The 69,158-nt window shown below is 40.1% G+C and overlaps 6 protein-coding genes, 1 long non-coding RNA gene and 1 other non-coding gene across 15 annotated transcripts in view; 3 read left to right on the top strand and 5 right to left on the bottom strand.

Annotated features, from left to right (window-relative positions):
• Positions 1-2,365: 2,365 nt before the first annotated feature.
• Positions 2,366-7,966, bottom strand: tra2b (transformer 2 beta homolog). 4 transcript variants are annotated; one of them, XM_037976232.1, is made up of 8 exons: positions 7,830-7,966; positions 5,151-5,869; positions 4,217-4,376; positions 3,886-4,074; positions 3,689-3,804; positions 3,409-3,531; positions 3,247-3,317; positions 2,366-3,162 (listed from the first exon to the last, which is right to left on the bottom strand). In XM_037976232.1, exons 3-8 carry the CDS (start codon positions 4,247-4,249, stop codon positions 3,152-3,154), a joined length of 543 nt encoding a protein of 180 aa, XP_037832160.1. In that variant the 5' UTR covers positions 4,250-4,376; positions 5,151-5,869; positions 7,830-7,966; the 3' UTR covers positions 2,366-3,151. The 4 variants fall into 4 exon arrangements, with proteins under 4 accessions (XP_037832160.1, XP_017279867.1, XP_037832161.1 ...); XM_017424378.3 differs by having other exon boundaries at positions 5,151-5,296; positions 7,830-7,965; XM_037976233.1 differs by having other exon boundaries at positions 5,151-5,296; positions 5,648-7,931.
• On the top strand, positions 4,292-6,160 carry LOC119617129. Its single transcript, XR_005233313.1, has 2 exons — positions 4,292-4,412; positions 5,110-6,160. It is a non-coding gene; the product is annotated as an uncharacterized LOC119617129 (long non-coding RNA).
• A 1,150-nt stretch (positions 7,967-9,116) lies between the features above and the next one.
• On the bottom strand, positions 9,117-11,186 carry LOC108240728 (high choriolytic enzyme 1). The gene is given in 11 exon segments (XM_037975946.1): positions 9,117-9,404; positions 9,505-9,629; positions 9,717-9,798; positions 9,889-10,067; positions 10,153-10,270; positions 10,352-10,504; positions 10,586-10,645; positions 10,736-10,787; positions 10,866-11,015; positions 11,017-11,081; positions 11,084-11,186. Coding segments are annotated over 11 exon segments (1,086 nt in total). The 5' UTR covers positions 11,172-11,186; the 3' UTR covers positions 9,117-9,390.
• Positions 11,187-11,708: 522 nt separating this feature from the next.
• Positions 11,709-13,694, bottom strand: LOC108240729 (high choriolytic enzyme 1). The gene is made up of 9 exons (XM_017424418.3): positions 13,561-13,694; positions 13,448-13,490; positions 13,256-13,318; positions 13,020-13,175; positions 12,813-12,930; positions 12,521-12,699; positions 12,292-12,373; positions 12,091-12,215; positions 11,709-11,991 (listed from the first exon to the last, which is right to left on the bottom strand). The coding sequence occupies exons 1-9, from the start codon at positions 13,639-13,641 to the stop codon at positions 11,975-11,977; spliced, it is 864 nt and encodes a 287-aa protein (XP_017279907.2). The 5' UTR covers positions 13,642-13,694; the 3' UTR covers positions 11,709-11,974.
• Positions 13,695-15,362: 1,668 nt separating this feature from the next.
• trnak-uuu lies at positions 15,363-15,435 on the bottom strand. Its single transcript has one exon. It is a non-coding gene; the product is annotated as a tRNA-Lys (tRNA).
• A 2,334-nt stretch (positions 15,436-17,769) lies between these two features.
• On the top strand, positions 17,770-22,145 carry ankzf1 (ankyrin repeat and zinc finger peptidyl tRNA hydrolase 1). 2 transcript variants are annotated; one of them, XM_017424560.3, is made up of 16 exons: positions 17,770-17,881; positions 18,196-18,342; positions 18,431-18,549; positions 18,654-18,756; positions 18,839-19,041; positions 19,137-19,243; positions 19,369-19,522; positions 19,702-19,924; positions 20,007-20,102; positions 20,176-20,358; positions 20,512-20,634; positions 20,745-21,021; positions 21,106-21,217; positions 21,292-21,459; positions 21,532-21,602; positions 21,739-22,145. In XM_017424560.3, the coding sequence occupies exons 1-16, from the start codon at positions 17,809-17,811 to the stop codon at positions 21,863-21,865; spliced, it is 2,286 nt and encodes a 761-aa protein (XP_017280049.1). In that variant the 5' UTR covers positions 17,770-17,808; the 3' UTR covers positions 21,866-22,145. The 2 variants fall into 2 exon arrangements, with proteins under 2 accessions (XP_017280049.1, XP_017280050.1); XM_017424561.3 differs by having other exon boundaries at positions 20,197-20,358.
• Positions 22,146-22,165: 20 nt separating this feature from the next.
• glb1l (galactosidase, beta 1-like) lies at positions 22,166-27,158 on the bottom strand. Its single transcript, XM_017424562.3, has 16 exons — positions 27,087-27,158; positions 26,707-26,876; positions 26,455-26,605; positions 25,355-25,415; positions 25,187-25,281; positions 24,933-25,113; positions 24,768-24,826; positions 24,569-24,690; positions 24,057-24,097; positions 23,831-23,949; positions 23,682-23,756; positions 23,520-23,609; positions 23,286-23,399; positions 23,011-23,142; positions 22,637-22,861; positions 22,166-22,555 (listed from the first exon to the last, which is right to left on the bottom strand). The coding sequence occupies exons 1-16, from the start codon at positions 27,156-27,158 to the stop codon at positions 22,352-22,354; spliced, it is 1,911 nt and encodes a 636-aa protein (XP_017280051.1). The 3' UTR covers positions 22,166-22,351.
• Positions 27,159-34,196: 7,038 nt separating this feature from the next.
• The window catches only part of myo10l3 (myosin X, like 3), a 54,952-nt gene continuing 19,990 nt past the window's right edge, over positions 34,197-69,158 (top strand). For 2 of the 4 annotated variants that reach the window (XM_037976097.1, XM_017424505.3), the window contains exons 1-16: positions 34,197-34,446; positions 48,780-48,878; positions 56,103-56,261; positions 57,110-57,297; positions 57,391-57,525; positions 58,086-58,210; positions 58,317-58,330; positions 58,444-58,528; positions 58,741-58,847; positions 59,031-59,160; positions 60,497-60,615; positions 62,787-62,933; positions 64,067-64,167; positions 64,430-64,496; positions 65,104-65,196; positions 67,174-67,242. In XM_037976097.1, the coding sequence (XP_037832025.1) occupies positions 34,426-34,446; positions 48,780-48,878; positions 56,103-56,261; positions 57,110-57,297; positions 57,391-57,525; positions 58,086-58,210; positions 58,317-58,330; positions 58,444-58,528; positions 58,741-58,847; positions 59,031-59,160; positions 60,497-60,615; positions 62,787-62,933; positions 64,067-64,167; positions 64,430-64,496; positions 65,104-65,196; positions 67,174-67,242 (1,659 nt within the window). In that variant the 5' untranslated portion in view covers positions 34,197-34,425. The remainder of the gene's footprint in view (positions 34,447-48,779; positions 48,879-56,102; positions 56,262-57,109; positions 57,298-57,390; positions 57,526-58,085; positions 58,211-58,316; positions 58,331-58,443; positions 58,529-58,740; positions 58,848-59,030; positions 59,161-60,496; positions 60,616-62,786; positions 62,934-64,066; positions 64,168-64,429; positions 64,497-65,103; positions 65,197-67,173; positions 67,243-69,158) is intronic. The other 2 variants (XM_037976098.1, XM_037976099.1) reach the window with 2 other exon arrangements.

Raw genomic sequence — 69,158 nt, forward strand, 5'->3', positions numbered from 1 at the left:
TGTTATTTTTAAAAATACAACTTTCAAAGCCAGTTTCCCCGAATAAAGACAACAGGTTTAAGTTGAACAGAATTAGATATTTTGATGCAGAACTCTTGGTCTCAGGAAGTTATAAGCATCTTTCTAATTGAAGAGAGGACAAAATTCAGGGACTTGTTTTTCGCTTGGTTCTGTTGGGCCGCCCCGGTACTGTCACTGTACCTGTCTGCTCACTGAGCTCCCACCCTTTAATTTTGATTTACTTGACTGATGCAGAAATATAGATATTTGGGGGTTTATTCGCTGAGATTGAGGTTTTAACAAAATCACTAGTTTTTGAAACTTTGCTGCAATTGCTTCAAAATAAAAGCACACTTGAAATAGAAGGAAATGAGTTGTGTAATACAGAAAGTGAAACCATGCCACCATCCATTTGCACATTTTGTCCCCGCAGAAATAACCCCTCTTTTATTTACGATTCCCTGTAATTATTAATTATAACTCCAAGCGTCTACATCCTGACTTCATTACACTTTAATGTTAGGAGCTGTGCAACTTTTAGGCCCAAAATCTTTAAAAAAAAAAAAAAAATTTAAATGGGAGTAAAATATTTTGGGCATTCCTGGCCCCCTGTGTGCCCACTGTCACTCATCCACTCATGAATTCATGGAATCATCCTTTTATTTGCCGCCTTAGTTGTGGAAGTGAGCGCAGATGGGTGTGTTTGTGTTTAAAGGCGGATTGCAAACAAAAAGCTGTGCGTGGTGTGTGTAGTTCTGTACATCTATAGAGGAGGAGCCAAGTGTTTCTACATGTGACTTTTTTTTTTTTCTTCTTTGTGAGTTTTGGAGCTCTGCTGCCACCCCACTATGGAGCTGAGAGCTCATGCCAGCAGCAGGCGTGACCGCTCCTTCTCGTCTCGTTTACGTCAGAGCGCGAACAGAGGAATGTCCAAACTGTGGCTTATTTACAAAACAGCTCTTCAGTTACTTTTCCCCGACGGCGTGCACGCTTACGCACCCATTGTGGGTCTTTTCCTGCCACCAGGTGACAATCAGCCTGAGGAAAACCAAACAAACAAAAAAAATCATTCATTTTACAAGGTTTCCTTAAAGAACATGCTATTTAAGTTAATATATTTGCATTTCACTTGCCCTGAAAATAAAGAGAGGTTTCCATGCTGAAGGGAAAAGCTGCGACTGGAAGGGAAGCGGCGACACACATACATGTGGGCCTGCGGTAGGACATGGAAACAAACAGGCAGTTTCCAAGGTGTGGTCAGCTGTGTGTGACTCGTGGTTTCAGCCTCCTCGCTGCTTCGCCCGGATTTTCAGAATGCTCTCATCATCATCATCATCATCATCATCATATTAGAGCCTCACAGCAGCTTGTTTCATACAGACAAGTGCTTCGATATCAGACATTTGCAAAAAGAACTTTAGATCAAACTTCATTTCACTGGAATTCCAAGGACATAAATATGTATAAAAGTGTTTTTTAAAAAGTAATATTTCAAAGTAAAACCCATAAGCAGGTATAACTATTCAAACAGCTGCAGAATTTAAATTAGGATTAAAAATAAATGACAAAAATATTTCTTATTTTAAAGTTTGCGTTACATTAGTGACCCATTGTTTAATTATCAAATAATTACACTAATTTCAAATCAAATTTGCTAAATACTGCAAGTAATAATTTTAATTAAATGACCTTAATTTCTAATTTTTCTTTTATTTGTTAAGTGTTATGACAAATAAGAGGTATAGCAAACATTTAGAAAGATAATACATTTTTTTAAGAATTCATTCAAAAAAAGAAATAAAATTGTTCAGTAATATTTAGGTTAAAAGGTATGATCTGTTAATGCATGAAGAACTGGACAAATAGAGGCAAATGACTTCACCTATCTTGAAAATTAAAGTTATTTAATCGTTTTCAGAGAATCTGCTTCCCTTTAAGACTTTTCAGATTGTTTTTGACCAGCAGGGGTCACTGTTACTCCCAGGGTCTCCACTGGTCTTTGTTTTAACAAGGCTGCAGGTTTATTTTCACATTAAACCATTTTATAGTCTATAGTAACTTGACTTTTTGAATTTTCTTTGATTAAAATATGTCTTTCTTCTCCAACAGTTAGTAATACAACAATCCAGTCACTAAAAAAGGTTAAACACAGAAAACAAAGACTGAGTGAGCATTTCAGTCAATATTTGCTTATTTTCCTAAATGCATTCAATTAATAACATAAAAGCTCTTTTAAGCTAAAAAAATAATTTAATAAAATGTTAATTTCTGTTGCTTCAGCTGAGGAAACTACAACTTGACATGACCGCCAAAATAAAAGCTTGCTGTGAATCGTCTCAGCTGTGAGGAAAGACACAAGTCAAGGTGGGAAAAACAAAAAAACAAAAAAAGGCAACTGCCTTTTTTTAATTTGTTCAAGGTTGACTCATCACTCAGTGTACAACAAAACCCATAAATTACATTTACACAGAAGATCTTGATGCACATGTACGACTTAAAACGATAAGACTCCTTCACAAATGTCACCCGACTTTCACCGATGATGTATCTACAAGCTCACTGAACAGCGGAGAGCGTCCTAAAGGGATAGTTCGGTTTATTTAATGTTGGGTTGTAGAAGATATTATTAAAAGAAGGAAATTGTTGCTACTGGCACAATGTAAACAAAGCTAATGCCAATACAACAATGTGTACGTCCCTTCAGTGTCAAAAACAGCTAATTGTATCTGCAGAACACAGCAGTGTGACGTCCATCTCTTCCCAGGCGTAGAAAGCCCAGATTTAAGTCTGATACAAACTTTCCAAAAGCAAGATCCTAAAATAAAACCTAATCAGTTGAAAAAAAAACAAAACGACACCATTAAACCTGAGTTCTGCCAGAAAAATTACTGTTTTCAACGAGCACACAAGACAACTTCAGCGCTTAGTAAACAGCTAAAATGTTTTTCTTGTTGTTGATGTAAAAATATGCTTTACAGCAGACACTGCAGGTGTGTCGTCCTTACATTACTGAGCACACGTCCCCCTCATTCTAAAGAAACCAAACTGTCCCTCTAAGAAACAACATCTATAATAAAGTTAAACATATCTCTTTGAAAAATGTTCATGTTTGTCCATAGGAAGAGAGGATATTTTCCCCCACTGGAACGACTCAATATCGACCTGTGAAAGAAAGCAGTCATTAGATAACTAACGTGAAACGAGCAGCTGCTTCAGTAAAACGGCAGATGTTCGGTGAGGACTTACGGGGGGAATAGGACCGGGATCTTGACCGAGACCTGTAGGCGCCTCTGTAATATGGTGAAGGAGAGCGACGTCTGTGAAAAGACACAATAAACATGGACTTTTCTTAGCAACAAAAATAAAAGAGCAAGAAGTATAAGCAGCGTAATAAACCGGGAGTGTCACCTGTATGATCTGTAGTACTCTCTGTCGTCGTAGCGATCGTAGCCTCCTCTGTCGTAGCCGCGGTCGTAGCCACGATCATAGTCACGTGAATGGCGTCGTGGCCCACCAGGACCACCTCCTCCACTAAAAAAAAAAAAACAAAACAGATTTTACACTTTGTTACACACTATATTAGGGCCATTTCTTATTTTAATTTAGAAGATGATTCTTCACAGTTCAGAGCCTGGATTGTAACCACACTTGCTCCAAACGATCAGCCATTGTGTTTCTGTTAACTCACTATGTGGGTCGACCCATGTAGATCCCAGGGGTTGGGGTGTGGGCTCTTTTCGTGATGGAGAAATCCACCCGGATTCTACGCCCGTCCAGCTCCATGCCGTTTGCTCGCTCCTTTGCCTGAAAGCATACGAACACACAAACTTCATCTGGAGAACTTCCTTTAACGGCAGGTTGAAAAAAAGGGTACCTTCCTCTCACCTCTTTAGCATCGTCCGTGTTCTCGAAGTAAACAAAAGCAAAGCCCCTGGAGCGCCTCGACTGCTGGTCGTACACAATGTTGACGTCCGCCAGGGGTCCATATTTGGAGAAGACGTCCCTCAGATCCCTCTCTGTGGTGTACAGGCTCAGGCCGAACACTCCCAGGCAGCAGTTTGGGTTTGGATTAGCCTGCAGCAGCATATTAAGATCTGAATATAATCACTGTTCAATAAATTACCGGTAAAAAACTACTTTCTGCTTTTAGATTTAATGAATTTAAAATGATGTCCGGGTTCATAAAACTTTACAACTACAACGAATATCTCCGTACGCGATTGCCGATGTGCCTGCGGCGGTTGGACATGGGCGAGTGACTGTGGCTTCTGCGCCGACGCTCTCCACTGTAGGATCGACTGTGAGATCTGCGGTGCGATCTGGAGCGGGACCGAGACCGGCTGTAATGTCTGCGGGAGCCGTGGTGGGAATGGGAGCTGCGGAGACACAAAACAATGTTTTTTCACACTCACGTGAGTTTATGACCCATTCCTCACAGCCAGGGATCTACACATGACACATTTTGAAACCTTTCCTGATTCAGATTTTCAAACCTTTCAGTCAATTTTGAGTTATTTTGGATATCAAAGCATCTATAAATGTGCTGTAGCTTCCCGTGTTTACAAAGCAGTGGTGTTTTATTATCTGTACGTTTATGCAAAGAGGTTCGTCCTCAATAATTAAATAATTTTACATTATTTTCTTGGGAAGATACAGAAGTGTGATTGTATTTCCTTCAGTGTAACAGTTTTATTTTAATTCTTAAGAAATATCACATGTAAAATGTCTTTTCTTCTCCCCTTTTCCATCACACCAAAATAAAAATCTGACTACATTTTATTTTCCAATTTATTTAATTTATAATGCACAGGCTTGTATCTGCTTGTCAGCTAAATAATTGCATTTTCCTTGATGACCATGAAATAGTAAAAAACAACATATTTCACTACAGAATCCTCTGTTGCAGCTTCCAGGAGTTGATAACCCCAGCGCTACATGCACCACATATCTTTATTTTTAATCATAGAATGTGAGAAATACCCGGCTTGTTTGAGCAAGTTTTAAAAGTTTACATCTTTATTTTCTAGAAAATGCCAGGATAATAGAAGCAATGAGGTTTTTCAAAACTTCTTCAGATCTGGAAAACACTAAAATGAATTTCCTGCATAGGAACCCTTCTCTAGCACCCTCACACTCAGCCTGAAACTCACCCAGACCTGGACCTGGACCGGGACCAGGATTTGGAGCCGGAGTGCCGGGAGCCATCTTTTGAGCGGGCAGGCGACCGAGCGGGGGAGCGGCTTGCCGACTTCCCAGAACCCCGCGGACTTAAGCTCCTGGAGGAGGAGCGAGACTCCTGAACGGACCAACGAGACCAACGGGTGTTATTCTCACAGGTGAGGTGACACAGGCACACATTTGCTCAAATAATGGTTAAAAATATCCTGTGAAACTAAAAGAAATTAAGAAAATATATATCAGAATAGTAAATTATAATAAAAGGCTAATGTTATTTTGTATAACCAAGAAAAGTATGACAATGTGATTACATTAATTAATATGATTAAATAACTAACATGGTGTAAAAGTTGTAAAATAAAATTGCAGTGATATAAATTAAAATGTGTTGTATTCAAAAACAAGGACATGCACGCATTTGACAAATAGACCAGAAAGTTACTTAGCACAGTGACCTTATCCAGCTTACTTCCTTAACTTCATTTCTGTAACTTCATTACTTCACATTATTCTTCTTTCTTCAATTGTCTTACATCTTCTGACTTCCCCCTTCTCACACACTGCTCATAGTTCTTCCCTCCTCATGTTTTAGCATGCATTCAACAATTCAGCTGCACACATCTGAGCTTCACATTACTGAAAATAAAGTGGACAAGAGACTTCTTCTGCATTTTCTTCGTCCAACCTTAACCTTAATGAAAAAGAAAAGGATGGAGAATATATGACTGCAATTGAAACGGCACGCTCATTGAACTTTTCATGTGTTAAGATCTTGCAGCATGAATGGGAATTTTACATATAGTTAGTTCTTTTTAAAAAAAATAATTCACTTTCAGTGGTTCTTCATTCACTGTTATGTCCTTTTTTTCTTGTTTAAGATATAATGAAGTATTTAATAAATAAATGACATTACAAAGGAAGGAAGAAAAACTGTTGCTCAACCTAAAAGGTAAGAATATGAACATTAGTTTTTCAACCCTGGCTGTGTTTAACAAAAACCTGACATACTATTGTTTCTTACTGAACATGCACATATTTAAACATACTACAGATTTATATAGGTTACAGAATTAATGTTCATTTAACACAGCCTAACTGCTTTGCAATAATACATAATAATGGCCTTTCTTGCACCATTTCAAACCACTGAATGTGAAAAATAACATATTCCAAATTAAACCAACTGACTGAGTCATTTCCCCCACAAAATTAAATAAAATCAATCAAATCGAAACAACCTCAAGACTCAGCTGCCACTCATTTGCATTCAACTGTATTTTATTTGTATTTATCTCTGTTTTATTTGCATTTATCTTTGTTTTATTTGCATTTAACTGTTTTAATTGCATCCAACTCTGTTTGTTTGTATTTAACTGTTTTATCTGAATTTATTATTGTTTTATTTGTATTTTTCTCTGCTTTATTTGCATTAATCTTGGTTTTATTTGTATTTGCTTGTGTCTATTTTCAGAACACATATGGCAGCTAAACCAGGTCTGAACAATAGTTTATTTACTGGATGCTGTCTTTATGGACTCACTTTTTTATGCAAATCTTAATTCCAGCAAAAATTTACATTTTCACGTTTATTTTGCCAGCACGGATCACATAATATCTATTTCTATTAATGATTACGGCTTTTATCTCTTGAAACTGTTGTTGCAAAACTACACTTATAAATCATTACTGAATTCAAATGTCTCATCACACAACCTTAACTTTGGAAACCGCAGCTTTAAACTGCTTCCATGTGTGTTTAACTTATAAGATGATATTGTCCAAATTAAAAGTGGTTCTGACTCCTAATGGACTGTGTATGATGGATGACACTCAGTGAGAGGGAGAAATGTGGTTTGTAAACACAAGATTAGTGCAGATTGGTTCAGTGTGGTGTCACTTTTGCCATTTAAATCGTAGGCTAAAGTTGCAAAATAATGCAAATGAGTCAGGAGAGATCTTGAAGCTGTTTCTTGTCTTCAGAAACCTCATGGTATCATTCATTGACACAGGGCTGGACGCGCCAACAAAACGAGGAAAACCGACATTTATGAATCCAAATACGATTTACTTCATCCAAGAGCGACGCTGCCTCAAAATGCAGTTTGCGTAGACGCGCAATGCATTAAATGGATCAGAGTTTGATAATGAAAAAAGTCATATTACGGAGAATAAGAGCCAATAAAAAGACTAGAATGTTCCTTTAGGTGTTCTAGCATGTTCTAAATCAAGCTAAAGCAACATAAAATATACGAAACATGGGAACAGCTAACACTAAAACCCTTAACCCTTATTGACGGTGTTGTATTTTAATGAATTGTTGGTTTGTTGTTTATTTTGATTGACAGAGTCAGCGCCTGAGGCCTAGCTACATGTTAGCACTAGCCAGCTAACTACATTTAAAACGACACGCGCGCGACTACATTTAAACCTGCAGTCTCGTGCGATTAGCAAACAAACACAGCGGTTTTTGCTATATAACACAAATAATAAACTTAATTTCGACTAAATGCTACAGCTCACGAAGATGCGAGTCAGCCGACGAAACAAAAACGCCAGTTAACGCTAATTCACCGACACATATTAAGAGAAACACTTACGTCACGCAATGCATTTCAAACTGGTTAAAAAGCTGCAACAAAGTTCGTACATACCCGGTCTTTGTCGTTGTCGCTCATTTTAGTGATTGTGATTATTCTAGACGGAGGATTAATGTTGCGTTCCATTTGCCTCGGATAAAAGACAACTCACTTCTAGCGACTAGAAGCCCCGCCCCTTTCACATTACTCCCGTATCGAACTGCCGGTTTTGATATAAATTTCCCTGACTTGACCCAAACTTCACACACAGCTCAACGAGCAAATTTATTACACGGCAAAGACAACGCCTAAAAATACCATAAATGCTAAAAAATATAAATAAATACATTTCCATTTTCTTTGTTACGTATTGGTTAGCTTAGTGATTACATAAAATAGAAAATGTCCTTCACAATTTTAAGCTTTCCTTCATTTAAAGGACAAAAAAAGGAATTGTTGCACGTTTAATGAGACTATTTTCCTTATTTACATACACTATGTGTGAATGACAATTCAGAAATAATTTAAAAATCTATTACTAATGTAGCTTAATCGAGCTGAAATTATCCATTAAAATATTTTATGTGCTCATCAATTTGTTATTTATCTATTTTTTGGCAGCTTTTTCAAAAATGTTTATTTTAAATTCATATAAAACCACATCAATGATTTTTGTTTTGTAGGATATTGAATTTATAGCCTGGGTTAAAAACTGTATTGGCTAAAATGGCAAAAAATTAAAAATGATTGTTTTTGTTGACTGTGTATACTAATTTGTGGAACAATTAAAAGAGCTGTAAGATTATTATTTTTAGATAAACCATTTACTCCCAAGAAAAATATTTGGTCGTTACATTTCTTTCATTTTTTAGGAATAAATTTAATTGTCTATTGCACATTTAATTAAACCCAAAATAATAAATAAACAAACAAATAAATGCATTTTTCTGGTAAATTTTATGATGACATGTATTGATAAAGAAAAAAAAATCATACTCCTCTTAAGTTAATTTTAGTAAACAAACTAAATACTGTCAAAGTTGGCTGGCATAAAAAAGTCACTCAGAAAGAGTTTTTACTAAATCAGATGTTTTGGGATTAATTTTGGTAAATCCAATCAATATTTAAAAGAATAATACGACCTACTGTCAAACAAATTATTTGTGATAATTGTTAAAACTTGTGCAAGAACTGAATATTTAAAAAAAAAATTCTCTGTCATTTTTCATGAAATCTTGTATAAAATTAGTACCATATATCCCTCCTTAAAGCATGTTAAAAACCCCAGAGTTAATGGTACAGAAACTAAGCGCATCTAAAAAGAGTGTAATGTATAAAATAAATAAACATCTTTCTGTTGCATTTTCTTTATTTGAAATCACAAAAAGCTAAGAAAGAGGCAGAAGATTGTTTAACCTTATTTAGAGACTGGAAACAATTATCTAAGAAGCTTCAGCACTGGGAGTGCTTTTATTAAAGTTAATTAACTCATTAATCAGCAGCTTGGACTTAAAGATGAATGGCCACAATCTAAAAATAGATGGCACCGACTTACTGATCTAATAAAAATATTTATTAGCATAAACAATCATTTCAACATCTGGCAGGACTTTACTGCAAAGACTTCCGGGTTCAGTTACTCATTCGCGCCTATCGAGATAAACAGAAAGAAATACAAGTTTCAGAAATGATTTAATATGAGTAGATGAAGCTGACTTTTTTAGTTCTTGTTTGTTGTCATTTCACTCACCACAGTCATACAGGACATTTATTTTATGAAGATCAAGAGCACTGGGACCATCTCTCTGGCCAATAGGAATGTAAGGATCTGGTTTGGGAATGATTGTTGGTCCGCCGTCTTCAGAGAAGGCGTATCTGAATCAGAGAGGCATAAAGTAAGGAGTAAAGTAATGCTCGAGCATCAAAACAAAGAGCATATAGTTGCTTGAAGCAGCAGCTCACCGTCCGTAATGCATGACGGAGCTGTAGTCATAGGGGCTGTTGAGATTATTTGTCACCTGTTTCCTGAAGTTATGTATGTGGTCTGTCGAAACAGAAGCAGAAAAATGAACTGAAAGAAAATGTCTTCTTCTTGCGTTTGACCTGTTGCATGGAAGTGGACAGTCATCCAAACCTGGCAGGATGTTTTTCCATACGATTGTGACGTAGTGGTCCCGGTCGGAGCGGGACTGCTCGTGCACGAAGCCAAGGGCGTGCATGAACTCGTGAGCAGCGATCCCCGACCACATGCACCCAGGAGTCTGCAGCGACAGGATCTGACTTCCTCCGGTCTGCCCCAGAAACGACCAGCAGCTTGGGGAACAGAGCAAAGATGTGCTGCACGCCAACACAGTGCTTCAAAACGGAATGAAAGCATCAAAAAAGAAATCTTTCTCACCCGTATCGAGGCTGGATATCGAGGAAGCTGGCTTCGTGAGTGCGGGGAACAAATTTGACGCATGATCCAGAAGAAATGTCCTGCATCCCCGTCTCTATGGTGATTCTGTCCATGTCATCTACGGAAGCAAGAAGAAACACCTGAATAGAAACAGGTTCTATCTGCGAGCATCTTTGTAACACCTTGGAGAGACTGATACCATATAGCGGAGAGAGGATGTAGGGCACATAAACAAATCCATCGATCGATTTAGGCCACAGACAGGCATTGCCGGGGCAGTTTATGGCACTCCGTACGTAAGAGAAGGCGATGTCTCCCTCTTTGATGGACAGACCTCTGGGGGCTCTCAGCTCTAATGATCAAATAAATTTGAGCAAAAGTTCAGAACTCAGCAAAAGGAAGCCCAGATCAACTCCAGTGTGTGTAAACTCACTGCTATTGACTTCCAGGATCTGATCCATTGCTGTCATTTCATCAAAGTCTGGCATTTCATCTGAACACAAGAAACAGAAACACTTCCAGTTTTTTCCCCATTCAAACCGTAGAATATTACTGGCATCAAACTAAACTTCTGGAAGCTCACCAGAGTATTTTCTCTTTAATCTGGCTTTGCTCTCTTGGATCTCAGTTGAATTCTGTCAAAGAAAAATACACGTTAATATGCAGAATCTATAAAGCATATGTGAGTGTGTGTGTGTGTGTTTGATACTGACCTTAACAGGTAGCAGATCCACTTGAGTTATCAAGCCAAGCAAGACGCCCAGAAGCACGATCACAGAAATCATGGTTGCGTTTAAGGCCGGTTTACCAGTTCCAGTTTGTCGTCTCCCAGTGCCAGAGTTCAGTAAAGTCACCACCTCCAAGTGAATCTATATACCCACATCTCCTCCACAGCTCTGTACTGATTGGGCCTCGCTCCTGTGATGAAGCACGGCACAAGACCGCTCATCAAGCGGCGGGTGTAATTTACTCAAGTCTACTACTGATCCGCGACAGGTGGTCCCGATGCTGACCTTCATTATTCAGCACTTTCAGAAATGAGACACTTAGAGGGTGTTTTGCTGGACGGGCCACAGCTCAGCAGCTGCTATCAGAGGGATAACTGTCCATCCAGGCTGGCAGACCGGCAATTTGAGTCTGACTGAACGGGGCAAACCTGTGATTTTGTGATATACTATCAGCTGGTAACAACAACAATCACTTTGCCACGTGGGTAAATATACACAAACAGGACTTTATCCTTCGCCAAATATTATTTCTATTTTGATTGAGGGGACAGTTTTGAAGAGCAAGCACTCAGGGAAGAGTCATGTGTTTATTACCATCAAAGGTATATTAACACAAAAATATCTGCTTATAAAGTAAAAGTGCATGGTTTTCAGTATCACATCTACACACACAACAAACTGCTTTTTATCAATCCAGATAAGTTGTCTCATCAAGTCTAAACAGATTTGCAGATATTCTTTAATATTGCCTCATGCTATATCTTCTCAAATATTTTATAGATATTTTTATAGTGTAATAATAAGTATACAGGCAGGATTTATTGAGCCATGTTTTTTTTATTATAGCAAGTAAGTGAGGACGTTTTACACAAGACTGTTATGTTCAACTCATCTTTCACTGCACAACAACAAAGGTTTACGGCAAGTCTTTTCTCTTAAAACTATTCAAGATACAGTGGCAAGATTTGCTTAAAAAGACAAGTTTATTTTCACTAAAGAAGTGCTGACAGGAAGCGTGAAGGAATCTTTGCCGGAACGGTCGCAGGACTCGGCTCTCAGGGAGAGTCCTGCTTCGTCTGCGTTCGGGTCGGTTTCTAATCGTCTTTGACGGCTGCAGGGAGACACAACAACAGAAGTCAGACCTTTTCCCAGCAGGTTTAGTAGCTCTAAAACAAAAGGCTGGAGGTAAATGCAGGTGTGTGTTACGAACTGCATTGGTAAAGTCTGTTGATTTTCAGCTTGTCAATGTGGCTGAGGGATGACGCCTGGCCGAGCTTGATGTTCCTGTTGCTCTTAGGAATGATGGTTGGCTCTCCGTCCATCGAGTAGGCGTACCTAAACGCGTCCATAGATGTCACAACGAACACAAACTGAAACATACTGATTGGTGCGCGTCCAAACAATCACTTACTTCCCAAAGTGCATGATGGAGCCGTAGTCATATGGGAGGTCCAGACTCTCGGTTTTAAACTTCTCAAAGTTTCTGAGTCGATCTGTTTTAAAACAAAGAGCGGAAACACGTGGAACTCATATTTATTATTAAACATTTTACATGAAGATCAGCACGAAAATACAACTAGATGGGAAAAAACACGAGTCATAATTGTGAATTTCTTTCAAGAGAACCTTTTAGAAATTACCTCTCCACACATTTGGCCACATGATGGTGACATAATTGTCCCGGTCGAAGCGGGACTGCTCGTGCACGAAGCCCAGGGCGTGCATAAATTCATGGGTGATCACTCCGACCTGCATGCAGTCGGGGTTCTGCAGAGACAAGGTCTGTCTTCCACCGCGAGAACCAAGGTAGGACCAACACCTTGATTTATGATTTTATTCAAAAAGAGAAGCAAACCGCAGTTTTAAGGGTTTTCCAAATGGAGATTACTTATCAACACGAGGCTGGAATACAACTTTCTAATAACGACTCACCCAGACTTCGGCTGGATGTCCAGGTAGTCTCTCTGGTGAGTCTGAGGAACAAAACGAATGCAGGTACCATCTTCTATGTTGTCCATGCCCTTCTTTATCAGCTTTGTGTCAATGTCAGCTGGGAAAGAGCGCAGGGAACAGGCAAGTCACTAAGAATTCCATGTCAATTTGACGTATAATGTTTCATTTATCAAACACCGGACATACAGTACTCAGCTGAGAGCGTGTACGCGATGTAGACGTGTCCGTCCACAGATTTTGACCAGAGGCAGCTCCGAGCGAAGCAGATTCTGGAGCGTCTCCCAGTGGAAACGGCGATGTCCCCCTCTCTGAGGGTGGTGGTGCCGTCAATGATTCGAGTAGCTGATGCAGAAATGAGAAAATCGGATCATTCAGGGTTTAAAAGGGAAGTTAGTTTTCTCCGAATTCTCACACACACTCACCGTGGAACTCGTTAGTTTTGATTATTTTGTCCATTGCCGTCACATCGCCGTGTTCTTCACGCTCTTAAAGAGAAAATCCAGTCAGTGTGCGTGCAGCTCGTAGACTGTACATATTATATTTAGTCTCAGGGTGCAGCTGCTCCAGTTTAATGTTTACAAAAAAAAGAAAAAAAAGAAATCTAATTGTTTTACCTCTGTGGCCAGCAGGAACCCATTTCGGACTCAGCAAGAAATTCTGCAAAAACACAGAGAAGCAGTTCATAAAAGAATACCATTCTCACCTTAAATTCTCTCGTCGTGTTTACCTGAGGATGCACAGCTGAGAGACAAGTGGAAAGTACACACAGGAGGATCATCTGCTCCATCTTTGCCAGCCAGGTTGCCATTTGACCCGCACTAACACCCAGTTTTATAGGTGTTCCCAGTCACTGTCCGGAGATAATACCCGTGATTATCTCAGGTAAATTACAAGGATCTTGTTATTTGTTTGTGAGCGACTTTAATCCTCTGATTAGTAGGATTTTTTTTTTTTTTTTCCAAAAACAACATCTCCAACAGTAGCATAATGTGAGGTCCTATACTGTGGATAATAACAGCTCAAATTCAATGAGTAGCTTTAAATGAAATGGTTTAATGTTTGGCACAGGATCGGTACAATTTTGGGCTTTAGATGGCGTGTACGTTTACTCGGAGTACTGTTTTCTTTCTGCTGAAACTAAGCTCACCCATAGTTCACATGCTGTGTTATGCAGCTAATTTCAGATCGTAACATATTCTTATCCACATTCTCTAATTCCTCAAAAACCCGATCTTTTTTTAGTCATGCACGGCTGCACGCACACAGAATAATTCTTCATCTCTGACTGATACACAAGATACTTCTAGTGGGTTAACAAATACTATTATTATCGTTGCTATTTACCAAAACATATTTATGATAGTTGCAGCTTTTTATGAATGTCAACAGGACAACTCACTCAAAAACTGTCTCAGATTCATGTTTAGGGTTGAAAATCCAGAATATTTTGGTTATATGTTCACTTTCAACTGAGCTACTAAAAACAGCTCATAATGGCAATTTGAAATCTTTTAATTAAAATGTCTACTTTTCAGATGAATAAAAGCAGAATTAACAATTACATGATAAAAACGTAGGTTATGAAAACACAAGTAAATTGAAAAACTGAGCTACAGTACTGTAAAGGTAAACATAAGCAGATAAATAATTAAATTAACTTAAAAGCTGTTTTACAACATACAAACAAAAAAACACAATTTATCATGTTTATGTTCATCATTTATCATATCAGCAAAGGAGCCTTAAGGACAGGGGTTGCAAAAAACTAGAATAAAAAGAAGTGAATAGGTATAAATTTCATCAAAGTTTATATAAAATGAATAATAAACCGACCTGTTGAAGTTTTATCTAAAATAAATAATGATAATGAGTGAACTTGTGTTATTTTCTACATATCAGCTATCGAATGGTTCTGGTGTTTAATATTAAATATTCACCAAGCTGACATTTGTCTTCTACAGGAAGCTACATTTGTGAATTTGTTGCATAAAAATATTTTAAATCAAGTTCATTTAATTGGTTATTTTCTCCTAATTTAAGTGTCTGACCTATTGATAAGAAAACTAAAAGAATTTACTCCAAAATGTGGTATATTTATCTACATTGTCTATTTCTTGTTTAAACATGCTTCAACCACACATTGTACCTGTTCGCTCATTTTTAAATGTGCTTTTATACAAATTTTAAATAAACTAAATACATATATTTCAGTACAGACTAGACAGTGGAAAGTCTGACAAAAACATTTTTTTTTTGTATTTATTGGCACTTAATTAATCGAGCTATGTTAGATTGAAATACATTTAACAACTACTTTTAGACAACTCTGAACTTTGAGGCCACTTTCATGAAATATTGAGTACTATATTATTTTTTTATGGTCAGTTTAAAACAAAAAAGCTTTTAAAGTTATTGAACATTCTGCATCTATCATCTGTCTTTTTCGTTACCCCTGCTCTTGTTTCGCTAATGTTGGTGCATTTTAATTCCAGATATTTTAAAATGCAAAAGGTGAAAAAAAAAATTGAGCGCCCGAACAGGGACTTGAACCCTGGACCCTCAGATTAAAAGTCTGATGCTCTACCGACTGAGCTATCCGGGCTCTGACACGGCCGGCGGAAGTAGCCCTTATAAGACGGAACATGGTCCGCACGTGCACCGTGTATTTATGGTTGCTGTTTCGCCGCCACGCCGCCATGACCGCTTTCTCGTCTGAAGAACCAAGAAATGTCTACGGTACGTCAAGCTGCTGCGGCTGTTTTTCTTTTTTTTTTGCAAGTCTCTGTTTGACAGGGAAAATGTCGGGAAGTTAGCACGCTGCTAAAGTTGAAGAGTTAAGCGCGCGCCTCTCTTTTTCTTGCAGAAACGAACTGAACAGCTGCAGCAGGAGATCCAGGAGAACCTCCGAGAACTGCAGGAGGTGAAGCAGACAACGCTGGTGGTTGAGGAGGAGATAACTTGCAGGTGCCGCACATTTTCGGCTGGTTAACTTCGTAAAACGCACCCGAGCGATTTTGTTTCAACTTACGTGTGCTGTGACGTAATGACGTAAACGCGTTATCAGTGCGTCAGAGCTTTACGAACTCTGAAGTTTGCAAATATCTCGTTTTCTTCACGAAAACAACATATATTGCTATATTTTTTGGTTCTTATTTGTTGCTTTCGTGTTTTATTAGTTAGAATATTTTAGGTTTACCTTAAATTTGAGTTTACTGCGGAAAGGTTTTGAACAACTTTTTATTGACAAATCAAAACATTACAGCAAAAGAATGTAAGCTACTTTTATCTTTGAGGGAAAACGGTATCAGTATGGATGATATTCAACAAATATAATTACTAGAACAAAATAAGGGGAAAGCTAAATTAAAAAAAAGAGGATACTTATACCTAATTTCTTTGACTAGTACATGAAAGACATTTTTAGAATAGGAATTTACACTTAAAAATATATAATCTAACAGATAAAACAAAGCATTGCCTCCATTTTTTTCTTTTTTGCAAAGATGACAAAAACAATACATTTTTCTAATTAATAAAATGAATGAATTAAAGACAATTAATCACTTCCTAAATATATTTATTTTATAATAGAAGCCATCTTAGAACATGCATGTGTGTTTGTATATGAGAGTTTCAACTTTAAGCATTACAAAACAAAAAACAAATAACATGTAATCGTGGGTCATTGTTTTAGCAAATTTTGAGTTTAGATTCCTCTATCTGCAGCAGGAGAGAAACTGAGCGTCAAGTGGAGCTGACGATGGAAAACGGTGAACTCGTCAACGCGTTGCAGCAACTAGGTTGTCTTCTGCAGGAGGAAACGCGTCTCTCAGAGGAACTGAGTACTCAGGCCGCCTCGGACGGGTAACGTGGACTTGTGTTTGCAGTGAGAAAGAAAACGTGAATGTGCAGACTGACACCGTATGCTTCTTCTGTCTCTAAGAATTCAAATGAGTCTTTTAGAAGAAAGGAGCAGGACTGCCACAGACAAAGCAAGGAGCCTTGCTGCTGAAATCCTGGAGGTGAAGGAGCGTCTGGCCAAGGTGAAAGCTCGTCAAAGGGCAGGTAGGGGAAATGTTTGGGCTTTCTATATCCTGATAAGGTTTATCTGAAACAGTTTGTAGCAGTGTCTTTTTTTATCTACAGCACAACCTTCAGCCCCCACTCGAACCAACAAATCAAAAATAAAGCAGCAGAGGAAGTAAAGTCATATTTTCTTTTGTTGAATACACACATTCTGTTTTTCTTTCTTTTTAAAAATATTTTTATTCAATAAATGTGCATCTTGTGTATATTTTTCTAAAACCAATAAAATCTTTTTGTTTATTCTCTACCAGTGGCACTTTGTCTTTTAATTTACATATTCTTACATGTTTTTTATAGAACGGTTAAGTTTCCTGAAGTCAAATGATGCACAAAATAAAATCTCAAATCCAGACTTAAGAACTGAAGAAGAGATGCCACAGAAATGGATCAAAATTTTGTATTTATTCTCGTGATAATATCAGCGAATGTGCTTCAGGTTTCTCCATTTTACGTCTCAGGAATCTCAGACCAAAACACAGCAGAAATATTAGTTTGTGTTTCACCGAGATCTGCCAAAGCTTTTATTCTGGATTCAGATGCATCTATAAAAGATTGCCAAAATGACTTTGATCAATTTACAGAGTTTTCAATCCAATATTTAACATCAATGTGAAGGTAAATAAAAGATGCATGCACTGTGACAGTAAATTATTTTGTTTTAGCTAGGCGGGAAAATAGTTTTGAATATTACTCTCTTATTTATGTTTAAAATTACGCTAAAATTTTCTTTCCATTACACCTCAGACATGTATTTCTTCACACCTGTCGATGTTTGCGTGTTAACTCTTTTGGATTGCGTAATATTTTGCGCCTTAAAGTGACAGAAACACAGATTTAGTGCGTCAGTTCAGGACCTTCGGTCTGTGGACGGGCAGGCGTTTAGGCGTTTATGACCCTCCCGGCTTTCCGTAGTCGATATGAGGAAACAGTTTCTGTCCACATCATTCAGACGTCCTTTTATGGTGAGTAACTTGTTATTTTTAAGTCCGTTAATTGTATCTCATATGAGCAATAGTCTTTTTAAAAAATAGCTAAAAAGATAATAACTTTACCTTTTTTTTTTAAAGAAAACTCCACCGTTTTTCTACAACACGTGCCGTTCTGACAGATATTATTAGCCTAAAAAAGACTGTTTGTTTCATGTTGTACGCAAACATTAAGAGTGATTTAGCTGATTATGATGAACCGACGCAGGAAATATTAATTGTACATATTATTTTAAATGATTCGGAACGTGTGTTGTGACGGGTTGTTTGTTTCTGTATTACCTGGACAGACAAAACAACAAACTGGACAAACAGGATGTCAACTTGTGCCGACTTCCGGACCGTTTTTGACTTGTTCTCAAAAGAAGAGGCTTTTGAACTGAGAGAGGTGAACCCCGACCTAAAGGAGGCTCTGAACTCTGACCCAGCTTCAGACTGTATGTATGAACTGTGACCTCTGGCTTTCATTTGTCATAATAAAAAGAATGTCCTTATTTGTTTGAGTCCCTATTGCTTTACATGCAGGTGTGGAAGACAAAAGTCCAGATGATGAGCGGAGGACAGAAGCCCATTTGCTCAGAGAGGTGTCAGATAAGATGGTCTGCTCAGCCTGCAAATGTCCCTTTAATAATCGTGAGGAACAGGTGAGCACGTGTTGTATTTAACACTCCTTTATTCACTGAAATGAGAGCGTTAACCTTGTTGAACACCAGCTAACGGGTGTATTGTGTGTGTGTGTGTGTTGTAGCGGGAACACTACAAGCTTGACTGGCATCGGTTCAACTTGAGACAAAAGATGGCAGGATCACCTCCGCTCACTGCAGAAGAGTTTGAGAAGAAGACCAGAGCAGGTGATGACATGATGACACATTTAACGTGAGGTTTAACAGAAAAGAAAGGAGGAATGCAACCATTTCTATTTTCACTGGGCAGGAGACCTGTCCAGTATCTCTGGCTCCGAGTCTGATTCGGAGGAAGATAGCGACAGCGGCGGAACGAGGAGCAACGTCACCGGCACAGATAACGAGAGCTCAGTTGAATCTCATTCAATCACCGGTCGACTTTCCAGCAAAGTGGTTTTTCAGAACTCTGCAGGAGAGTATCTGTCGGTCTATCGATGCATTCTGCTCGGAAAGGTGAGGCCAAGCAGGAACAGCGCCTTGCTGGTTGCATTCAGCCTTTTTTTTTTTTAAATGATCACAAATTGATTTCATCTTATTTTCTGTTTCAGTCAGAGGAGTCTGATCCAGTTTCCTCCCTGAAGTCTATAAATGAGAAGACTGTGTGGGTCATTCTGATGACAGGAGGAGGACACTTTGCTGGTGCTGTGTTTGAAGGGTAAGTTTTTTAGAGTCTAAATGGCTGCAATTGGAAGCAAAATAGATAAACAGTGTGTTAGCATCAATACATGAAAGAGATAAAACTGATAAAGAAAACAAAACACCCATGTGTTTGTGTTTTAGAAAACAAGTCGTCCATCACAAGACTTTCCACCGATACACGGTGCGAGCAAAGAGAGGCACCGCTCAGGGACTCAGAGATTCTCAGAACCGCAGTCACACGCCGAAGTCTGCCGGAGCGGTTCTGAGGCGGTACAACGAGGCAGCTCTCGTCAAGGCAAGATAACGGCCTATTTAACCTGCTCCAACACTTGTAGTTAGACTAGCAAAGACATGATCACTTGTCAGGTTGATGTTCTGCAAGTGATCAGGATATGTTTCGATTTCCAGGACTTTTCTCACAAGGTAAGGTTTTTTTGTCATGTGCTTCATTTCATAAGTTAATTTCCTTTGCAGGACATTCAAGATCTTCTGCTTACTTGGGCTGAACACTTGAACAAGGCCTCTGCAGTGTTTGTGCGAGCCCCTAGCTACAACAAGACCATCTTTTTGGGCGGCCGTGGAGCACCGCTTGATAAAAAAGATCCCCGGATCCGTTCCATTCCCTTCGCCACACGCAGAGCTACGTTTCGAGAGGTACAGCGCGTACATGGTCTCCTCTCTACTGTTCACGTGTATGGTAAGTGTAATGACGTGTTTCGACGATCCGTATGTCGCAGCCAGGGTGTAATTGTTGAATAATCAGAACTGTCACTCTGCAGGGAAAGACCCAGACATGTCTGCAGTGTTTAGTCCATCTAAGAAGATGTGGAAAAACGGCAAACCTGCAGCACAAAAGATCCCAGATCAGGAGGAAGGTATGTTGATATCTCTATGCTGGAAAGTCATATTTTGTGCTTAGATATTAAACTTGCTAAATTTTTGATTCAGATTTATTGCTGGCACCAACAGAAGAAAATCAGGAAAGCTCAGATGAAGAGGAAGGGGAGATCCAGCTGGAAATGGTGGAGCTCACTTTAGGAACTCTACACCTCAGGGAGTCAGAAATTTATCCCCCCAGGCGCAAGAAAAGGAGGCGGAGACGGAAGGAGGGAGCAAAGCAACAATATGATAGTAGGACTAGATCAGTGTAACATAATGTCCATGTCTTTTTATTTATATATATATATATATATATATATATATATATATATATATATATATATATATATATATATATATATATTACAACACAAATAATATATACTGTGAAATCATGTGTTGCAGAAAAGAGTAATGAAGAAGCAGATGATCAAGAAGAAACGGTTCCAGAAGCAACACCAGCAGAAGTTGAATCTCCTGGACAGATTCAATCTTTGAAAAAGAATATGAGTAAAAAAGAAGAAGATGGTGAGAACAGATTCATTTATTCATTCTAGTGCTCAGCTTTTTCAGCTCTGCAAAGCTTTGAAATACCCAATTTCCTGACTCTCATTATTAAGCTTTCTGCATCTCCCTAGATGTTGACTCGTGCGAATATGGCCTGAGGGATGCGCTGTTTACGGCATGCAAAATAGGAGATGTAGGTGCTCTCTGTAGTCTCCTTCAGCTTCCTCGGGAAATGGAAGAGAACTGTGGGAAGATGGAGAGCGGCCCTGCTGTGCTTCCAAGTCCTTTAAGTCTCCTCAATAAGCCTATAGACTCATCAGGGTTCACTTTGCTGCACGTTGCTGCAGCAGCTGCACAAAAGGCTGTCGTCAGGCTGCTCCTCGACGAGGGAGCAGATCCTGCCTGCAGGTACCAGGAATTATATTGTCACATAATAGTGAAGTAAATTTTCAGAATAATTACAGACTTTATGGTTTCAACGCCTCTTTACAGGGATAACAAAGGCCAGACGCCGTATATTGTCGCCCCTGACAAAGACACGAGGAGCGTTTTCCGTAAATACATGGGCGAGAATCCCGAGAAGTATGACTACGTCAAGGCACAGGTAAGCTTAACCTGTGTGATTTCCCACACGTATTAGAAGCAGACAGCTCATGGTTTAGCGCTGTGCACCTCCAGGTCCCCGGGCCGCTCACAGCGGAGACCGAATCCAAAAAGGCAGAGAAGAAAAAGGCCCAAAGGGCTCAGAGAAAACAGAGAGATAAAGAGCAGAAGGAGGAAAAGAGGAAACAGGAGTTGGAAGAAGAAGAAAAGAGGAAGTTTGCATCTTTGACAGATCGGGAAAAGGTAGGTAAATGTGTGTTTTCTGATTTTTAGTGTAACTCGTTTGGATATGTGAATTATTTCCTGTGGTTATAGAGAGCTTTGGCAGCAGAGAGGAGGTTGGCAGAGCAAGTTGCTGCAAAAGGAGTTAGCCTCTCTGATGTCAAGTAAGTTTAAAGCAAATGGTTTCATTCAGCTGCATCAGAATTATTTAAATTAGGCAAAATGTTAATGATCAGATATTACAAAGCTGTCCTTGAATTTGGTTTTGTTTTTTTGTCTCGTGTTCTTTCCTATCAACAGGAGGTGCTGGCTGTGTGGAGAATCTCTGCTTGGCAAGATCCCGTTTCACTACCTAGAGTTTTCATTCTGCTCTCCACGCTGTGTTCAAGCACATCGGAAAGCAAATGTTCCCTCAGGCAAGACCTAGCACTCATTTGAAAAACTTTTAATTAGTAGGAAGCGCCCTCATTAAAACTATTTGAGCATTTGGCTCTTTGGGACTCTGTTTAGCGCTTATTTCAATTTAAGTTGGAAAAAAAAATCTATATTTCTAATTAAATCTTGTCAAATTAACTCCAGTAAATAGATGAAGAAACTATGAAAGTGTAATAAAATAAATATACAATGTCTTTCAGTATGTGGTGCTATAACAAATGATGAAAGAAAGTCTATAAACAAACTAATAAACTTTATATTTTTCCAACGGCTTAATGAAGACACGACAAAATCATTTTTTGGTGAATGTTGTATAAAAACATTCAAGGAGCTGATGAACAATTGACAATATATCAAACACAGAAGCACAGGAATGATGCGGAAGAAACAGTTATTTCTCTCGCATCAGATCAGCTGGTCAGAGGTTTGTGTATATAGCTGCTTCAAGCTGTTATCGAGATGAAATGACCGTCGACTGTCAAGATTTTCCAGCGGTGGCGTTGAGCTGAGGCCGATCCATGAAGAAGACCCGCAGGTGTGCCGGGGCCCCCTCCAGCTCCAGCAGCGTGATATTGTTGGGCAGACTGGTGCTGAGCAGAGGCCCAGGAACATACAGAGTCTGCTGAGGGCCCCTGGCTGGCCAGTATCGTCCCAGGTTCACCCCGTTAATCCAAACCTGACCCTGATCAGAAACAAAAATGAGCACAGCTGATTCATTTATTCTCCTTTTGGAGGCAAGTTTTAAACCAACATAAGTCCGTACCTTTGTCCATTCCTTGAGCCTCAGAAAAGTGTCCCTCGCCAGGCCGTTGGGTTGTAAGGTCCCCATGTAGAAGATGGGTCCAACTGAAGGCTCCTTCTGTTGGGAGACGGACTTCTGATTGTCTGAATGAGGCCATCCTCGAGAAATGGCTCCATCAATGTCCAAAGGGTAGATCTTCCAGTCAGTCAGGATGTCTTTACCCAAAATCAAGTTGCTCAACAGGCCCTGAAATCCACAAATAGTTATATACCGGTGTATATATAATAGTTTCACCACCTATAAAAGGACTTTAAGTTATGTCTGAGCTTTTTTTCTTGTTCTAGAGACCTTAAATACCAGCTTAATCTCTAAGATAGGTGATGCTGTTGCCTTGCCTTGTAGTCATTAATTTTGCTGCCGAAGTTAACTCTGCCCATGTTTTCAACCAGGATGTCCAGCGTGTCCCCCTGCTGTCCCGTTACATTCATCACAAGCGCCGTGTCTCTTTGAAGCAGGCCTTGAAAAACCTGTTGATTGACATTTATTAGCATGATTATGAACAACAACACAGGCAAGCTTGGCCTTAACCTGTTTTTTTTTTTTTGTTTTTTTTCCCTGACCTGTAAATCTGAATGGCTGGATAAACAAAACGTTCACAGAAAGCCCTTACCCCATTGACAGACACGTATGCGCGGTCGTGAACCCCATTCAGTGGAGATATAAGTGGCGTGGGCTCGGAGAGGTCCTGGGGCAGCGTAGTCCGATACAGCACATACCCATAGTACTGAACACAATAGACGTGACAGGTTGCAGACACAACAGTCTAGAAGTTTTCCATGTTTCAAGAGATTCACTGTGTCTGTAGTGCTAGGCTCTTCTCTGTTGTTGCCCTCAGACACCATACCTGTTTCACCTCTTCAAACGTCAGAGGATACTCCGACTGGACTGGCCCCAGAGGAGAGATGGTGTTCAACAAACTGCTAATGTTTCCAACCTGTAAAAGTTCATCTGTATTAGACATGCTGAAAACATGCTTGCCATCATCGGTTTTCTGAAATGATTCTACCTTTTTCAGCGTAACAAAGCCATAGGCAAACTTAGGAGTTGCTGGTGGCATGGGCCCAGGGGGAACTTCCCTAAACTAATTAGAAAATTTGATAAATTACCAATCCTAATCAATCAGGACACCACTTTAGGCTGTCCGATCAGTTGTACCTGCTTTATCACATCTCTGATGGCCAACAGCTTCTCTGTGGGGTCTCCTGCCTCGCTCAGCGGGGCGTCATAATCATAACTTGTCACCACTGAGTGGAACCTGGTGTCGTGATCCGCACCTTTTACGAGAGAAGTAAGGAATCATTGGGAAAATATTACACTGCTGGGTTTTTATCTAAATTATGGCATATAAAAACATAATTATAATGAAAAGAGATGTATTTACCATTCCAGTAGCCAAAGTTGGTCCCGCCTTCAAACATGTACCTGAGAAGTAAGAAGGGAAAGGAGAATGGGTTCAAGGAAATTTTGTTAATAAAATCAAAATGCGACTTTCTGTCCACATACAATATTTATGGCACATTTATCTTGCGTTTTATTTGCCTTTCTCATAAAGTGTCCGAAGAAGACCAACACTGATCAATGATGCTTACGTTCGTTCCCAAGACCTTATAAGGTAGAAAATGTCCTTTTAATAAAATGTATCACAAACTCCCCATAAGTGGATCAATCTGAATCTGAAAATGGACCCTAACAAAATCCAGATTTACTCTTGTTTCATTGTTTGCAATATTTTCAACTGTTTAAAGATGGTGCTTTTTATATATATATATATATCCACATCCTGTGACTGGGCACTGGTAAAGTTATCACTTTATGGACACTGGATCTGCAGACTAATCAGATATGTACAGAGAGGATGAACGGGTGGAAGCTCGAGGTTTCAGGGACACATACATGTTGACGTTGGCCCCCATGGTTAGCATTTCTCCTAGCACTCTGCTGACCTTCTGAGCATCAACCACGGCGTGCTGATCCCCCCAGTGGTCCAACCAGCCCGTGTAGAACTCTGAGTTTACCTGCAACACCATTCAAACCACGTTACATTTACCATCAACGCGTGTTTGAGCGATTGATGGATCCACGTGCAACAAACCAGGGGTCCTCGGGGCTCAAATCGTCTTTGGCGTTTGAAGGCGTCAGATATGTTGTTGTCTGAGGAAAAACAATAAGCAATTTTAAAAAATCTAATTTTTCTTGAGTAATACCAAGAAAAGATAAATGCTGTTTTATCCCTAAGACATTGTCACATCAGACCAACCCGCGCCGAAGTCCACCGTGGCGTATAACCCGTCCAGCGTCCCACATGTCATTTCCTTGTCTGTGTTTCCATCGGTGGTGAACAGGACGACGTCCTCACCCAGAAAGAAGCGGAACATCGTTCGCAGGTGGCGCATGTAGTTGTAGTCGCAAGCATAGTAGCTGCCATATTCATTCTCGACCTGATGTTAAGGCAATGCATTAAAACCCGTAACCACAGTCTAAATGATCACAGGTATCCACTCGGCCTCTTACCTGGACGGTGATGATGTTACCCCCGTTGATATAGAGCCACGGTTTGATTTTAGGGAGGAGGACAGCGAGCCAGCTGTTCACTGCCTCCAGGTAATCTGGAACAGAAGAAACAGGAATTAATGGCAAATTCGACGCACGTGAAAGGAGATGTACGAGTGCAGGCACTACCTGTGTCTGCTGAGCGAAGTATGATGTTTGGTTTCTGAAGCAACCATGCTGGTAATCCACCCTGAAACATGAATCAGAGACAATGTTTGTGATTTGTCAGTAAGAGTCAGATCCTGTTATCTCATCAGTACGTCTGTCTTCTATAACTGTGTGAAGTCAACAAGCAACTGGAAGAACTGCCTTGTTTACTTATTTACATGCAAAAAAGTTCAATACCTGTGTACATCAGGGTGCAGTTAGTTATACTAATGGCTTTTCCTGGTCTGGAGGTGTTACATTTACATCTATACTTAGTCTGATCATAAATATTTCATCATCTTTTGAATTCTGTTTAAATGTAATGGAACTGTAAACAAAGATGGAGGAGCTGTACTTCTTCCTTAAGACTATTTGTATTATTTGTACCACTTTATTCGACCAGATGCAAAAAAAAAAATGCAAATATAATCTTTGCTCTGGTAGTTTAACAATGACCAATGCTCAGAACCATGGGCAGGATTAATACTGTATTTTAGCTGAGATTATACCATTGTTTTTGAGGTTTAAAAGGTAATGTGAAGTCTAACTTGGTGGCCTTCAAACAGCTTTAAGGCTTATGATTCAAGTAATGTTAGATATACTGTAAGTAGATTACAGTAATAGATCAATCTCTTTATTTGAGCATTTTTAATTGTAGGATGAAGTTTATTTGGTGAAAACATCTTTGAAGGTTCATGGGAACCTCAATGCTTGGGAACCATGTCAAAATATCAGAGTACGGATGCCACTATGCTATGTTTTAATGTATCAAATAGTTGTTTTTGCTCCTTTGTTAAGGTTCAAATTATCGGACATCTAACAGGTGAACATGTTAGGATTTTAGGATGACAAAAACATCTCGCTGTCATCATGGGAGCCATCACCGACCAGCAGGCGGAAACATTCATAAAGATCCATTTGTGGTCATAAAATCTGCTATAACACATCATAGTATTTGTGCCATGTTATAATCTATTTTTGTCTTATAAAGGATGCCTTCTTTTGCTTATCAGTTTCCCTCCTTTAGACTGATGTTTAAGTTAATACAGCTTGTTGTACAGTGACACGAACAGACTTTTCACCATTTCCCATTCTGCACAGATGTAGGGTCCAGGACGCAGGATCACCAGAAGGCCCGTCTGGTTGGCCAAGTTTAAAAAGTACTCCAAGTCTCTGTCTCCTGTGAAGTTGTAGACTCCCTGAGCTGCTTCATGGAAGTTCCAAGGCACGTACCTGTTTACACAAAGAGTCCAACGTAAGAAGTTTTTTTTACGGAAAGATACAGCCTTAGTGAGCATGTGTTTCTGGGATGAAGCTGGATGTGTTCAGCTTACACTTGGATGGCGTTGAGTCCAGTCATGTACATCTTCACAAGGCGGTCCTTCCAGTAGTAACGAGGAATTCTGGAGTAATGGATGCTTCCTGAGATGTACTGAAAAGGCTTCCCATCTTTCAGGAAGGAGTTGTTCTTGTAGTCTATGGAAAAATACCTCGATGCAGACGCCTGCAAGAGAGATCACAGAAATTCAAGAGAGGAAATTCTACACCTGAAAGTCTAGATTTTAAGTAAAACAGGAAAATGCTGATCACTGATTGTTGTAAAAAACTCATCATGGTTGCACTTAAAGATAATAAAACTGCGCCTTCTGCTGGTAGAAAACCCTCAAGAGGAGCAGAAATGATCATGATCAGCTGACTGAACTTTGTTCCTTACCAGATCTCCTCTGAGAGGTGATGAGCAGGCAGAGATCACTGCCGAGAGGAGTAAAACAGCAGCAGCAGCCATGACTGCTGCCTCTTTTTGGAAGTTTTACCTAAAACACAGACATCCCTGACAGGAAATGTTCTTTTATAGCAGGCTCAGTGCTTCCAGTTTCTCATGCACGTCTGTTTGGTTTACAGAAACTCCATCCTGCTGCTCACGAGCTCCATCATGTGACTCTCAGCGGTCGAACCCGCAGGGTCCTAAAGCCCGTCCTATTCAAGTCCAACTCAACTCAGGGACATCTTGGACATGTCCTGCTTTAACTGTAGTTTAAATCCATTTTTTAAAATATAAGTTTCCTAATAACAATAACAGATTAAAGCAATTATCTGTGAATATACAGCCCAGAGATCTAGTTAGAAAGTCCTGTTAAATGTGTCTAAAGTGCACTCAAGCATAATCTTTGCTTAATTTGAAATTCTAGTCACATATAAAGTTGTCTTTTTGTTCGTTTATTTATTTATAAATTACATAAATTATACAGAAATTAGTAGCTTTCCCCTATCAGGGTGAGCTGTACCTATACACATCAACACATACCTATGTAATAAATGAAAATCTAACTGTTCAGCTGTGTACCTCAGGGAGCCACTTTATAATGAAATGCTTTCCCAGCACGCTGTTGGTGTTGTGCTCTGCTTTGTGCAGGCTGGGAACAATTCCCTTTCTATTTGGAGAGGTAGAATAACAAAGCGGCCAGTTCAGGAACAGTTTGCTTTAGTCTTCCTAAACACGTAAACTGATCCTAACACTTTGAACAAAAGGGTTTGTTTCTGCTCGGCTTTTTTAAATGTTTGTGGTCTGTTTTGAGGCTTACGCCATCATAATAACCCAATATAAGAATTTATTTGTTATAAATATATTTGCCTTTCTGTGGACACTAGATGGTGCTCTAATACTTTTAGAGTACAGAATTAGGCCGCTTTCACATTTTTAATTTATTGATGTAATATTTTAAATTTAGCTCCTTTTAGTTGCATATAAACACTTTTTCCTCTTTAGTCACTATATCTGAAAACGTTGATCGCTTTCGAGGATGTGGAGAACATCAGTGAGAGATCAAAGTTGTTCCTGGGATGCATTTGCTTCTGCTGAGTGCACCATTGTGGTTAAAGGGGGCTCTTAAGTGGGAGTGCATTGGATGATGCAGTAACGTCTAATGGGAACAGTAGTTTATCTCTGTCTGACCCGCAAGCACAAAGCAATTTTCCTCCTAATTTGGACTGATAATGCTTACATTTGCCGACTTCCTATAGTTACATATAAATCTCTTTATCACTTCATTTGTCTTTGAAGGAACATTTCCGATCTCATTCTTCATAGCCTAAAAATCTCAAAAGAATTCAATCAGTGTGCTCACACTGGCTAATGACAAGATCTGGAGTGCAGATAGGACTAATGTTCGGGCTTTGTGGCTCATTAGGCCACTGTTCAATGCAGTTTATTGTTCTGGGAACGAGAGCAATGGCATACACTGGTTTGTAATTTGGTTACGAGCACTTTCTTAGGGGCCTGAGGAGAGCGTGCCTATAGCCCATCTTTAAGGCTCTTGAGTTTGTGGAAAATAGATGTTCAAGCCACAAAAAGGAAAAAAAAAACTGAGTAATGCACTGAGAGCAATTACAGAGGCACTCCAGCAGAAGTGGAAGAATGACTTAAAGAACAACAGGAAAACAAGAAGCTGCTTAGCTCTTAATACAGACCCTTTACAATTCACATTACTTAAAAACAAACAAAATTAAAAAACGCTTCATTTAACTTGAACGTTGAAGTCCAGGTTTTAATTCCTACTGTGTGGAGATGCAGAGAAACACCCGAGGGTTGGGCGTCCACTCAGTGAAGTCATTTCTCCGGGGTCTGTAATTAGATTGGACCCTCCCCTCTGTCCCACCACCCCCAGAGTAAACCCTCTTTGTTGTCTCTGGTGGAAGCAGGTGCTTTCACAAACCCTCTGGCCCCCTGATACTCCCACCTTCAACAAGTACAGTCCAGATCATCTGGAGCAGCTGACAGTTTTACATAAATGTAAATGCCACTTGTCATGAGGACACCTGCTCAGCTCCTCTCATGAAGACGGGTATAAAGCTGAACGCAATATTTCAAACCTTTTGAAGTGGGGTTCTTTGGAAATGAGTAATTAATATCTTACCTGTTATAGATAGCACTTTGAACTCAGGGGCGCCTCCAAGGGGGAGCCAGGGAGGCAACCTTATAAATTTGCTTCTCTAAGCTTGGAGAAATAAAACACAAATAACTTTTTGAGTGGGGCTAGGCCCAAAGTAGATTCCTACCAACGTAAAAGAATGCAAATATTTCATAATAAATCATGCACACACTGTTTATTAAACCTTTTCACAACTGTCCGTTTAACATCACGTAGTTATTCTAATATTGTGATCTGAACCTGAAGAGCCTGAGCTTGAACCAGACGTGCTATTTGTGCTGTCAAATAGCCACAGAATTAAATAATTAAATAACTGGAAATGACCGTGTAAAGTCAGATTGCCGACAGCGTAAAAGTTTTCAAAACAGTGGCTTTTATTGTGGTAAGACTAGCCATTAGCGTGCCGGTCCTGTCAAAATTAAACTTTCTCCAAAAACCGAGGCTGTTTAGGGAGCTAACTCCAAAAGTGGAGGTACTGACTGTTTTTAACCTTTCCACAGAACCCCACTTCAAGAGATATGAAGTCTTGCTTTAAGCTTGTATGAATGAGTTTACACACAGACGCTTGTGGCTTTTAAAACATCATCATTCCTCTCGGGTGTTCAGGTAGGCATCTCTTATTCATCTCAGTGAATTTTCCATGGATTTAAGCTGCATCTTTTAGTGCCTTTACTGTCTTCATGTTATCACTTTGACAAGAAAAAAAGTGGAAATTTAACACCTCATTATAGCTGATAGCAGTTTTGCACAGTGATAAATCATCCACTGAAGCACCGGCTCTGGTGTTTTCTTCCAAGTCTCACATGAAAAGCTTTTGTTTCGTTCTGTAATCTTATACATTGTTAGCACATTTTTTATTTTTACAACACAGCGCTACTTTTATAAAGGAGAACTTGTGTCTTGCAGTCAGTGATTAAAACAGAAATAGTTTAAGAGTTGCAAAAGTGCAGCTGACTGTACTTGAAACTTGTGAATATGCTATAGAAGGCAATGTTATTAATAAGTGATTACGAAGGAAAACTAAATGCTGAGCAGCCTCTGAGTCTTCTAGTTGAATCATATTCTGAGGGAAGGAACTGGGGAATTCCTTATGAGTTTTCATATCAGTCCTGATCTCAGGATATAGAGAGGAATGTACCTTCTCTGCTTTCTCTGCTTTCTCAGGCTCTGAATGACTGGTGAGTCACTCCCGGGCACAAGCACTAATACTCTGGAATCTGATAGGAATAAGTTCTGAGAAGCTAAACAATAAACAAAAACATGCCAGCGCCAGGACAAAAATCTACATTTGCACTTCACGGCTGGTTTAGGGCAGCTGTTGTTTGCATTCTTGGGATGATTTTCTTAAATGATTTAGGCCGTTGTAAAAGAACATATAGGGAACAGAATGCAATCTTAGTGTGGGAGTTTTGTAATCTGAAGCTCTGTAAACAAACAGGAAGCTGACAGTGTGTGGGAGCATGGGAAGAGTGTGAGCTGGCTCCAAGTCTTCGGTCTTAAAAGAAGGTATGGGATGCCTTCAGGGTGCAAATTTGTCTAAAGAGGGCTATTTGTGGTGAGATTTCTTGTGACAATCTTGTGGTAGGACTTTGATTCCAGCGAACCCATCGCAGCTGATGAAACAGTCTTTTATGCTACACGAATCATATGATGAAACAACTTTTTAAAACTCCCTGGGCCCGACCCCTCCAGTTTTCTTTATTTGGGGATCGAGGCCCAGAGGTGAACTGGTGATCCAAATGAAGTGGGGTTAAGTGGTCGGAAGCAGGGTGACAATTAGGTCCTCGTTCACTTTGCCTCCCTGACTTTTGTCATCTCTTGGCCTTTTTGCAAAACCTCGCTCTCATTTGTCATATTAAAATGTCTCAACAACTATTTGATGATTAAAAGGAAGTTTTTCCTCTCCACTGTCGCCCACTGCCCTGTGCTTGCTCCGGGTGGGGATTGCATTAGAGTGAAGATTTTATTCAATTTGCTGATTTCCTTAGATAGAAAACCTTTTTTTTTTAAATAATTGCCATTTGTTATTTACTAAATTTGATAGTTTTACATTGTAGTGATCTATTATCGAATTAAACTGAACTGGATGAATGTCTTGGTTCAAACTGTAGTTCTGCTTAAAATAAACCTGTTTTTTTTGTATGCCCTGAGATGGGTTTTCTTACCATCCATCCATGTCCTACACCTGCTTGGTTCTGCTCATGGCTGCAGGAGGCTGGTGCTTACCTCCAGCCGTCAGCCGGGCAAGAGGCAGAGGAACATCTTGGACAGGTTTTCAGTCCATCACAGAGCCACGTAGAGATAAACAACCAATCATCCACTTACATCTAGCCAGCTGAGAATTGCCAATATTACCTTACATGCATGTCTTTGGACTTTGGTAGGAAACCACAGTAATATGGAGGAAATCCACACATCCAGGAGGAGAACATGCAAACTCAGCACCACTGTTCAGCCCAGAGTTCTGTTGGAAATTGGCTTCAAATAGATATGCAAAAAAGAGCATATATACAAGCTAAAATCAGTTATTTATTGACACTAACAAGTTTTTTTTTTTTTTTTTGGAAATACCCGATAAGTTGTGCTTGCTTAGGTAGAAGTGTTGTTTATACCCAAAGTGAGTTGGGAAAACCAAAAGTGATTAACGGTAATGTATTGTGGTTTTGAACTTTAGTCCTTTTTACTTTTTGTCATTTATCTTTGCACCACCATGACTTTGTGGCTTCTCTGTAACAATGTTTCCTGTCAGTGTACACTATAACAGTTTAGAAACATGTAAAGATAAACAGCTCATGTGGTTGTTTTATTGATTGACCGTTTGTTCCCTGTAAGGGAAATAATTTAGATGATCCAGCAAAAGAATAATATATTCAAACAACCTTGAAGGCAGCATAGGTTGGAAAGCTTGTTGCCTTTATGTGCATCCTTATGAGGACAAACAGAAAAAGACAAAAGCAGGATATTAGGACAAAATCGATTATAATCTAATCGTTATCGCACAGAATATTTATGCCCCTTCATTCTATCCCGTCCTTTCTCATAAGCTCAACAAAAATTCTAGATATAGGCGTGAGTAATGCTTTCATTTGGAGACATGTCGGCTCTGTGATGTTCCACGTAATTTAATAAATGCTGCACCATTATTTGTCATCGACCATATTTACACCCTAATGTGACGCTGCCTGCCGGAGTGATGGGATAACGATTGAATCACTTGATATCGTTAGATGTTCCATTTTTATTTCAGTGTGCCCGCTCTTCGTTTCACCCATCTTAGCCAAATTACACCAGATTCAATTAGTTTTAACCTCCTCTTCACCTCCTCCTGTTTGTTTTATTTCCCCGGGGGGTGTCTCCTGTAGTCCAAGTCACCCACACCCTTGACCCTGCAGACCCCACCCTGGGAGACCTGATTAGTGAGATTCATGCTGTAGGAATCGTTACATCATTGTTCCTATTTATGTGAGCAAATTTACTGATGCTATAAAGGGTCACTTCAGCATCATCCTGATTGAGAAACAGAGTTTTTTTTATAGTCATATTAAATGCAGTATTGAATTAGATACAGTATATTGTCTATGTAATAACTTTTCTCTTTTTTGTGGATGAAATTTGGCTGAATTGAACAGAGCTGAGATTGACCTGGACCATAAATGTTAACAAACAGCTGCTGCTTTGATGATATAACTCAGTCTGGATCAATAGCTCCCATTGTTCGTGAACCAGTACACAGATGGAGGAGGGGGCTTTATGCCATCATCCAGCAGACAGATTTTATGATCTGTCTGTGGCTGAGGTTGTCGAGATACTAATCACTTGTTCCTAGTCAGCAGTTCTTCCATCACATAGACAGACTTGTTCATTATTTGACACAAAGCTGCAAAAAAAGTCTTTAACTTGACCTGAATAACTTTGCTGGAGGTCTATCTGTGGGGGGCAGGGGGGCACTGGAGGCTGTGTCCTTGGAAACTGGTTTTTAATGCATGTGGTTGATCTAAAAACACACACTGACACCATTTCTGGCCACAGATCTTTGAACAAATGGACTTCATCACGTAAGAAGAAGATATGTGAAGCATTTATTACAATAAATCTGTGCCGTCGTATGGTTTTTATGCTTTAAATTTTATTAAAATATGTTGCTGATGTTTAAAACAGCACAAAATTGCACACGTCCATAAATTAGATGTTTCTTCTGCCCTTTTGTGTAATCAAATTGGACACTCCAAATTGTTGTATAGTTACTAATATCTGCCTTATGATTGATGCCAAAAAGGAATGATTTAAAAGAAAAACGTTTTGAGATGATTTTGTTTTTTAAAAACATGCTGGCACCAGATTTTGTAGAGCAAATGTTTATTTTACTGATAGTTAAAGCAAGAACCTTTTTCTTTTTTTTGTAGTATGTTTGGTTGGTGTGAACTATTTGCTTCTCAGTAGCTACATAGTTTAGCTGTAGCCATTCTAATAAAGTGTCTGTGCAGTATGCTCTGTTAACTTTTAGTTTAATCTAAACACATTATTGCATAAACAAAACTTACTTTTTTATAAGGAAACTGAAAAAAAGGTCCAAACATATGACAGTACAAGCTTTGAAAAAGGTTGAAAATTGTCACATTATTCTGTTTTTATTTCTGTCAGATTCTCCTTTTCTTGTTTGATTTTATTGGCACAACTCCGCCTCCATGCTTATGTGCCTCAAACTGGAGTTCATTTTCTGACAGAAAGATATATATTTCTTTTTCTGAACATTAAAAGCCCTGGCCGTGTAGAGTAGCGTGCCCATCCTGTTCACGGTGCAGGATCTTTGTGGAGCAGAAACAAAGAGGGCGGATGCTGAGGGGGAGGTCTGCAGCCGGCGCGCCCCTCCTCTCTGCATAATGTGCCGGTCCCGTGTCAGACAGACAGACAGACAGACAGCAGACTGATCCCGAAGTGTCCCACACTCAGGGGTGCACAATGACTCCGAGCTGCAGGGACCTGTGAGGAAATGCTTCATTAACAACAATAAAAAAACAAGTTTTCTATCAATCCGAACCGGATGGGACTTATCCCGGAGCGCAGCTGGGTTCTCTCCTCCTCGCCCTGAAAGGTCAGCTTACAAACAAGGGGACACGCTTAAAGATGGATTCTTTCTTTGTAGAGGTGAGTCAAGCCACTTTCTGCTGACATGAGAGCAGTTTTTGTCACCTCTGTGTTTGAAGTGGGGGCTCCTGAGTGACTGGGGGACCCTCAGGCTCTTTGTTTTGTTTTGTTCTGTCGCACCATCAGTGTGCGCTTTCCCGGACGGGGTTCAGACCGGTTCTCCTTTATTTTAAACCGTTGTGAGGTTTTATTAACTGCTTTGGATCTGTTGAGGCTTTTAACCCAAGCCACGCTGTCTGTGCTTGTTCTGGTTCGGTCTGCAGGATGTGCTGAAGAGCCAACTCTAACCCCTCTGATCTGAAAACGTCCAGGACTCAAAAACACAAAAGTGACCAGCTCACTGCCTTATTCTAAGCTTCATATCAAAGATCTTTGTATGATAAAAGATGAACATGACGCCTGGTGTGTCATGAACCAGTCAGAGCAGACACCACCAGGTTCTCCAAAGACTGGCTCTGGGTCTGATTTGTCATCCCTCTCTGACTCACAGGAGGGCACACACTCACAGGAAGAGAAAGACTTGATGGATCCACCTCATGGACCCTCCCAGCACTCAGGGGTCATTCTTTTACTACCTGAGCTCCTGCAGAACCTTCCTCTACTTTAAGAGTTTTTATTCTGGTGGTTTTCCTCCTGTTGAACGTATTTATTTTGCTTCCCGGGTAGAATTATTTACCTCATTCACAGCTACTGCCTGATGATCTGTGACTTTTTATCATTTTTGTCAAGAAGGTCACAAGACAGAGCTGCTGCACTCTTTCATAATGAATTTCTTATAACAATAGTTTTTTGTTTCTAAGATTTAAACTGTGGTTAAACGTTCTTCTGTAAAGCTTTTGTGTTGTGAACAGATGGAGGTGAGCTGGATTCTGACATAATCTGATTTTATTAGAGCGATATGCTGAACAGATAAAGATGATTATTTGGGCTCGTATTTAATTTAGTGTTTGTCCTGTGTGTTTTACTCCATCTGTGTGGAGTTTCAACAAAGATTCGTCTGATTTTAGCACCTATTGCTGCTTGTATGTATATATTATAAGTGAGCTGTTTTCAGTTTTGCAGTTAATCAAAAATAAAAATGTTTATTTTTCTTGTCTTGAGGGACAAAATTATGCATTTATAATGATAATTAGTTTAAGTTCATATTTTTTAATCTTGTATTAATAATAATGACCACTGTCATGCAGGTTTTTACATTTTTATTAAATATTTTAAAACAAGGTGAAGTATATTGCCCATATTGGAAATTTCATGGAAAACATCTGCAGTATTTGATGCAGTTTTAACAAAAAAACAAAGTTTTGGTTAATTTTTCTTTTGCCAAAAATGCAATTTTAGAAAAAGCAAATCTACATTAAACTACATTAGCTCTGAGTTAGTGTTTTTAAAAAAGAACATTTTGAAATGTAGAAAATAAAGACATATAGTGACAACCGGCAATCCAGCAGCTTATTGAAATCACGCCATATTTGACCAAAACATTTAAAGCACACCATCCTTTAAAGAAATACAACAAAATTGTTTTATAAAACTCAGTATTTAGGATTTAAAAGAACTAATAAATATTAGGGTTTCTTAAATGTTATTTCAGTGCTTTGTGTTTTCTGTTTTGGTGACCTTTTTGATGTGTTTTCACTTTTGTTAAATGTTATTTTATGAAGGTTTTGTGCTTCAGATTTAATAACAGCTGTAAAAGAAATTCTTTAAACTGTCCGTCAGTAGAAAATGTAACTAAACAATCTGTTAATATCTCTGAAAACCATGTTAGAATTGCAGCATTAAGTGTCCTGGTTCTGTAAATGACCTTTGGTTGCGTGGAACGAAGCCAGCCTCTTAAACGCCGCAGAGTGTGGATTTAATTAAGCTGGAATTCTGGAAACAAAGCGAGCCCGAGATTAAACTAAACTCTGTGGAAACAAGTGGAGCAGGGTAAACCTTTGGCATGATTCATTGACGCAAATCTGAAAATCTGCTGCCGACAGCTAGCAACACATTCGTAATATGATTTGTCCTCTTAATCTTAAAGCGGTAGTTCAGATCTTTTGAGGTTGGGTTCCGGGGAAAAGCTATGAACACTTAATATCTTACCTGTAGTAGATACAGTAGCTCTTTGAGCGACCTCAGTTTGAAGATGCTGAGCTCGTGCTCAGATCCGTGTATTCCCAGGATCCTCCTCTGTTAAGTGAGAGACTAGTCATTTCCCACAACTTTTAGCGAACTCTTTGACGTTACCTGGCGTTGTGTTGGTTTTTAAATTTTTCTTGGATGTTTTATCAAATTGCTTGCGTTGAAGGTGCTAGCTTTTCTTTCTCCTCTTGACAACTTTGTTGAGCAGAATTTGCAGCCCGTTTTACTTTTGTCACCATTGTTCTCTTTAAAATACCAGCTGACAGTTCAACTGTGAGGTGAACGTCACGCTGCCTTGAAGGGATACAGGGTGCTGTCATATCAGAACACTTTTATAAATACAAGTACGCACATCGGACAGATACCTGCTATCAGATTGTGCATCCCTACCTGGTGCCACAGATGCTGTTGGATTTAAAGCTCCATTATTATGAGTCTTTCCGTTACTCTATGAACCTTTTATTATCAAGGCCTGCTATATTCATGAAATATCCTGTAATATGTAACATAATGGTGATGATAGTTACTGGGTGGTAACAGTCATTTGAAAGGAGGGCACCTACGAGGGCGTGTGCTCTCAGATTCATCCTGAACACTCATCCTGTCCATCAGCGAAGGCTCTTAGGAGCTGACAGGACACCATAAAACCCTCAGCGTCTTGACTCCACACCCAGCCTGCCCTCTGAGCAGCTCTGACCCTAACGAATACATTCACAAAGCCAGGAGCATCAGAGATCTGTTTTTTTAACCGGCAGGTTTCTGGATCTAATCTTTAATATGTCAGGATATATAAACACCTTTATAGGTATGTGTGACATTGTTTGTGTTTGGTTTTAAAGACTGCTCTTCCTCTCTTTCATCCTTTTTACGCGCACACATATGAAAAACCCCTTAGATCTATTTTTTCCTTCGTGAAACATCCTGTTGAAGGAGAAACTCAGCGATTTTCTAAACTTGGTCTTCAGTTCATCTATAGCAGCAGCTGCTACACACTGTAAAGCCAGACGAGGACCTTTCCACACCCAATAGCTCCTTTCTTACATTACACCGCACATTCCTTCCTGTTAAATATATTCTGACAGAGGGAATCCCAAATTCCCGGCCTTGACCCTTCGAATTCCCAGCGGTGGCGTCCTGTCGTCCATGCATTGTCGAGCTGCTGTGGCGGGGCTTTAGGTTTCACGCCGTCAGGCCTCCGTCCACGCATACAGAGACTTGACGTCCCCATCCTGAAACGCCCCGAACAGCCCGATGAGCTGTTTATGTCTGCCTCTCCTAACCCGGAGCCATGGGCCGGCACGCACAGTAAATATTCGCTCGTGTAATGGAGAATGTGGGAAACCTGTTCGAGTCGGTGGGCTATTTTTCTCCTGCAGTCGTCGGATCCTTTTTAACCTTTTTAAAGATCTGAGAATCTGAGATGGTTGCTGCCAACTTCCACGCAGTTGAAGTGAGGAAAACCATCAGGAAGTAAAGTTAGGATGTGATGACGGAAGGAAGGAAATGTTGAGAAAATGGGTTGGACTTTCCTGTTAATCTCCTCTAAGCAGCTCTCTTTATTAGTGATTACTCTTGCATCGATTATTGTGGGCAGCATCTCGTCTAATTGGGGGGGATTTTCAAACAGTTCTGTTGAAGTTGTGCTGAATTAACACCCTTGGATGTTTAGGATTAAACCAAGGATCACTGAGACTGCGTTCTGGGTTTGCGTCAGCAAAAATCCAGCAGCTTTGTTGAAGTTTTGGTGTAATCTGTCGCAGGAGCAATGGAGCCAGTTACCAACAGACATCACTTAATCATCACCCAGAAATGACAGATTATTGTACAGATTATCTTTAATGACTGGGATGTCAGGAGAACCGATGAAGCTCATGCAGCAATTTGGAATTTGCAGAACTTGAACTCTCCATTTTCTCAGTTTAACCCTGTTTTGAAACTGCAATCAACCCTCTGAATAACACGGTTAGACTTCAGCTGTGTAGTTTGTGTTTACATGTGATATAATTGTATCAGTAACATGGCCCCCCCGTCAGTCAGTGAGCTTAACTTCACATATGGGAGGGGAGGTGGGTGGCTTTGATAACCTCCTGCTGACACCGGGCTGTTGACTTTAGCTTTACCGGCCACATCACTAAACTCTTCAGACAAAGCCGTCTGTGTTTGCGGTCACGAAAGGAAAATATATCCTCATGTTTCAACAGGTTCTTTACAAATAAATAATGCAGCACAGACGCGTGGCTTCCTGTCTGTTGGCTCACGATGACATGCGGACCTTCTCTTGGTTATGTCTGCTTTTCCACCTGGAGACGTACCCGACGAATATGAAGCTGTCTTTGGCAACTTCGTCTCTGTGAATGCTGTGTGCTTGTCCAACATTAGCAACCAGAGGAAATTAAAGTTGCATTTAATTTTTGCTGCCCTGGACCAGCAGACAGGCAGACATTGTGTAACGAGTGTCGCTCAGATCCTGCAGTTCAGAGATCTCGTCTGTCAGTTTAATAACAGCTCCGAGCCCAGATGTTAACTTTCCTTTTTTAACATCCTATGATTACTTCGTACGGAGGCAGCTTATTATGGGATGGGACATGTGTGTATCTAATTTACCCTACGCTGCAGAAATCAACCTGTGGTTTCAAAGAAAAAAGAAAAACGCATCGGTAAAAATCTGTCAAATTATTGCCTCTCATGATGAGATTACTGCCACAGTTATAATTTCAGATGTAATTGGCGAGGCCAGTGTGCAGCAGGGTTTAGGGACTCATCTTTCTCTCTTTTAGCCTCGGCTGCAGTCATGTGAAGAGTCCGAGCGGCGCAAACAACACATCATAGCACAACCTGCAGTCATCACATGTTAGCTTTCCCATCAAGTCTGCTTTATTATATGAGAGTGCCTGATTAGGCCTGCACATAAACTAAAGATCTGACACTCTGTTTTGAAAACTCCTTGCATTTTTATCTTTTTCTCATGAACCCACTGAACTTAGCATCCTCCTCCTCTTTTTATGAAAAGAAAAACACACTCTCCCCATTCCTGAGCTGTAAAATTTAAAAAAAGGCTTTATCCCAATAATAATGTTTTTGCCAGTGTCTGTGTGTGCATTGATGCTTATGTTCGTTTGGATGTACATTAGCTTTTGGAGTCAATCCAGTTCAAGATGGTCCCTTGAACCTTATTCAACACAAAAATTGCTACAACTTAGTCAAATTTAAAGATATTGAGCTATAATTTGATGTGTCAGTAGCTGAGAGTCATCCTCAACACATAATTTGCTTTAGACTTTATGCCATCATTACAAACGGCTCATTCTCTCATATTACATGACGCAATAAGCTTAATTACAAAAGAAAAGAAAGATCCACTGATTGTCACACACCTGAGTGTGCGAAATTTGTTCTCCGCATTTGACCCATCCCTTGAGGGAGCGGTGAGCAGCAGCGGTGCCGCGCTCGGGAATCATTTGGTGATCTAACCCCCCAATTCCAACCCTTAATGCTGAGTGTCAAGCAGGGTGACAATGGGTCCCATTTTTTCAGTCTTTGGTATGACCCGGCCAGGGATTGAACCCACAACCTCCCAGTTTCAGGGCAGACACTCTACCATTAGGCCACTGAGCTGGACAGAATTATGGAGTTATTTAGCATTTAGCTTAAACCAAACAGCTCCTTTTTATTTTTTAGGTTCATGAAAATTTTAAATATCTATTTTGACTGACAAAACCAACAAAATAGTTTCAGCTCTTTCTGTTTCTTGTTAAATTAGTGATAAATTAAATAAAGAAATAAAACAAAGCCACGTTTAGGGTTGGGCAGGCTGCTTTTTCTTGTCAGCCTGTAAATTATTCAAGAGTGCAGTAAGGTTTGAAGTGGACAGCTGCTCAGATTGGGTTGTTGTGTCTGCGAGTTGTTCTTGTTCTGCGTTTTAACATCACCGGTGATGAAGTGACCGTTCTCCGCAGTGGATTGTGTGAAATGTGCATATTGTGTGTTTCACACTCAATGAGTGAGCGTTAAAAGCCCTACAGCAGATTTAATCCCACCCTCTCATACTGAGTTCAAGCAGAGGCCTCCCTTATTCATCCCTTATGTGCTTTTGGATTCTTCTGATCTCTTTATTAAGATTTATTTGAACAGAACATGAAACAGTTATGTGTTAAAGAAAGAAACCACTGTCCTGTACGTAAACAAGCCTTCTAGCCTGAGGCTAACTCACAAACTGTGTGGAACAACCTCTTACAGCTTGCTTTATGACTGTAAGCCAAATTTCAGTAACAAAAAGTAAACATTTAAGTGTTCATGCAATGAAATCTTGAGGACATTTGACACAAGAGTGCAATGAATACTACTCTGAAAATATACTGCAGGTTGTTATATGCAGTAAACACAGTATCAGATTCAAAATGGCTCCATACCCCAAACCCAAGTTTTCAGATTTTACACGAAACACGTTTGCAGTAATATTAATGTCTGAGTATTTGTAAAAAAAAGTGTCACTAAGAAGGCTTCTTCTCAACAGGAAGAGCTCAGTCTTAAAGAAGAAGCAATAAAGTTTTATCCAATTAAAGAATGAGTTCTCTGGGAACTGGGGGCGCTAGAGGTGCTTGTGGAAGACACAAAATAACGTCCAAATAAAAGAAATTAAAAAAGGAGTGAATGAATGAGTGAGCAAATCAAAACAACAAGCATCCACTCGTGTTATGTAAGTTTCTAATCGAGCTCTGTTTTTATGATATTGACCTTTTAATGAGGGGAAAATTAAGTTTCTGTTTAGCTATATTCCTGTTTGAGGTAGTGAAGTGTTTCTGAGATGTCAAATACATTCCCACAGCTATGATAAAGACTGATCAGTGATCAAACGTTTTGTTGATCAAACAAACAAATAAACAAACATTTTGAGCAGTATTGAAAGCTAATTTGGGAGTGCTTTAGTTGTGAGTGACAGTCAAAGGCAGCACAACAGGAGACGGTTATCTTGTTATGGTTCGACCTACACCACCCACAGACCACCTAACGTCCCGCTGACTGAGCCCCAGATGTCTCCCACAGTCAAGCAAACCTACCCGAAGTCTCTGACAGTTCTGGCTAAGCAGCATTCCTGGAATTCCTCCAGGATTCCTGCCGTTTTGACCCCGTAAATGTCGGGACGGATCCAGAGAGGCTTCCATACGGAGACGGCAGACAGGAAAGGGGGCAGCCAGGTGGCTCTGCAGATACTCCGAGTCATGACGCTTAGCTGGATATCCAATCAAACGTACAGTAATCGCATCATTTGTGGCCTCCTCACCCCTTCCTGCTCCCCTCTCTGCTAAAGCCTCGGTCTGCGATCTCCAGCAGAACAGTAGAGGAATGAATATCTGTTCACACAAGATAATAGTGACAGACAGAACACTGTGCCAGAGAGGCCAGGGCTCCTCTTACTCCTCTATCCAACATAAAGATGTAATTTGTTATGCAAATTCTCCCCAGTGCCCTTATTAACAACATAGTAGAGCAGCTCCATCAGTTGATGATGGGGAGGAGCATTTTAACCCTCTTTATTCATCCCAGACAGGGTGTGTCTGTTCACCGACAGTCACACACACAGATCCAACACAAACACAACCAATACAGTCAGTACACACAGGTACATTTACATTATTGTATTTATAATGTATTAAATGTTTGTATTTATTATTTATCACCCCCTGCCAAATGTAAAGGTGGATGATGATGATGATGATGCCCACGTCTGTGTGTTCATGTATATATTTTTTTTTACCAAAATTTCTCATGAACCACTGATTGGATTTTAATCAAACTTTCAGGAAATAATCATTAGATGTGTTTTTACATCTGATTAGCTTTTGGAGCCAACCTTATTCAAAATGGCTGCCACAGCCAACTGACCTTAAAAACCAAAGCATGGATATATTTTTATCAAATATACTTTGTTGGTGAATAAGATGATCTAAGTTGAAAACTCTGGGTAAGACCTTTAATTGGATTAATTTCTGTTTATTATCTTGATGACAGTGACAGAAGATTGCTGCTGTGATGAATTTGTCTGATTTCCAACACGCCGGTGACACTGATGTTAATAAATGTCTGTCCTTCTGTTTGAATCAAAACAGTTTTCGAATGCGATCAGACTCCGATCAGCCTGTGTTAACCAAAAAAGGCTGCAGGCCGTCCTCCTCTGAGTGTGTTTATAACCTCCGCTGCAGGGGGCTCGGCACCCCCCCTCCTCACCCACAGACTGGGGGAAGCCCCGTTCCCCCCTGGGGGCTCCTCCTCCTCCATTAGCAGATTTCTGATCAGCTGCTCTCTTCATTATTAATTCATACGTATCCCAGCGCAGATGTTAGAGGTTGCCTTTAATCATCTGATGTCTAACCCCCCCACCACCACCACCACCACCACCACCACACACACACATACACATACCTCATGCTGGCAGAAAACACTGGCTGTGCCGAGTGCAGCAGGCAGACGGGACGGGAGGCAACAAAGAAACAAAGAATGGAGAAACTGTAAGAGAGACATGCAGAGCGTAAAAATATGTTGGAAAAATATGTGTCCTTTCCTCAACATTCACTGCTGAAGAGGCTGAAATTAGCTCCTTATTCTCACAAGTTAAAGATGATTCAGCGTGTAAGAGGATAATAAACAACTGCTGTCTAATTTTTGTGATGTGGAAAACACTCAGCTGAGGTTTTACTGCCTGCAGAACGTGCGACGTTTGACCTACTGAAGGTCTTAAACCCTGATGGGACCTTCGCCCAGATTTCCCTCTCAGTCTCATTCAGCTCATTTAATTAATCTCAGCCACTTGGCAGATTTCTCCTCGTTCCACTCTCTCATAATTCAGGATCTACCCCTGCTAGTCTTCAGTCAGGCCAAACCTCCTGTTGTTAGGTTTGAATTGGGACAGATTATTACAAAATTAAAACAAAAGGGTTTTTTTCTCGTTCGTGGCACACACACAGACACAAACTTCTTTTTCTTTTGGCTGTTCCCTCTTCAGGGGTCACCACAGCGAGTCGTCCTCCTCCATTTAACTGTCTTCTGTGTCCTCTGTCCTCACTCCAACTCCCTCCATGTCCTCTCTAACTGCATACATATATCTCCTCTTTGTCTCTAACATCCTTCTACAAATATACCCACTGTCCCTCCTCTAACATGTCCAAACCATCTCAGTCTGGCCTCTCTAACTTTATCTCCCAGTCCTTCAACCTGTGCTGTACCTCTGATGTCCTCATTCCTAATCCTGTCCATCTTTGTCCCTCCCAAGGAGAACCTCAACATCTTCATCTCTGCCACTTCCAGTTCTGTCTCCTGTCTTTTTGTCTCCAAACCATACAACATAGCAGGTCTCAGCACTGTCTTGTAAACCTTTCCTTTGACCTTTGCTTCCACCCTTTTGTCACAAATCACTCCTGAACCTTTTCTCCATCCACTCCATCCTGCCTGGACTCTCCTTCACCTCTTTACCACACTCCCTGTTTTCCTGGACAGTCGACCCTAAGTACTTGAAGTCCTGCACCTTTGTGACCTCTGCTCCTTGTAGTCGGCTTCAACTCAGTCATTTTTTGCAGATTTTGAGCTAGAATTTGATGTGGTAGTAGCTTAGAGTCATCCCCATCACATACCATGGTTGCTAACATGCAAGGCAGTGGGTGATATTCATTACTTTGAGGAAGAAATGCTTTTTTTGTGTGTTTTTGTTGTTTAGGGATGAAGAAACTAACCGCCTCCTTTTTGCATGACTGGAGTTTCCTAAGTTTCTTCTCTGTGGTATGCCTCTTTTTTTTTTTTTGGTTTTGCAATCAGATGTAATGTTTGTGATTTTAGCCCCCGATCATCACATTACCTTTTGGACCCAGTCATTGAAAAGGCAAGAATCTATTCAGAGGAAACTAATACAGTAAAGATGCACCAGGAAGTACACCGCCTGATGCTATCTGTTGTTTCCCTCCTCTTGAATATAAAAAAAACACTATTTTATTCTGCTTTATTTAAAATTCCCTGTAAAACTAAATTTGTTGCAGTATTATTTGCACCTATATTACGTTACATCTAACAGCTGATTTACTCTTCAGGAAATTATCTACCTGCAGCATCTACAGCTGCTGAATGGGGTCCGATGGATTCATTCATCACTTTCCTGAAACCACTCTGTGATCCAAGAAACTATCCTCTCCTAACTAATTGCTCAACCAAGTCAAGTTAATTAGCTTTCTTTTGTTGTGGCCCACATGATCACCTGAGCCCGCCTGAACCCGTGCCATGGCAGACGGCAGAGAAAGAGCCGTGGCACCTTGTGCTGCGTGTATCCTTAAATATTAAAGGGGGGTTCATTAGAAAATCTCTGAGCTGGATGTCATTGTACGAGCCGGGGAAACTCAAACCTCACGCTTCGGGATCACGTCTTTCAGCCAGAGTGGTTTCTGTGTCAGAGAGCATGATGGGACGTCGCCGCGTGGCCTGTTTTGTTGGGTCGAATTACTTTTGTCAGCTGGTTCTGCCTCAGCAGTGCTGCACGTGGTTGGTGACATGCTGCATGAAGAATTTGAAATGAGCTTTAGCTGAAAAAGTCATGGCAGCGGTTCCGTTTATTTTTTCAATGGAGCTATTAAAAACATTTGGTTACAAGAAGCACAGGACTTCAGTCAACTGACACCCAGTAATTAAAGCCAGAAGCTGCTGCGCCTCGTTACCATGTGTGCTCTGTAACTTTCCAGTGATTATCAGGCTGTTTGAGTGGATTAATGGTTGGCTGTGCCACAGCAGCAGGTAATTCCAGTCTGAGGGACTCAACACGAGCTGATACCCGTGCCTCTTTGTGTCCCAGCTGGCTTTTGTTTGGGATATTTCCGCCTGGTTAACTTCCGAACCCTGAGAGTTAGAGGTGGCTGCCTTTGTCCCGACTAAGTGACGGAGCCCCTGAGGATGGAGGGACGAGGGGGGAGGAGTTCTGTTTGGTCCATCTGTTGCTGAGATAATTCATCTCGACTTCATACCGGACTCTTTACACACACACACACACACACACACTGAAATACAAAGAGACCAGCAAGTGAACAAACACATCTGATGTTGACTCTTGGGGCACAGGAGTCACTTGAAAACTTTTTAAATCATACTGACAGATAGTCTCATCCTAGCAGTTATTAAAACAAGAGAAATTAGCATTTTTGTCTAAAATAAAGTCTGAAAGCTGATTGACTCTGCTAAAAATTTGTTGAAGAATGAATTGCTAACTGAATTGTTAAAGTTAAAAACAAGCAGAACAGAAGCAAAAATGAGTAGCAAAACAGTCACTAAAAGCTAGATGTAGCACAGACAGAGCCAAAAAGCTTCAATTAGAAAAAGCATAGTTAAAAGCTAAAATCAGCAAAACCATAGCTAGAAGTTAAAATTAATAATTCAGTTGCTAAATCTAAGTAGCAAAATTGTTGCTTAAAGTTAAATGTAATAAAACTATTAATAATACTTAAAAATATATGGAAACCATAGGCAAAAGCTATGATTAGCAAAACCATAGTTAAAAGCTAAAATTAGGAAAATTATAGCTAAAACTTAAAACTATTAAAACAGCTGCTAAAAGCTAAGAAGCATAACAGCTGCTTAAGGTTAATGTAGTAAAACCATGGCTTGCAAATAGCAAGACAGCAACTTAAAGCTAAAAGTATAATAATACATTAAAAATAGTGCAAGTAAGCTGAAGAGGAATTCAGATCTTTCTATTTGGATTTATTTTGTAAAAAGGTTAAATAATTAAAAGAAATATTAAAAGTTACAAATGCTAAAAGTCATAGATTGCTGTTCCCTATTGAGCTGATTGTTTGGATGTAAAAATAGTTAAATTAGCACAAAGTTTGTAGTGTGAATGCTGACTCAGGTGAACCGTCCCAAACCTGAATGAATGTTTGCAAGACTGGAATGTTTTTACTGATGCAACACCAGGTTGAAGTGGGAAATTACAGATTTATGAGGCATCTCTGTCTTCTTCAAGTTATCACTTGCCCGCTCTCTTTTTCCGTAGTATTTCTCGTGTAATCTAGTGTTACAACATGATGCTGTTTCTTCCATTTGTCAGCTTCATGACTGAGTACATGACCCAAGAATCTGTGGAAGATGAAAAACCAGATTCAAAGCCTTCATTTTTTCCCCCCTCTGTTGCATAACAGCAGGAGATTTTCTTAAAATCCCGAGCATAAACTCTCATTAATCTCCTGTCCTGACTCACGTGAAGCAGCTTTTCCTTGAACCAGCCGTTCATGCCAACATGATACCAGGCAGGGACAGAAAGCAGGTTAAAGCACGGCCACGTGTTGCAGAATACCTCTGTTACAGATACGTTCTGATGTTTCTGTTTGTCTCGTCCTCCACACAATAGGAGGCGGGACGTTATCCACCGCCCGCACCCTTCCTCTTTCCCCTCAGCCTCCTCCTCCTCCTCCTAATTTACATGGCCCCCTTTATCCCACTCACCCTCGTCCCCTGCGGCCTGAGAGCCACATTTAGCTCTGCTCCATTAGCCGTCTGAAGGAAAAAGAAAATCCCTGGTGATGGAAATGGGCTTTTTTAGGCTGAATGGTTACACTTAGTGGCTCTTTGTCAAAGGAGAAAACCCCCAATTTTCAAAATAAAAGATCTGGGAACAGTCAGTTATTTGAGCTGTTAAGCAAATTCATTTATACGACTTTGTAGTGTAATAATCAGATAATTGGCTCTTTCTGTCTGCCTTCACACAAAAACATCTTGATCTTTCCTCCCACCCTGATGGAAGAGGGGATGAGAGTGCGCGCGTGCACGGCAGCCATGCTGTTAATTGTTAATGAGGATTGATGTCTGAAGTGGTGACCTTGTCTAAGGTTTCCTAGTGGAATCCACGCATATTGATCTTTTCAGTTTTATGCTCTGCTGGACACACAATTCGCTTATGCTCCACGCTTCCCTGTCCGTCTCATCAGCGGCACTTGTGATGATTAATGGTTGGTTAAAAACAAGCTGATTGGGAGACGGTCTGACTTAGATTTTTTACTGAAAACCTAAAGGTGCAATTTTACCTGTGGCTGAGGATGTTTTATATTTCAAAATTAAAGTTTTGCACTTCTGAAAGAAGAGAACTTGAAGAGAGAGTTTGTCTCTCTTCACTGCCTGTGCAGAATCTGCATAATTATTTGTTTTTTTTTACAATTTATATCAAAATTTGGTTTAGACAATGTTGAGAAATGGATCTGAAAGAAAGAAAATGTCTTAAAACAAAGTCAGAATGACTTTATGCTCTCATTTTATTAACAAACAAGAGAAATGCCGACTGTCTCACTTGGTTTTTCTGCAAAACAAACAAAATACTGTTCATTTTTCAAAGTTTTCCTTTGCATATTGAAGCTTAGATTCAAATCACAGCAAATGTGTTGATTTTGTTTCTTTAAACCCAACCTCACAGTCAAACCGTACAAAACATCTGCCCTCATCTGCAACAGTCATTCAAACAGCTCACGCTATAAATACACGATCATCACTGTGAGGAAACGACAGCTCATCCGAGCAATCAGCGTCAGATTCCTGTTTTTGCTCCAGGTTACTGAGCTGCTAATAAACAAGTCTGGGTGGAGCAGTGACTCCGCTGCTTTTTATGATTTGCATTTGGAATACAAGAAAACAAAAAGTGCCACTAATGCCAAAAAAGTGTAGCATTTAAGTAAGCTTTTGTCATTTTTGTAGGATTTTTTTTGACAAATTGATGCACATTAAGGGGGATAGAGACAATTTTTGAAAGTCTAACCTGTAAATATTGAACTGAATCTGTTGTTTGTATAACTCTGAGTCTCTGACATGTCTTGAATATGAAGCTTAGTAAAAGAAAAATCTGCTTTTTTCTTGATTTAATTAGGAAAGTTGCATCTTGACAAGACAGTGGTTGTGGCACTTAGTGATAAGTGATGTTGGGTACAAATAAAGATGGAAAAAGAGTGAATTATTATGAATGGGGCTAAAAAACATAATGTTTAATTCTTGCTCTTCTAAGAAATGTTCTGCTAATACTTGCCTGTTTTGTGTTGATTTGATGCAGTTGTTAATTTTGTTTAGGACTTATTGTTGGTTTGTTTTCTGTACTGCATTAAATCACTTGCAAAACTCCAAATGTTCATATTTAATGCAAATCTGCATAATGTTTCTCGTGTCCACGTGTTGAGGATGCTGCTGGTTTTGTGTTGTAGGGAGCTCGAGTCTGGCTGAGACATAAAGAGCAGATTCTCCCCTCCACCGTCAGCTCTTGCGACGACTTGTCGCTGGTTCTCACCACAGAATACGGGAAGGTAAGATCGGTTTTGTCCTCTTGTTGTCGCTGCTTCACATTAGTCTGTCCCAAATTCTCAGCTGCTTGGTGTGACTCCTTCATTAAACATTTCCATCGATTGAAGGATAAAAGATTGTGCATTTTCATCTTAAGATCAACAGATTTTCTTAAAAACAATGCTGAATCTATCTTTAGTGTCCATAAAACATTTCCGTTTAGTTTTGCTATATTGTGAGGAGGGAAACGGCTCCATTGTCTGTGTTAGAGAGCTAATTGTTTGCACGCATGTACTTCATTTGATGGGTTTACAGTGGACTCAACACCTTTTGTAATGAAGTAAGAATGACAGGAATGAGGTCCCACTGAGTCAAGTCATTGAGCTTATCTGTTTGGCAGCGCACGCTGGTCTTTGTGTCTGGAGGAAATCCTGTTAGAAAAGCAGAGAGAAACAGAGAGGAGGCATGTTAAAAAAAAAAACAATTCTCACTCATATGTATGACGGTCAGAGACTGCAAATCAGAAGTTTATCTTTTTGATGACAGTATTTTCACTTGGAAAGTCAGATATTTCTCACCTTCTCCAACCAAAAAACCCAATATGGCTACCTCACGCATAAAAAGTGAAGCTAAATGCAGTAATAAACTATTTATTTCACTTAATTCAGTTAGCATTATATCAAATCTGTTGCAGACACAGTACTTTACAACCTCTAGCACAGAGTTGAAATGCATAAAAAGCAGATAAATACTTCATTTTTTGGCTTGCATTACTAACAGTTGTTGGCCTGGTCAGTGAGCACACCCATTAGAAATCTTTTCTGAGTCGCAACTACAGCACGGTTAAGTTGGGTGCGACATCATTCCCAGATCCAAGTTCAGACTTCTAAGTTAAAGGCAACATAAACCACAGACCTTCATACTATTTACAGGACTTACAGCATTACAGCATCCACCTCATGACCATCGCCCTAACACAGGCCCAAAAAAATCCATTATAGGTGTCTTGAAGGAAGTGTAACATTCATAGAGCTATGGATAAGCAACTTTTTTTTTTCCATTTGGAAATCAAGCTGCGAGTTATATTCAAATCAGTGGGTTAATTAAACACTCGCAGTGCAGGAGATCCAACTTGATTTTGCAGAAAACCACTGCTGTCATGGGGAAAAGTGCTAAAAACACAGTTAGGGCTGGTTAGTGAAGAAACAGTTCTACAGAGGATGCTGCCCCAACAGCACTGTGTGTTGACTTTGACAAAGGCGGGAACCATTTGAGATTATTGTTCATTGACTTCAGCTCAAAGCTCAAACTCTCTCATCCAGTCCAAGATGTCTGCCGATCATCAGGACTTTGGCAACAACCAGACCCAGAACTTCTTGACTTCTGAGACTGCCATCAAGCCCGCAGACTATTGTTGCGTTCAGGACCGGAAGTAAGATCTGGGAATTACATCAGACACAACACAACTGCGTTTGGTTGTTGTTGTGCCTTGTGACCAGACTAACCATTAGCAATACAAGCTGAGAACAATGAATTTCTCTGTCTTTAAACGCAGTTCTAACATGGACACTCATAGCGGTTGAGATGTACTGTATGTGTGTGATTGTCAGATACAAAGTAACAGAAGTGGGGTAAAAAAAAAAGTTTATTACTGGAGCTTTCACAGTGTTTATGAGCAAGGTAGCTGGGGCTGGTCATGCTATATGCTGCTTTCTACCTGCTTGGTGCTACTAGATGCTTCCAGTTTGCTTGTACAGCCACCCATAAACCTCATTTGTTTTTGAGGTGCTAAAACCAAATATTTCCAGAGCAAACCTTCAGCATTATTTCCTGTTTACCTCGTCCTGTAAATAAATTACTCTATGTACAACTGTGTCGCAGCTCAAGTTGTGAGGTTCCTGTGTCGACGGCAGCTGCAGCAAACTGCTGCTGAGTGGCTGGACCGTCATCCTTTATAGACCTTAGCACTAAATCCACAACTAACCTTTTCCAAAAGATACATTCTCATTTGGTGTTTTGATGTTTTTCAACAGTGATTCCAAATCTCTCACAGGTGTTCAGATGGACATTTGGTCACTAAAAAGGCATGGTTGTGTAATGTTTATATTCAGGAAACTATTAAAAGAAGGGGAAAAGCGATTATTCTTAATAGTAGTGGAGACGCTGTGGGTTTTGCTGAGTCTCAGTGGAACATTTTAGACCCAGATGAGGTTGATATGTTGAATGTAGAAAGATCTGTGAATGGAGCATACTTCCTTATTTACGTGTCCTTCTAGGATATTTTATGATGTCTTTGTGGTCAGTGGTGGGGATGGCTGAAGTGTGAGAAGACCTACCATGAATCGGGCTTAGTAATGCACGAGTTTCACCTCCTCATTTAGAGCTTTTGATATTAACGTTAGGATGATATAATGGCCTATTTTTCTGTGACAGGATGTGAGGTCAACTTGTTGCCCCTGACATCTTAACATCTGAGCTCAGGATGTTTGTTATCAGGGCTGACGTGGGGTTCTCGACTGTTTTTTAAAGTTCTGACATTCTGCAGCTGGAATGATAAGAATGTAAGACAGAGAAACCGTCTCCAGAGCCAGGATCTCTGGTTGACCTTATGGGATCCTCTGCTCCTTGCTTGATATTCATCAAAGGTTTATTTGCAGTTCTTGAATGTTTTTACCCACACACCCTCTGACTTATCCAGCAGACCTGGCTGCTGTTACATTCACCTTCATATTAGCATCTGTCTAATCTCTGTTAAATTCTTTGTATACACCTGAGTGAACAAATAGAAACAGCAGACTCAATGCAGAGCTGAACTTCCTGCAGGTTTGTTTATTTAAGAAGCTTTGAGTGAGTTTTATGTGGCCAGATGATGCTCTGGATTAACTCTGTGTGTATTATTCCCAGAGAAGTGTGCCCATATAAAGAAAACAAGAGGCAGATCTGTTGCTAATGATGTCTTTTTCTCTTACTTAGAATTGCTTTTTTCTAAATTGCATTTGCCGATTGGAGGCCGTGAATTTATTTGTAAATAGTTTGACAAAAAACAGGACATAATGTTGCTCATTTACATAATTTTCCTTTTAGATCAGTTTCAAAGCTTTTTTTTTTACTTTTTTAAATATAAAATGTTGTTTTCTCTGACATTTTGTGCAAAACAAAAAAGATAATTCATGTAAAAGCTTCTGAACTTTTCAATTTAGGCTTATTTCCAGTCTGTATAAAGTCTCAGTGGTTTAAATAGATCATTAATGTCTGCTCAGTCTTTACTGAGCAGACGGTCAATGGAGCCATTATGAGGACTTTTATCAGTAGACATACAGAAAAAACATGTTTTTAGTATTTGTACATGGATTGTTCAAGTGCAGATTTGCTATTTTATGACAGTTAATATATATATTTTTTACTGTAATGTAGATTTCCCTCAGTGTGTTGTTGGTTTTTACCATCAATATGCCCCCCCCCCCCCCCACTCCCCCTTTTTTCTCTGGGGTCTAGGTGGGGTCACCCTGCAGCAGATGGACTCACTGTAAGACACAGTCATAATCAGACAGTAAAAAGAAAAAAGAAAGAAACAACAAAAACAAAGAAAGACTGTTTGCGACCACGAGTCTGTAATTTCTGTGTCTTTCTGTGTGTGAAGGCCTGAATGTATGAGACGGTCGTCTGAGCAGCTGACTCCACCTACAGTAAGTGTGAATATTCAGCAGAGCGTGCTGAACAAAGAGCAGTGGCAGGGTGTGGTTTCACAGAGGACAGAACGAAGGGAGAGAACGTCACAGCTGAAGGAACGTTCAAAGTTCATTCGCTCGCTTCGGCACACGAATGAGCTCCTTCAACCATTCAGTTTGTATGAAACTGATGTGTCCACTTCCTTGAAATTCATTCAGCAAATACATAAAAACTCAAATAAAAAGTTACTGACTTTGTGTTTCTGCACTTCATGAGACTTTAGTTTAAAGCTTTGGCTTGTCAGGCAGCGGGCAATATGCATTGCTTCAAGAAATACTAGATCATTTTTTTCTCTTTTTTGTTCATATTTTGAACAGTTTTTTATGCTAATTATAATAATTAATATGTATTGCTACAGTTTCTTTTTTATCTCCAAGTAATCATCATGTAAAAATGTATAGAGGATCTATACGTTCATAAAAACATCCTCTTACTGTTGCATAAAGCAGAACATATAAAGATGATTCTTATTTTTTATAAATATTTAAAAGCAAAAGTTAGTTTGAGTATCAAAATATTTGAGCAGTAGATCAGTTCAGAGTTGTAGAAAATATTTCTATTTCATGCATATTTTTTGCTGTTCAGTCGTAACTTTACCTCCCAGTTACCACAAACAAAAAAAAGACTCACTGCCTCTCCCACCTTCATAATTAAAATAAATGATATATTTTTTATTATCATCCTGACCGCGGCACCACTGATGCTTTTGTTGGGTTGTATTTTTCTGCCACGTGTCGAGCCGTGTGCCCTGCAGCTCGTTTTGTCTCATTCGTTTGGAGAGAATTGAACGGCACAGAAATCAGTAATCAATCACGAGCTACACATAGTTGTAAACGGCGTGAAAACCGTCTCCAGCCATCGTCACACCACTCCGGATGTTAACTTTTGTGAAGCCACCTGGATCAGTCAGGCTTGTCTTTTAGTTACTTGCATCAACAGAACTAACTCAGTATTAGTGTACCTCATAACCGAATGAAACTGAAACAACAGATAGTATTTGCTCCAAGTTTTACATTAGTCTGAGCAGGATTTAGTTCAGTCAGTAATTAAGTATTGAAGAGAAATGCTGTAGCTCTGAGGGCAGAGTTCATCTCACAGGAATGTTGCCCACAAGGAAACTAAACCCCACGCTGGGGGCAGAACAGACCAGAACGAAACCTCGTTTGATGCCAAAAACCTCCAGCGTCTCTGATGTTCAGAACATGAAAAAGTCCCCGAGGGTTGTTCTGTGAAATCCGAACAGCGAGTTATGTAAAGGTGATCACACTCAAAGGTTTTACAGTGTGATTTACAGGCAGGTATACTCATGAAACTGAGGGTTTTTAACTGATCTGCCTGCTCACTGACGATCAAACATCCTGATTTAAATGCAAACACTAGCCTCCTTAATTACTAATTTGGTATGATTGTAATTGGCTGGAACAAATTGGCTCTTTTTGTGCTCTCAGAGAGAGGAAATGGAGGGTATGAAGCTGTCTGAGCAGAAAATTTCAGCCACTTTATCCAAGACTTGTTGAAAATTGAAACAGTTACTGCTGACAACAGTAGTTCTACAACTCAGATATATTTTACTACTTTTTTTTCTACAACAGACTGACTGTTTTAAGTAAGAAACTCTATATTTTGGTTCGGTAACTCAGCATAGAGCACGAGATGACAGAGTTTTATTCCTACATTGAGTTTGTGTCGACAGGCCACATCAATCCTAAACAGTGAATACAAAGGGACAGCTCACATTACTGAAGTAGGCTTTTGTAGACAGTCAGTATCTTACCTGCAGTAGATAGAAAGCTAAACAATCTCAGATTAGAGAATCAGGGAGAAATTCTCATAAAGGAGTTAAACTAACATCGATTCTACACCGAGTCAAGTCTTAAACATTTAGATTGCTGTCGGTTTCACATCACATGGTTATTTACATAGAATTAAGTGCAGCAGCAGCTAGCTGTAGCACCCTCAGTGTATTTTTCTTCAAGAAACTTTGATGTTGACCCTGCCAAACTGAGGTCATTCAAAAAGCAATCTACAACACAGAACCCCACCCTGAGATGACACATTCAAAAACTGGCAGGTTCTTTGTTGTATTTTTATTTTTAATAAAGACAAAATTAAATTCATAAGCAACAAAACCCCCATGTGCTCTCACTTTACCAAACTTGTAACTCCTTTACCGCTCTATAATCTCCAATTAATCCAGTTATTGTTGTTGTAAGAAAGAACCATCTCAGGGTTTAGTTCTTCTCTGTGCTGCTGTTGGTATCTCAGGACTTCTTTTTTTAATATAAAGTCATGATTTATTTTGCAATCTTGAAAATACAAACAAAAACTTGGTTTTCCATGACAACTTTTTATGCAAAAATCTACAAGAGCCTGCGTGTTAAATACTTTAACGCTGGTAAAAGCTGAGGGGAAACACCTAAGCACACATTTATTAGTCACTTGAGCTTTTTTTATGAATCTGGGCCATTTTGCTAGAAGAGGGTGTGGAAGGAAACCAGATGTTGATTTTGTTGACGTCTTGCTGAAAATCTTTAAGTTTTGGCTCGATGGGCAGCACACATGCATTTTCCTCAGGTCTTAGCTCTTTTCACATATTATTTTCTTTTGACCAATAATACCCTTCGAGCTACTGATGACTGTATTGTTGTTGTGTTTTTGCATCAGCCTATCCCCCTCCTCCTGACCGACACAAAGCAGAGTCAATATTAGCCGTTTATTGGAAACAAGACATGCTGTTGGATCATATTGATTTGAAAAGTCATGAATATATTAACTTTACAGGCACAAGCCGCCCTGTTTTGCTGCCACCATGTGGTTTAAATTTGGTGTGGTACAACTTTAAATATGATGCTGTACATTACTTGTACAGTAATGTTTGAAATAGAAGCACAGACTTCTACAAAATCTACAAAGAATGAACAAACTCTTTATCATGTCTCAGCAGCTTACAGCAGCAGCAGTTTGTCTGTGCTGACCACAGTTCCCCCCAGACTGCAGGGACACTCTTCAATATGCCTGCAGAGCCAGCAGTAATGCGCTGGGACGCCACCGTCCAGCCTGATGTCCATCAGCATTGATCTGGACACAGATTCCCATCAAAAGACCAACACAGCTGAAATCTGTCTGTGCTCGGTTTGCTCGGTCTTTTCATGGACGTTTCTCTGATTGTTCGACCACTGGGGATACTCTTAGATATTCTTTTTTTTTTTTTTTTTTTTTGACAGACCCAAGCAGGCATGGACAAGCTTCAAAAGTGTCTTCTTTTTATCTCAGTGTGAGTTTCGGCTCGGCCTGTCATCCATGCAGGTGGAGGAAGGATGAGGTCTCGCCAGTAGAGTAATGAACTTTTTCAACTTGTTTACCTGCCTGCTCTTTGTCCTGCATTAGTGCTGCCCAAATGTCTCTCTGACTGCAGGTATTAAGAGTGTGGTGGTTATATCAGTAAACATGGCAGCTCTTTACTGATACCTACAGGAATTATCAGAAGAAACACCCATAATGTGTTTGTTCTGGTGCAGGTGGTTTATCTACAAAGGGAGGAGCTGAGCAGAGAGACGGCGTACCCGATGCACCCCAGCAGCATCCATGGAGTCGAAGACATGTCCACGCTGGCAGAGCTGCACGAAGCTGCCATCATGCACAACCTCTTCCTGCGCTACCAGAAAGACAACATCTATGTGAGTTTTGCTTGTCTGCCTCACAGGGTTGCTTTCGCAGCCGAACTCTGGAGTTCTGCTGAAACGCTGTGCAGGTTTTATTTAAAATAATCACACGGTAAATCTTTTTGGAAATCCCATCTCCTAATCTCATCTCAGAGGTTTTACCCGTTCTGTCTCTCAGAACGCCACAGTCGTGGCACGATGACCCACAAACACACTTTCTAGAGGCATTTTTTTCCCTGAAGAGCATGACTCAAACTGGACCAGTCCGTCCTAAAATATTAGCAGCCTTACTGCAAACTAGGCCACACACAGAAGGTGGAGAGTATTACTAACTGAAGGTCATGTGTTTGTAGAGGAAGGATGACTCTTTAGAGCTGATAGCTCTAATTAATTGTACGAGGAAGTTCGAAGCTGGACACAGAGTGCGTAAACAGTAGTTCAGACATTTTGAAGTGGAAAACTTATATAAACAGGTAAAATCCTATCTGGAAATAAAGTTTAACTCAGTCAAGCTCGCAGCTAGTTTGAGCAGAGCCAAGACCAACGTGGACTGAAGTTTTTGAACTTTTGTTGTTTTAAGATGGCAGCAATTACTTTAGGACTTAATGCTGTTAAGACTTGTCATTAGTGAATTATTAGCTCAACAGTTCAGTCAGAATTAAGTTCTGTTCTTTCAGCTGAGGTTGTTTAAAGAGCTACCTTCAACAAATTACATTACATTGATAAGTTCTTGAATAAAATGCTAATTACTTTTCTGCCAACCCACAAGTGTTCTCTTGTTTTAAATAAATACACATCTCCGTCTTCCCGTCTGCCTTCTCATCTGTTATTTCACCCAATTTCATCCTTTGTGCATCCCTCAGACCAACATAGGTTCGATTCTTGCAGCGGTGAACCCATATAAGCAGATAGCGGGTCTGTACGACGGAACGGCAGTCGACTTGTACAGCAAACACCAGATGGGGGAGCTGCCTCCTCACATCTTCGCTGTGGCCAATGAGTGTTACCGCTGCCTGTGGAAGAGACACGACAGTCAGTGTGTTCTCATCAGGTCAGTGCTGGCCTCCTCTGTAAATAAACCCTTCTGGGGGAATCTGTTCCCATCGGGATGTTCTGTTTTCTTCTGTGTCTGTGCATCTATCAGTGGGGAGAGCGGTGCCGGAAAGACGGAAAGCACCAAGCTGCTGCTGAAGTTCCTCTCAGTGATGAGTCAGAACTCGTCCGGTTCGCCTCTGTCGGAAAGGACCACCAGGGTGGAGCAGGCCCTGGTCCAGAGCAGGTACTGTCCGCCCCTCAGAACTCTGACCTCCCGCACAGAGTTTTCACACCTGCAGCGTTTTAGCCACAACGTTCTGCTCCACAAACTCGCCCAGATGCACATGGGCATCTGACAGCAGACCACCTCACACTCCTCTTAGACATAAATGAGGTGACTCTTCTCATGTGGCTCGTGGTGATGCATTTTGAGTCCATTTTTGAATAAAAAGAAAGTCAACCCAATGGAAAACAGGGAGGGAAACCAGCCAAAAAAGATTCTTAGCTGATTCAATAAATTAAAAATTTGACTTCATGATATTTTTTTCTTTCATATCAGACTAACACCAGTATATTTTTTGTGTTTAATACGTTATTTGACTTCTTTATCCTAAAACTGTTTCTAATTTGAACACATTTATACTTGAGTTTTTAATATATATATATATATATATATATATATATATATATATATATATATATATATATACAAATAAACTGCTGTCCCAAATATTTGTCTGGAATCACTGGATTTTAGAAATGAATGATTTATGTTTTGGGGTTTGTTTGTTTTTCTGTCTGCAGTCCAATCATGGAAGCATTTGGGAATGCAAAGACTGTTTACAACAATAACTCCAGCCGCTTCGGGAAATTCATTCAGCTCCACTTTTCTGAGAACGGAAACATTCAGGGAGGCTGCATCATCGATTGTATCCTTCATAAAGCGACTCGTAAATATTACTGGAAAAAAAGTGTTTCATACACAAATTAATTCATTTCGACTTTTCCGTTCATCCTTTGACTTTCAATCATCAGATTTGCTTGAAAAGGTAAGTTTGTGTTGCGGAGAAACATTCAGAAGTCGGTTTCTGATTTGAAACCAACCATTCAGCAGAAGCCATTAAGCCACAAAGCTGTTTGCTAACGACCACTTCTTTCCAAGAACCGTGTGGTTCGGCAGAATCCTGGCGAGAGGAATTACCACATCTTTTATGCGCTGCTAGCAGGGGCCGACAGAGACCACAGAGGTTTGTTCTCCCTGTGTTTAGTTTGGAATCAGACGAGGGGTTTTTCTTTTTAGTTCCTAACATTTTAAACAACTCTAAGGTTTTATGTATCAATTTCTAGTTCTCTGGTTATTGTTTCAGAAATCTGTTTTCACAGTTAGATGCCTATCTTGTAGATTATTAGATTTTTTTTTCTACATTTATGTTGTATGTTCTACATCTCTGTGTTGTAGACTTGTACCTTTTGTCTGAAGGTCCTGAGTTGTATCACTACCTGAGCCAAGCAGGCTGCGTTCAGGACGGCAGTCTGGATGACAAGCAACTCTTTAACAGTGTGATGGTGAGCAGATGGTTTTTTTCTTTCCTGTACATTGTTTCGTTCACCCCCAGAGGGCGCCACATGCCTCCTCAATAAATAAAATCAAAAAAGCTATTAGCTCTAACCTCAGCTGAAGTCAAGTCTTGAACACATTTGTTGCGTTTAAAGGTGCCTAAGTGTGGCGGTATGTGTTTTATTTGACAGGAAGCTCTCAAAGTGATGGAGTTCACGGAGGAGGAGATCAGGGACGTGTTCAGGTTGCTGTCTGCTGTCCTCCAGATGGGCAACATTGAGTTCATGACCGCTGGTGGAGCTCAGATCACTTCAAACGGAGGTAGAGAAAAGAGCATGATGGAGGTGCTGCACACATCTGTGTGCTTCATCCTTGTCATTTTCAAAACTGATGTCTTTAACACCGAACTAGAAGGAGCTTTGTAATTTTGCACAGCGATACGTAATAAAAGAGGCATGCAGATTAGCTAAAATACTAATACCTACAATTCTTTTAAACATAAATGAATGTAACATAGTGAACAGTATCTTTAGGTTTAAATATTCTCGTTCTTTCAAGGAAATAACAGCTTTCTGTAAAAGTAGAAATTCTCAATGTTACTTTAAATAAAAGAGAACTGGTTAAATAAATAACAGACTCTTCAAAGTAATGGTTCAGATTTGTTGAAAAAGGGTTCTGTGGAAAGGTTATGAATAATTAATATCTGACATGTTGTGTAAAACTCTTTAGGAGAAGCAGAGATTTATCTTAACCGGACGCAGCGCCCCCTGTTTCCACAGCCTTGATTACAGGTTTATATTATACAGTTTTTAATGACTTATGGTTTTTTGAAAGCACAAATTGCAACAATGCCAGTTAGCTGTGGCCTTTGGCACTTACAGCAAGAATATCATATTTCTGCAAAAATAATGTTGTAATGAGAAACCTACAGTAATATAAAGGTTTATAAACTAGCGTTTGTATAAAACTTTATAAAAGTTTTATAAGTAAGAGCAGTCTACTCTGGTCCTGCTCAGATTAGCCCTTAGCCTGTCAGTCTGAGCTAACGGCTAATCTAAACGCAATTAAAATGTATTTCTCCAAATTAAGCTGTCTGCAACAGGTAAGATACTTTTTATTCATAACCTCTCTGCAGAAGATATTTGCCACTAAAAACAGATTTTTGAAAAGTATACAACTACAAATTCATAATCTCACCTTTAGCACTCAAAGTTTTTTTTTTTAACTAAATGCAGTTTTATTTCAAAGACAAGAAGTGTTTGAGAACATGTTTACCAAGCTGTGTAGAAAAAAAAATCAAATACTATAGTGTTTTTAGTACGTCTGTTCTTTCAGAACAATGGAAGTATGTTCCTCATGATGTAGCACTCCTCAGCTTGTACGCCCCTGAGTTTGATTGACTTTGCATGAGCAGAGAGCGCTCTGAACAGGCTGTAACATGAACCTCGGGCTCCTTTGTTTGCCGTGTCTGACCTCGTTTCTGAAGAACCTGTAAAATACAGTGACTGCAGAGCTCCACAGCAGCGTAGAGTTTCCTCCGGGCTGTGCGGGGTCACAGTCTATATGTCTGAGCTGTTGTTTGACATCTGTAGAAATTAACTATCGGTGTCCTGCATTACTTATACATACAACGTATGTGTGTGTGTGTGTGTTTCAGTGGTCAGTAACGTCAGCGAGCTGCTTGGCCTGGACTCCTTCCAGCTGTCAGAGGTGTTGACCCAGCGCTCCATGATCCTCAGGGGAGAGGAGATCTGCTCCCCCCTCACCGTGGAGCAGGTAACAACTCATCCAACCTCACAAACACTACTGGAAGGTTCAGCATATACTCTTGGGATTGGATGAAAGGGAATCTGTATATTTGCTGTCCCCTATCCTCACTCCTCACCCTGCTTACACACACACACACAAACAGAGCCTTTCTGTGCTGCCCTACACCACATGTCTCTCTAGATCCCTTGCGTGACTCCCAGTCATTTCCTGCTTTTTGTCTGCCAGATTCCAGGCACAATAAAGCCATCATGATACTGATCTGAGTCAAAAGCACAATGGACCCAGTGGCTGGGGGGGGGGCGGTGAAGACAAGTCTTCTCCTCTGGAATCAGTGCAGCCATCAGCCACCAAGACGCTGGCATAATAACTCCTTCGTGTGTCTGTCTGTGCTTTAAATTTCCATGTCGTCGTCTGCAATTCATGCGAATGTTTCTCAAGTTGTCATTTGCATGTGTTATCCCATTCAGCATATGCCACAAGAACATTTGGACTCATGGCACCGTCCTTTTTTTGGTCGAACTGAACCTCCTCGGCCCACTCATGGTCGTAAATGTCAGCAAATGTGCAGCACAGACCTTTATTATTATCACAAGGACACGAAAGCCACAAGAAAGCTTTTCATTAGCAGACAAAGAGCTTGTACTGTCACTCTGCTGCTGCTTGTTGTGCCTGGCCTTTGAAGCAACTTGTCTGTTAAAAGAATTCATTATTCCAGTCCTGGAGTCTGCAAGAATGGCTTCTTCTCACAAAACGGCTCCGGGGGTCGTTCCCCCGCACCGTCGCCTTCAGCAGCCCCCCCAGCCACAGCACACAGCACACACACACACACTCTTGAGTCCACACCATCGTGGACAAACAGTCATTCTTCTCCCTCCTGTGACGAAGATCCTGGAGGCACCAGCGCTCCCTTCACACCCGCGAGCGGCACGGAGTGTGATGGATTGCTCAGAAAGTCCAGCAGCATTGTTGCTCCCAAAGTGCAGCACACACCGACACACTTTGTTTTAACGTTAAGTTCAGGGACAATACCTGTGGAGGAAGTGCAGCACTCAGGATCAGGCTCTTTAGAAAATGTTCACGGAGGATGTTTGGCTGAAAGGATGAGAAAAACCAGGTTTGAATTTCAGAAAAATGTGCACACACAACCTTCTTTTTTTAAATTTGATATAAGATTCATTATAATCAGATTGTATTTGAACTTTTGAAGTCAATCTCATTCAAGATGGCCACCACAAAAGTGGTTATAACTCAATCAGTTTTACAGACATGGAGCTAGAATTTGGTGTGGTTGTAGCTGAGAGTCATCCGCAACAAATACCGCAAGCACTATTAGATTACAAGAGATCTTTGTTGAAAACTTGGGCTCGCAAGATGGTGGGGTGATATGCATTCCTTCAAGGAATGCTCGTTTCATTTCATTTCATTCTCATTATGTTGTTTGGAAAAAGCAGGAGTGGTGGAAGCCAAGAACTGAAAACCTTTTGGGAGGATTGCTTGTAAGATGTCTTAAAACCTGAATTATTTCCTTTTTTTTTACTATAAAAGGTATTTCAGCAATATTGATGAAAGGTTAGAATAATTGTGCTAAAAACGTCCAGCACACGTTTAGCTTCCTGGCTTTTGGAGATCTTTTCCTTACATGTTTTCACCAGACTTCTCGTCATACTTTTGTCATCACTACATCTTTCTGCCATATATATCTGCAACCACTTTAGGTCGTTTGTAGGAAAATTTAAGTAATAAGTCTCATTTTATTGTACTGAGGGTAGAAAAAGGACAGAAAATAAAACCATAATAATCCCGAGAGCGTGCTGTTTTATTACCCCGAGTTGCTTTGTTTTAACTGGATGACTTCTCTAAGAGAAAACCTGCCTGGAGTGCATCACTCCTCAGATATGTCGATGATAAACAGAGTCGTCTGTTGTGTCAACAGGCAGGAGACAGGCGCTGAGGCAACACACCTCTGTCTCCAAACCGCTATTTGTTTTAAGGACACATTGATGAGGCCTCACACAGCGTCAATCAAACAAATCAGAGTTTTTAATCTGTTTCACCACCATCTGAGGACTAATTAAATGTGTTCTGTGTTGATTTATGACTTGTGTCTGCAGAGTTTTCTCTCTTCTCTTACCTCTGGGATGCACGGCCTCCATGGCGCTCTCTGTTATCTTCTGCAGGCGGTGGATTCACGGGACTCCGTCGCCATGGCCCTTTACTCTCAGTGTTTCTCCTGGATCATCATGAGGATCAATCAGAAGATCAAGGGAAAAGACAACTTCAAGTCCATCGGCATCCTGGACATCTTCGGCTTTGAGAACTTTGAGGTGAAAGCACAACTCAATAACGAGGAAAAAAAAAGGTCTTTCTTGCTAAATATTTTGGCTCAGTTTTATATTTCTTGCCCCTGTCACCTCTTCTTACTGGTATGAGAAAATCTGGAAGAACAACACGCCCCATAATTCACTTCACCAGTCAGGAACAGTAAACCTCACAAAATACAGACAATCAACTACATTATGCATTTTGTTATTTGAACTCATTTAGAAGGATTTGTGGTGAAATGTTTAGTTATTATCAAAATGTGAACTAATTTTGACAATACCGGCCAGATTTTGAGCATTAATGACTTCTTTAGACTTTGTTTGGAACAGTAACTAACGTCATGGTGAAGGCAGCTTTAAATCTGTCGTTTAGGACAACATTTGCACTAGTTGTGTTGGTTTTACTCAGGCCGACAAAACTTAGTTTTCTGGAGCTCAAGAGAGGCAGAGAAGTGCAGTAACAATATGGGAATAGAGTACAATAACTAGAAGTCAAAAAATAAACCTTTCAGGCTAAAAACTAAAGTATTTGATGACCAAGACCAATGCTGTTAGCACCAGCCAGCAACATCTGTTTAATTACTTTCTGCCCCAGATGGAAAAAGCAGTTTCACTTTCAGTACCAATAAAATCAATAAAATGGATTCATTTTTACCCTGTTTGCCAAAAAGAAATGAAATCTTGTCTAAAGCTTTAAATGCTACATTACGTACTATATTCCATTTTAAGTTAAATTTGCCTACATACAATAACGTACAGAAAAAAAGGGTCATTTTTTTATTTGTTTAAGTGGATCTAAGCACGCCGTTTCCCTCTTCACATTCTTGATAGAATAAGTCATTTGCTCTAAAGACGTTTCACGACGTTCACCAGGAAGCCAGCTGTATTGTTTTGTTTTTCTCTTTACTTGCTGCCAAAATAAATTTTAAAAGTTAACCATCACCTTAGTTCAACCCTTAAGGACATGAAGATTGTACTAATAGAAAAAAACAGGAATTTTTTAGGTGATTTCCACTTGACTCCTTAAAAAGACTCTAGACCTCCTGTTTGCAGGCGACTCTTCTTTCTCTGCTGTTTCACTGAGTGCGACTGAAAACAAGTTTGTTATAATATATGTCTTCTTCTGTCCTCTGCAGGTGAACCGGTTTGAACAGTTCAACATCAACTACGCCAACGAGAAGCTCCAGGAGTATTTCAACAAGCATATCTTCTCGTTGGAGCAGCTGGAGTACAACAGGTCAAAACATACACACAGCCTTGTTTTATTTACACTCGATATGCATCTGAGACTGTTCCGCAGAAACACGGGGCTGTTAGTTAGGGCGAGGTGGGTCTCTTCGAGGCAAGAACCACCGGGCTCAGTTATGAAAGACCGGCAGCCTGGACACGGCTCATTTCATCATGTGTGATGCTGGATAACACAGCCATTGTGTCGTCTGTGTGTTTATATTTGTATATATACATGGTGTGTGTCTGTGTGTGTGTGTGTGTCGTCACAGGGAGGGGATCCAGTGGGAAGCCATAGACTGGATGGATAACGCAGAGTGTCTGGATCTCATAGAGAAGGTAACGCAGGCAGACCGTGAGAGAGCGAAACCGTCACCGGGGTTCTGACTGCTAACCAGCAGCCGGAGCGGGCTGACCCAGACGCTACGCTGTGCTTCCACTGACTCCCCTCTCCGACTCTGTCATTATATAGTCTCAGTTTGCATGTTGTTTAAACAGTAATGCACACCAGTCAGCGGTTAGAGGTCTGGTTGAAATAAAGCATGACAACAATTTGTTATTTTGCCCACCAGAGTTATAAATGATGTTGAAACCGAGTCATTACAAAGACGGGCCTGCGTTCCCAAAGAAAACATAAAAAGCACACAGTTTCTACTTTTTTATTTATTTATGCACATTCTTGTGATTTTTTGTTTCATTTTTTTATGTTACTGCTGCCGTATTAGTGGGTTAGTGTAACTGTAAACATGCGACTCAAAGCATCTCCACTGAGCCCCTCTTCCTGAATCGTTTTACAAAGACAAGAGAAAACTGAATGATTTACTTTGCCGTTTCCTGCTTGGATTGTTAGAATAAAAGCTGCCATAGTGCCCCGGTGGGATTATAACTAGTTCTGTCATGACTGCGATGAGCTTCACCCTCTTTCTTCTGTCTGTCTCCCCTTTAGAAACTGGGCATGTTGGCTCTTATCAACGAGGAGAGCCGCTTCCCCAAAGGCACAGACTACACCCTCCTGGAGAAGCTGCACAGCCGACATGCTGTAAGTCCATCCAGTGAAAACATCGTGCAGCAGCGCACTCTAACCCACACAGACACCCATAAAGCAATAAAAAAAAATGACCTATATCTGCGCAACAAAGCTCTTTAACCGTGGCTTTAACCGTCCTCAAAGAGTTAAAGCTCATTCCTGGCTGGTGTGTTGCATTGAATGTCTGTGTGGCACCTTGAACACCCCCCCTGAGCGCTCTCTCTCACACAACAATGCTGAAATGTGATCAGTCATTCTCCAGCTTTGATCAGCTTTGTGTGTGAGAGAAAAGAGAGTTTTCTATGGCTAGCAAAAAGAAAATAACAAAAGAAAGAAAAACAAGAAGAAAACTTATTATAGGAACCACCTGACATTTTCCCCCCTGGGTGTTGATCTCTGACAAGTTTAAGGTTATTAGTTTTGTTTTCTGTCTCTCACCGGGGCATTGAAACCATTAGACTTTTATTTGCTCTACCCATAATATATAAAAGCAAATATTTCCTGAGTCATCGTTAGAGCTTTCAGCTTGTTTGTTTCAACACTAAAGATAAGATGGGAAGCCTGGCCCAGAGGCAGGGTGGTTATCCTCCAATCGGAGGACTGGGGGTTTGATTCCCAGCCCTCAACAATAAGCGCTCAACAATATGCTCGTTAGTGTATGAGAGGATAGAAAAGTGCAGTAAACAGTGTGTTTAAATAGTTGATAGAACCGTGTGAATGAGAAATCCTGTAAAGTACTTCTTCTTCTTTTTCTTTCAGCTGTTCCCTTTTCAGGGGTCTCCACAGCGAGTCATCCTCCTCCATCTAACTCTGTCCTCACTCCAACTCCCTCCATGTCCTCTCTAACTGCATCCATATATTTCCTCTCTGTCATTTATATTTGAACGACACGTTTAGTAGGAAAAATTGACTTTTACAGATGTTTTCCAGAAAGAACATGGTTAAAAACTTTTTATGTGTAAGACACACCAAGATTAGGATCAAATTCAGTTTCTAGCCTTAATCCTCTCCCTAACCTTTGACCTTTTATTTTGAAGTCCCCAAAAGCAGCAGGTAAAATATTCCTTTACTTCATGAAGTAAATATTCTATCAGTTGTTGCAGATTTCTTAAACAGATGTAATGTCAGTGCCCTCACATCATCAGTACCACCCCCCTGTTTTTTTATTCTCCTTAGAGAATAATATTAGCAAATGGAATACACTGATGTAAACATTACGATGTTTGTTGAGGTGCAACCCTGTTAACACAACACTTTTATGCTTATTAAGGACAATGGTAGCAAATGTAATGCAGCTGAATACATCAAACTAAACACTAGAATGTTTTTATGGCTGTAAAAACATTTTAATGAAAAAAAAAAACAGCTTACATTTGAATTTTTTGCAAGCAGCTTATATCCCTTCATTTTAAATTGCTAAAAAGAAAAACTGAAATGGGATTTGGCTTTTGATAAAAAATGAGGCATGCCAACTATTTCTTTGTGGGCTAGAAACCATAATTCTAGCATTTATGTACATCTTAAACTTTGATTATGAGCTGCAAAGGTCGATGAAGGAGAGAAAATGGTGAATGGTTTGAAACAAGCTGCAGTTGTTTTTGGAGACTTTGGGCTGAACTGTGTCAAGCTTTCTTCTTTTATGTTGTTTATGTCAACCGTACTGGTGCAACATGGCTGTTTTAGAGACTGTTAGAATTTTTGCTTTTTGTCGGGACAGAAAGATTTTTTTCAAAGACAAGGGAAAACATCAGTTTGGAAAAGAGCAGACACTGAAACTGTTGTAGTTGTAATTGTTTTGATTTGTGAGAAAATAAACTATAAAGATAAAAAATCTCAAATTTTAACTCAGGCATTTAGGAAGAAGGAAGCATTTTGTTGTAAGTAATATTCTGACAGACCCAGAACTCTCAGAGAATCTTGGCGATGTGGATTTAATCTAAAAAAATAAAAATAAAAATACAAAAATGTCTTTTTGTCTTTTCTCACCAGGCAAACCCATACTATGTGAAGCCCAGAGTGACCGACCACCAGTTTGGCATCAAGCACTATGCAGGAGAGGTGATTAACAGCACTTAGACACACACACACACACACACACACACACACACACACACACACACACACACACACACACACACACACACACCAGTTTCTTTCTCTTCTTCGATTAAATGCTCGGGAAAGTGAGGTAATTGCTGGATGAGCAGAAGGACTTTCTCTGCCAACAATCTTCTGCAGGATGTTAATGTCTCCCCCCTCCTCCACCATCTTTTTTTTTCATGAGTCAGGAGAAACCGTTCCACCGTCATCATCTTGTTCCGTTGCTTACATGATAACAGGATTTGCTCCTGGAAGAAGGAAAGGGCAAGGAGACGATTGGGGCAAAGTTGCAAACGCAGAGGAAAGATATGGGAAGGACGTGATTTAGGTCCAGCAGGATCTGGCTTCATAAAGAATGGCTTTGTGGACCCTGCCTGGGACAAGGTCTCCTCAGTGTGAGCGCAGCAGCTCCGTCACCAGCCTGGCAGGGATAGTTATGCTAATGAGACGACAGACAGTTGTTCATTTCCATCGCTTGCCTCTTAAAGTGAAAGTTCAGATTGCTTGACGCGTGGAAGGCTTTTCAGCAGTTAATATCTTACCTGCCGTAGATAGCTCTGTGAAGGGCCATCAGTGGGGAGAAATACAGCTTCATTCTGACCAGCTAAGGGCTAGTCAGAGCAAGGTCAACAAACCAAAGTGGATCGTTGCCGCCTTAAAACAACTCCAGTTTCACAAAATGTTTTATAAACATTTACACCACCGTTAGTTTCACATTACAGCAGACATATGATGATATTCCTGCTGGAAGTGCTACAGCTAGCTGTTGCTGCCAGTATTTGTGCCTGCAAAACTAAATCTTTTTCTGGCTATTTATCAGACAGAGTACGGTAAGAACAGGGAGTGATATCATGTTATTTGAGAGGAAACCACAAGTTTATAAAAAGTGGGAACATAAATCTCTTTATGCTGATCGTATGTTGACATCTACCTGGAGCTCATAGGTGATTATTTTGGGGTTAAACTAAACTTTAGGCTAAAATTAAACTAAATAATAAATTGCAGCATTTCCCCACAGTTTTATTCAACAAAACATAAACAAATAACCTTAAGTGGATTTATTCTGGTCTTTATTTATATCCACACAACCTCCATTAAACAAGGCTTACCCCGACAGAGGGACTGTTGCCCTCATGTCTGTGATGAAGGCACCATGAGTGCTCAGGTTTTTACATTCCTGATTTTTCTCCTCCATCTTATCACCTCATCAGGTAGGAGCCCGTGTGCATAGACACTGCACCGTCATGTTACCTCCTCACCTTCTGAAACACATTTGTTCATGGAGCTGTGAAGATGTGCTCATTAGCAAACAGAAAGTGACTCATTTCTGGATTTCTTTAAAAATGGGAGTGGAGCTAAGTGAGGTGCTTCAGCCTTTCAGTTTCAGTTGGAGACTTAAAGTAAACCTCGGAAAAACACACAACTGCAAACTCACGCTTACATAAGTGGGCCAGTTTTGCACACAGACACACATTAGCGTGGGGCTGTTTTGTGTTTAATTTCTTACACCTACAATTCTTTTTAAGTAGACAGATCCACACAAATTCCTAAGTGTGTTACTATTGATAGAGGTGTCAGAAAGCTGAGTAGCTGAAGTCAAATTGACATGTTCTGCTGTGCTGTTAGGCCCCCAGGTGATTTTTTTTTTTTCGCATTGCCTTCTTCAGTCACTGTAAATCACTCACGCCGCATGTGTACATGTGTAAGATTGATGGATAGTAAAGATAAATTTACTTCATTTCTAAATGAATCATCCCCAATTTAAAGACTACTTGGTACTAGAATCACATAAATCCTTTCAGATTTAAAGTTTTTGGTCTTTATGGTCCCTTTTTGTACAAACATTTATTGTTATAGGCCTTGTGAAAGCAGCA

This window comes from Kryptolebias marmoratus, linkage group LG6, assembly GCF_001649575.2.
Source record: "Kryptolebias marmoratus isolate JLee-2015 linkage group LG6, ASM164957v2, whole genome shotgun sequence".
Taxonomy (NCBI): Eukaryota; Metazoa; Chordata; class Actinopteri; order Cyprinodontiformes; family Rivulidae; genus Kryptolebias; species Kryptolebias marmoratus.

Bases quoted from the DNA above. Each gene is read 5' to 3' on its own strand.
- LOC108240729 (XM_017424418.3), bottom strand. From the start codon at position 13,641: ATGGCAACCTGGCTGGCAAAGATGGAGCAGATGATCCTCCTGTGTGTA. The intron at 12,374-12,520 runs GTAATTTCTAAA...GTTTTAAAACAG, and splicing joins GTGGCCAAATGTGTGGAGAG to ATCGACTCAGAAACTTTGAG. The intron at 12,216-12,291 runs GTAAGTGATTGT...GGACGCGTTTAG, and splicing joins TCCATCATGCACTTTGGGAA to GTACGCCTACTCGATGGACG.
- glb1l (XM_017424562.3), bottom strand. From the start codon at position 27,158: ATGGCTGCTGCTGCTGTTTTACTCCTCTCGGCAGTGATCTCTGCCTGC. The intron at 25,282-25,354 runs GTAGTGCCTGCA...CTTCTGTTCCAG, and splicing joins ACTTCGCTCAGCAGACACAG to ATTACCTGGAGGCAGTGAAC. The intron at 24,827-24,932 runs GTTGGTCTGATG...GTTTTTCCTCAG, and splicing joins CACGGTGGACTTCGGCGCGG to ACAACAACATATCTGACGCC.
- ankzf1 (XM_017424560.3), top strand. From the start codon at position 17,809: ATGACCCTCCCGGCTTTCCGTAGTCGATATGAGGAAACAGTTTCTGTC. The intron at 17,882-18,195 runs GTGAGTAACTTG...TTACCTGGACAG, and splicing joins CATTCAGACGTCCTTTTATG to ACAAAACAACAAACTGGACA. The intron at 21,460-21,531 runs GTAGGTAAATGT...CTGTGGTTATAG, and splicing joins CTTTGACAGATCGGGAAAAG to AGAGCTTTGGCAGCAGAGAG.
- tra2b (XM_017424378.3), bottom strand. From the start codon at position 7,901: ATGGAACGCAACATTAATCCTCCGTCTAGAATAATCACAATCACTAAA. The intron at 3,532-3,688 runs GTGAGTTAACAG...TTTTTTTTTTAG, and splicing joins TACATGGGTCGACCCACATA to TGGAGGAGGTGGTCCTGGTG. The intron at 3,318-3,408 runs GTGACACTCCCG...GTCTTTTCACAG, and splicing joins GAGTACTACAGATCATACAG to ACGTCGCTCTCCTTCACCAT.